The sequence below is a fragment of the Protopterus annectens genome, chromosome 2.part0, assembly GCF_019279795.1.
Source record: "Protopterus annectens isolate FY-2018-M chromosome 2.part0, PAN1.0, whole genome shotgun sequence".
NCBI classification, from domain to species: Eukaryota; Metazoa; Chordata; order Ceratodontiformes; family Protopteridae; genus Protopterus; species Protopterus annectens.
Genome location: NC_056728.1, coordinates 1,722,445,911 through 1,722,517,999, shown reverse-complemented (window position 1 = coordinate 1,722,517,999; position 72,089 = coordinate 1,722,445,911).

Genomic DNA, 72,089 nt, shown 5'->3' with positions numbered 1-72,089 from the left:
TTATTCATACTGCACCAGGGAAGAAGACGAACTCCTATGACTTTCATACATTTTTAAGTATGCTGAATTTATATGATGTTTTGCAGGACACAGCTGAAGGAAAGGTGATTCAAAAAGATTTTTTTGAGGCTGTGCAGAAGTTTTATTGAAATAAAGTGATACAAATATTTACTTATTTTTAGTCCTATAATTTTACTACATACAGATCTCAAACTGTAGAACTGTGGCATAAGATTCTGCAGCTATGGCTGAAGAAATAATTACTGAGTATGGTTTGGGAAGGCCTATGTGTGATTTTTTTTTCTCAGACCAAACAGGAGGAAGAAGGCAAGACATTCTGTAGGAGATAAAGGACATTCTTGAGGGTGATATTTGAAAATGGGAATGCTTGAAGGCTTGAACTATTTCTGCTCAGATAAGGTGCAGCAGGTGAATGGAATGTGAAACAGGATTGCACTGCAGAGGTATCCAAGAGGTTTTCTGGCCAACCTCAAAAGGAATTTTTAGCACAGGTTTTTGCTTTACTGGTATGTGAGAAAAAAGTGGGTAGAAGATACCCCAGTTAGTGACACATTTTATGATGTAGCATTTATTTTTGTAGTGTTTCCTGAGTGGAAGAGAATCAGTCATAGGTTCATATGTTTATACTAGGTTAATAACCACCAGGCTGTTTACAAACCTACCCATGCAACCCAGCCTAGTTTTGTCCCTGAACTCCTTGGACATCTATATGGTGGAGTATGGTAGTAAAGAGATATATAAGGGCTATGTGAGGAATATGTTACTTGGGGATTAATTTACTTATGTTAACTTTTGTCCATGAGAGACATGGGGGTCAGACTCGGGGGGAGGGGATTTGTGATTTCCTATCCAGGGATCAAGGTTTCGTTTGAATAGGGTCATGGATGAACCCTGATCCATGTAGATGGGGAGCTTATTCCATAGTGCAGGGATCCTTTGAGACACATATTGGTCTCTCCAGCATGTTCAATTTATGTTACAGGCAAAGTTCAGGTCCTAGCATCAAGCATTTCTGGTGCTGTTTGTTTTGTGGATATTCAGAGATCCATCATAGATGGATAATAAGATGCCTTATATGTCAGACAAAGATCACCTTTCTGTAACTTGTACAAGACTGAGTACAGAGACAGGGCCTTAAGACGATCTGTGTAGGACAGGGTATTCATACCCTGGATTCTCCTGGTAAGGAACGTTTGAGGGTGTTTCAACTGTTGCAAGTGTCTGGTTAGGTGCATGCCAAAGGGGGAATTGTAGACAATGATGGGTTTGATAAGGGCTGAGTAGAGTAGTACTATTACTTCCTTGGACCTGGTGTCATACCCTTGTTAGTGAGTTGGGAGACTTAGAATGATTTTCTCGCTATCTTGGCTATCTGCTAGTCGAAGGCTAGATTACTGTCTACATATGTTACCAGATCCCTAATTATTGGGTCAACTGTAATGATTGTTTTATCAATGGAGTAATTCACTTGGGTGGATGATTTCCCAAATGGCACTATAATGCATTTTTTCATATTGAGTTTTAATCCATGGCATTGGTACCAGTCATTTGTTTGTGTTGGACCCTGTTGTAGGATATTGCTATCATGGGAGGAAACTATGACAGCTCCCAATTTACAGTCATCTGTGAACTTGGTAAGCTAGAGACCTTTGGCATTAGCCTTTACATCCAAGAAGTAAATGCCAGACAGTAGTGGGCCCAACACAGAGCCCTAGGGTACTCCACTGGTGACTGGTTTCCTGTTGTAGGTGGTCTCACCAATCCTGACTTCTTGGGTCCTATCTATGAAACAGCCAGAAATCCAGTGAGGTATGTAGTGATTTATGTCTACTTTTGAGAGTTTGTCAGCAATACCTGAGTGGGGTATTGCACTGAATGCCTTGGCCAGGTTAAGGCATTATGCGCCATTTTCCCCTCATCCATAGCCTTGGTGGCTCTCTTGTAGAAATCAATCAAGTTGTGCAGGTAAGTCCTTCCCTTAATACAGCCACACTGGGATTGGTTCAGTGTCTGTAGGTCACCAATGTCATTGTTGATCATTCCCAGGATAATTCAATCCATGGCTTTGCACATCAGACTTGCCAGAGTGATGAGTCTGTAGTTCCTGGGGTTGGATGATGGCCCACCCTTATGAATAGAGATGACCATTATGGCCCTCCATTCACCTGGCAAGTAACCTGTTTTGAGGCTGTAGTTGAACAGTGTCTCAAGTGGGCCTGCTAGGTCTTGTTTTAGGATATTTAGAAGGCAACCAGGGATATTGTTGGGGCCCATTGAAGCAGTGTTTCTGGCCTTAGCAAGCACTTCCAGGACCTGCTCCCTGTTGATAGCTGAGGGGAATATGCTAGAAGGGATTTTACAGGGGGGACTGAGTGGGTAAAGTTAGAGCCAAATTTATCAGCCAGTAGTTTTATTATGTCACCCTGGTCAGTGAAGGATGTGCCATTTACCACCAGTTCAACACTTTGTTAAGTGTTACTTTTAGGTTCTTGACATAGCTGAAGAAGGCCTTGTAACTGTCCACTGCTTGGGAGGTTATTCCGACATCATAATTAGCCTTGCTGAACTTTATTACACCTCTTAGTTTATTATTCAGTTGGACTGATGAGCACTTGTTTCTGTGAAATTTGCTGTTTCTGATTTTGGCCATGACATTTATTTTTTTGTTATATACCCTGTTAAGAATTTTACCAGTCAAGTTTATTTTTGGTGTTAGATCTGGGCTTACTTCTGGTATGTATGGCAGCCTCATTACATACATTTACATTCCTGTACATGGTTTCTGTAAATAATTCTGCATAAGTAGCTGTGTTCTTGGGGTTTGGGATATCCATGAATTTTGACAAACTATCACTTAATAGGATGTAGTTTGCTCTAGAATAGTTCCTAACTGTTAAAGATTTAGTTGTTTTTTCTGGGATGATTTTTATTTCAAGGGAGACAACTTTGTGGTCCAACTTCACCAATGAGGATGTGACATGGTAGGATGTAACACTCTCCCATGTTGGTGAGTGCCAGGTCCAATATGTTTGATCCTCTGGTTGGAGTGCAGTCTATCTGATCCAGGCTGTTTGTGTTGTAAACATTGTGCCTGTGAGTTAGAGGCAGGGCATGTTTCCTGGCCTAAAAAAGGGTAGATAAAATCTCCAATTAACAGGGTATTTGGTTGGATAGTGAGCACCTCTAGTAGATCTAGGTAGGAGGTATGAGCTTCATGAGTCATAGAGGGCAACCTGCAGCTGGCCAGGAAATGATAACCAACCTTGTCTATGGAAACTTGGATGTGGATAAACTCCAGGACATCATCCTGTTTAACCAACCTGGAGTTGTACTTGTTGCTAATGTAGATAGAGACACAACCACCTTTAGCCACTGTCTGTGCTGCTGTTGTTGTAAATGTGTGGCAGGCACTGTAGTGTTGCACCATGGGAGCATTTTCTGTGGCTTTAAACCAACACAGATCACAGCTGAATCCAGCACTAGGTTACCAAGGCTGTCTCTTAGGACCCACTAGCTTGGGGCCCACTCGCCTGAGGGGTACTGGCCAGGGGTCTGCCACAAAAACATAGATTTTTTTTCTTTAAGAATGCACTATGCATGCATAACATTTCTTCTTTAAGAGACACACACAGAGTGCATCATTAGTACACATTTAAAATGAAATGGTGCAAGCAATTTTTGGATTTATGCTGTTGTTGTTCCACATGTGGTTCTGGGTGTTTGTGTAAAATGTCCCAGTTAGGGATGCCTGGTCGGTTAGCTCATTCAAGTTCAAACCCTGTACCTTCAATACAAGACCCTAGAACCTGAATCCTCTACACCAACTGCCAAACGTTTCAAGGACTGCTGAGTTTCAGTGCATTTTCAAGGACGTTTGAGTTTCTGTGCATTTCTGGAAGTCTGAGCTTCTGTACATTTTCAAGGAATGTTGAGTTTCAAGGAAAGAGAAGTTAACTGTTGCTCACACTGTCATTTTTCAATGTGTAACTGTTTTATTTACCAAATAGCCATCATAAATGCTTGGCTATAAATTTTAAAACCAGTGTTAGTAGCACAACATGTAGCATATTTGCCTTTGGTGCAAAAGGCTGTGGGTTCTACTTCCACATTATGTACATAGAATGCTGATATTACAGTGCCTCTTTTAAGGGTGATGGGGGTGCTGCATTCCTTAGTGTGTTCTCCTTTTGATGTGATGCCTACTAACAATGAACCTGTTGCCAGTTTCACAGCCATTTCCTATTGTAATATTACCAACTTACCCATTTTAATATAACACAGGCAGTTTATTTTTCAAGGGCAGCAGGCACTACATTTGTACGTAAAACACTGAAATGTAAAGATATTTGCCAGCAGCAACCTCTTCGTTAGTTATAGATCTCTTTAATGTGGAATTATTCAGATTACTTTTACTTTTGCAGAGGTTGTGTATATTGACTGATATTGGTGGAGTGTAATGACAGAAGTTTGAGTGGCCTTGATTTGTTTGAAATGTTCTGTAATGGACAGTTTTGTCCTTATTGGTTCATACATTTTGTTTCATTGGTTACTGATAAAATGTTCAAAACTACAACCCCAGGATTTAATAAACTCCATGTATGTTTCGCTCAGATCCTACATGGAGTGCTTTCACATACATGATGTTGCTTATCATGTGGCATCACACCACGCATATTAATGAGTTGCAGCATGCAACAGCAAGGTTTTTTGGCTCGCACCAGTGTTGTTGGCTGCAAAACCACTAACATGAATGCGGAATGTGGACAGCATTTCCATGTAAGGTTGCTGGCCACTAAAGCAGATTGTATGACAACATGGCAATTGATTTTCCCTTTATTGAATTTTCTTCATTAAAATTTATTTGGGCCACTGCCAGATATTGTTTTTCCTCATTTTAAGTATTTCTCCATTTTTTTTTTGGGGGGGGGGCAATGTTTGCACCATGTGCAACTTAGCACAAACATGTTTGGGTGTGCTATCTGGTTTGCACAAAGTTCAGCAGTGCACAAACTAGATGAATGGACCACCCATGTTGCAAACAGAACCCAGACAGCAACAAACATAAACTGGATGCATTCAATTAATACTACTGGCCATCACGCAAACATGGTACGTGGTGTTGTGCTGTGATTAACAGTGAGAACTTTACAATGAATACTGAGATAGGGAATGTCATGTAAGTATTCCTATCACAGCAGATGTTAATTGTAGGTGTGAAGCGCAGATGGTCCGGGGTCTAGTACAGGATGTGCAGACTTTGTTTTCCTGTTGTGACATTGCAGATTATAGCAATGATGTGTAACATACATAACTGTTTTCTCAACCTTCTTGTGGAAACAGCTGTAAGTGTAGGACTACCATACACATGATCTAGGGTTAGAATACAGCATACTCCATACACTTTTAATGTTGTTCCACTTCACATTATAGTCACTGTCACTAATAACACTTGACATAGTATAGCGTATATTAATATTTATATGTGTGAGGGATAATTAATATTGTGCAGTTACTTACACATTTATTTATGTATTGTCCATTTATTATCAAAATTATGACTGTGGGTATACTACATACTATGTTCATGGAAATATATTTCTGCTATCTGGACTGCCATGGCCTTCCCATTTGACTAACACAGTTACACACGTGCCTGTGCATCAAATAATCTTAAAATTACATTGCTTGCCACAGTTGCACATTGCTTACTATCACACAAACACATTGACCAGCAGTGTGCACCCTTGACTACCATGTTTGCACGATGGTAAGCCATGTGCAACTTTTTCAAATGTTGCAAAACCAAAAAGTGCACACTCACTGTAAGCGCGATAAATACAATTGGCAGGAAAACATCAGGATAGAAAATGCAATTGGCAGGAAATGCTCATTCTTCATTGGGCTTGATCTATGGTAGTCATGTCTGGTATTTTTGGTGAGACAGTGTGCTTCCAAGCACAAAGATGGGGTGTTCAGGAGTCCAAAGTCTTTACTGGACTCCTAGTTAGGAAGTACGGGCCCCGGTTGCTGCAGAGGGATTATTCAGGCTCAGAGTTCAAGTCCGAAGCCTGGAATAGTATCACCAGGGCTTTGACTAGTGCTACAGGTATCCCCCGCACTGGTGAACAATGCCAACATCATTTTTATGACCTCAGATAGAGGAAGTGGGACACCCTCAGGGAATTTCGTATGGGGAACACCCCATAGATGTGGGTCTATATCATTTCAGCAAACTGTCACTTGAACGAATGGCATTTAATTGAAAATGCTGTTCAGCAAATTCCTCTCAGCTCCCCACACCCCAGCTAATTATATATACCAACTCCAAGATCGCACTACAGTGGGGAAAGGGCAAATTTCCTGATCCTCACTGTACCGCGATCTCAGTATGAAAAGTTCAAGGAACAGCTTGCTTGCTAAATTTGCACTAAAAATGCCGTTCAATTAACTGATTTTTCACTGAACTGATAGGGACCCCACAGATGTGTAAGCGTCAATTACAGTGACTAATTATAAGAGTTAAAAGCTGAATATTGTCAAGACTGGTATTCATAATGGTATTCTGTAATGTTTTTTCCATGGAGCAAGCATCAAATGTGAGATCTCATGCCAAGCAGTTGTCAAGGATGTGAGAATTATATGGTATGTATGCATCAGAACAGTACTGTTATTTTAATATTAAAAGTTATGGATGGCTTAGTTGGTATTTAATACAGTTGTATTAAATTGAGCATGCATATCTCAACCATAAAATAAAGTGTGCTTGCCTTTATCTGTAGCACAAAGCAACAGTTCCATATTCTCAAATAACAGTGAGCATGCATCTCTAAACTGTAAAAAGAAAGTATGCATGCAGTAGTCTTGAGGACAAAACAACAGTACAGTATTAGAGACTAGTCAGTGGTTGAGGATTTGAAAACAATACTTCCCAAATATACAAATACTGTTAGGTTTTCATTATTATTGCAATGTACCTTCAGACCTCAGTGGCACAAATGGCCTGCTGCAAATTGTAATCAATATAATTGGAACACAAATGTTCATTATATGCATACATCAAAGATTGCTGGCTGCAATCTGTACTATAATGTGCATCTGTTATGTACTGGGTAGTCTTAAAAGTAATAAAGACATTTGTTAGGAGCTTGCAGTGTTAAAAATAAAGGTAACAAAATAGAGTCAAATAATTGCATCAATGCTTTGTATGTCACATATGAAGTTACTAATGTTCTCCCTTTTTCTCACCCCAACTCTTATCTTCTCTTTGCTTTTTTTTGTTTTGTATTTTTTTATTGGTTGTTGTTTTCCTCCCAGAGCACAATGGGGTAGGCCTTTCCCACAAGATCCTCCTGCCCCCACTCCACTGGCTATAGCACCGCTGCCCAGCATATCTGGTGGACAACCTGGCAGCACCCCCTCTGCTGTCCTTGAACTACCTAGCCCCTCATGTAGTTCTGCCACAGTGGATAGGCCTGTGGCTCCTTCCAGGAGCAGTGGCAGAGGTGGTGACTTTATCATCTGAGAAGAACTACCAGAGATGGTGATTAGGATTGTGTGCTGCACTGTAGGTGCACGTCTACATCAAATGGAGCACCTGCTCTCCACCCTGGTTCAAAATACCTGAAGAAGCTACAGACATCAGGCACTGCAGCCAGTGGCACAGTGAGGTGACAGTGATGACAGTCCACTGGGTGAGGACTCGATTCTCACTGTCACCCAGCTTGACGTGCATAGGACCTCAGTTTCCCCACCCTGTCCCTAACCATGATGCTCACCCACCTCTTCTGTCATTCACCATCCCTGTATCTTGTCTGGTATGTCCTGTCTGCCATTGCTTCCTCACCTACACAATTTAACGGACCCAGACATACCTACTTCACTTCCCCAATTCCTCTCTGTTTCTCTCTCTATTTCTCTCTCTCTCCCTCCCTCCCTCCCTCTCTTTCTCTGCAAAAAAGGGCACCTATCCCAAAAATAAATTTGTCCCATACATAGCTCTCCATTTCGCATAGGTGTCTGCTTGATACCCTTGATTCAGTCCAACTGGCTATACGAAATGATTGTGTTGTGGTCACCCCTTGCTATGGAGGTGATAGTCCAAATTCAGCTAATATTCTGCATACATGATCATGATTTACTATTGAAGAAATGGATAGCTATAGTTCTTTCCTACATCCCTCCTGCATATTCTTGCCCTCCTTTCACATTGTTTTTCCAACCTGTTTGCTCCCCACTTCAGCACTTTCCTATCTTTCCCATTTCTTTTCTTTAAAGTATAATTGTGTGATGGTGCGCATTGCACACATTAACAAGCAGCTACGGCAAAAAGCAGTTATAAAGCAGTTACAAGTGTTCCATGCCTCTGACTTGTAATCTGAGCCACAATAGTCCCTCTGCAATAGCAGCCTGGGCCCATGTTCATTCATTAGGAGTCTAACAAACACTTTGGACTCTTGGACACCCCATCTTTGAGTATGGAATCTCAAAACCTCTCCACGAACTTCTACCATGCCTACCACAGAGTAAGACCAATGTATAATGATGTTTTTTCTACCAATTGCAGGTGTCAGTCTTACTGAGAGTGCACACTTTTTCATTTTGCAACATTTGAATGATTGAAAATGTTGCCCATTGATTACCATCACAAAAAAAAACGTAGTACTTGGTGGGTACTGGTGGGCAACATGTTTGCGTGATGGCCAATAGTATTAATTGAATGCATCTGGTTTATTTTTGTGGCTGTCTGGATCCTCTCTGCTACCTGGGAGGTCCATTCATCCAGTTTGTGCACTGCTGCTCTATATACATACCAGATGAGCATAGCCAAACCTGTTTGTGCTAAGTGGTGAATGGTGTAAACAGTGCCCCCCTCCAAAAAAGAACAACTGAGAAATAGTTGAAATGAGGAAAATAAATCTATGACATACACAGTGCAAAATGTTAGTACATGTGAGATATGTCTACATAGGTATGTATTTCAACTCTCACGTCAATGCACCTTCAGAAAACAAGATGGGTGCCTTATCCAACTTTGCTACTCAAACAGCTTTTCAACAAAGAAATAAAGTAATTCCTCACATAACCAAGTGCAACTGAATGTATACTGATATCAAGGTATAAACTGTTATTTCTACATTTTTTATATTTAATATATTTGGATGTAGTGCACTTAGTGCTCACACAATCTGTTAGGATTATTGCTTGCAAATATACAGCTCTGTCTTACCTTTCTGTGTTTCTTGGTCATTCATCAATTATCTTACCAGTACTTAGAGACATGCAGTGTTTAAGCCAGTCTATATCATTTACCTTAAAATGTGTGAGGATATTTACTATGAATACTATGATATGCAGTTGCCAACAAATGAAGGGCAGGTTGGATGGCACAAACAAGCATAGACTGCTCTTTTTTGGGAAGGAGCAAAGGTGAGTTCCTGCTGTGGCACATCCAAGGGTACTGTTCTTTTGAGGAGAGGGTGAACTGAGCTACTGTTATGGCACAAACAAAAAAAGTATATGTTGTTCTTGCTACTCTCCTTGTTAGCCTGTTTGATCTTGTGAGGGATGTGAAGTCAGAAACTGCAATGTGTCTCATTACTATCTAACTTTTCTCTGTAATGATTTGCCATTACAATCGTATGGTGCTAAACTGAGGGCATGCAGTGATCATCAGCAGTTTGGAGAGGTATAAATATGTAATTCATTGATGCCTGAGGCCTACTACTTCCTAATGGACACATACAAGTCAAATAACTCTCTGCTGTCACATGTTACGTTAATTTCTGTACAAATCTCCCACCTTTTACTTGCTTACTGTATCAAGTGATGAAATGCAAGGACATGCCGTAATATTATTATACAATACAGTGCATGTTCAGGACTTACCTTGCAAATGCAGTAGTTGCCACAGTGTTAGTTCAGGGGTGACTGTGATGCAAGCAGTACACAGCCAAAACATGGGGAGATAAAGGCTTTTTCTCTGAGCTGAGGCCGGCAGAGGTCACAAAGTTCTTGTAATGTGTCCCTGTCCACCCTGTAGCGCTCTACAATGTCCATGTCATGTTGTGAAAAGTTAAATGTGGCCTGAAAACTCTTCTCCATCTCGGCCTAGGGCTATTGACAGCATTAGCAGCATTGCCTGCAGCCTCTAGCACATACAAATGGATTAAAGCAGCAGCAACTCCTAACATTCTGTCAGTGTAGACTTTCTGTGTCTGTACTCCACAACGTTTGAAATCCACAGGAAAAAACAGCAAGGAGACTACATGGATGCGTTATAACTTGTTGAATAGCTTCACCAGATTGGTTGATAAGCATGCAATTCAGCTGCTTATGCTGTAATTAGCATCTCTGAAGCACAGGCTAAGACGGATGCTGCAATCCATTAATAATCTATTCCATTATAAAAAGGCAAATGTGTAGCTAGCCAAACTGATGGTGAGAACACTTGCTGCATGTTTGCAGGAGTTCACAGAAGTGTATTTCTTCACAAGATATCTTTACAGAGGAGTACTGAACTCCAGCAGGTGTGCTTCCATTTTGTTACCTACATAATGCATATACTGGAATATATTTATGAATAATGTGAAGCAAAGGCTTTTATACTTTTATTTGTATGCATTAGTTAGACGTGTACTGATGGCATGGCTCACAGCAGAGTGGTTTGTCAAGCCATTTCAGAGGTACACGACTGACAATACATGAAAATAGCTGTGTGATAAATATGTACAAATATTTCAGGGACAGGTCCTTTGAAAGCACTTTTAGCATTTCAAAGATGTTTTATTAGCAAAATGGTTCATTTGCCCATTCTTTTGTGGGTGGGGGGAACAAAGAAGAGTTACTGTTATGTCACAAACTACAATGGACTGTTTTTGTTTGAGAGAGCACAGCTGAGTTACTGCTATGGCACATACAATAATATGTTGCTGTTGCTATTCTACTTGTTTTGTTACTATTTCACATCTGTACACTGTTTTATGTTTTTCCAGTGGGTAATACTGACTGCCTATCTTTGCTGTTTCTTCTGGAAACAGTTACTTTGTAGTTATATGATAGTTATGTGTATTATCATTTTGTTTTCTTATAAGACACAAACAATGTCAGTGAGGTGGAAACCACTATTCAGCAATGTGTAACACATCATTGTTGGTGCTGTCTGCCAACATGGGGCATGTCTGCTGGGAAGAGGTCAGCCCAACATTTCACACAGGCTACAATTATGGCAGCAGATTGTTGAGAAGATCAATTCTGTGGGTGGCCACAACTGAACCTATGAACAGGTGTGCCACAGGGCCACTGATATGATTACCACTCAAGGAGGCAAACAGCTGCAGTTACCCAAGACTAATGGGTAAAAAGGGGAGGGCCTGCTAAAGAACCACTTCTTATCTCCAGTGAAGAGCTCCTGGTGAATATCTTCCATCATAAGAGCTCACAGCAGAGTGGACCACAGTATGTCTTTAATGTGGGCACCACTCCTTCTGAGTCCCAAGAGGAGATTCCAAGTAGGCTTTTTTACATAACCAGTTGAATACTGTTGTATAGTAAAATAACTGACATAAATCTTACTTCTGTGTCATGTCTTTTTTTGGGGGGGGAGATTGAAGATTGCTACAGTTATAAGCTTAGTGTGGAGTTGTTAGCCATATTTTTGTTGAAAGTAGAGTTAATGCAGATATAGAGGAGTATATGTGTTACCCCCATCTTACTATTAAATGTGATGATGTTGCCCTTACCTCTTGCTTAACTTCTTTCAGGACCATCAGGAATCCAGCAAGATATGCCTCCTACAGATGGTAAGCCAAATAAAATGTATATCAATACTGCAGATCAATTTAAAGAAATATCATAATGTGTAATTTTAGGCCTGTTGTGTGCATTGCTGTACTGTCTGCAATAATGGCAGCACTGTTAGTTGTTTATCATATATACTGCACCATAGTAGTGCAGGTATTAATGTATTCCTGTGTTTCTTCGTTTTTATCACAGATGATCATGACAGTGGGTGTGTGGGCCCTGTACCACCTGATGTCAGTGTCTCAGCAAACACTGATGATGATGGTGGCCAAACTGAGGCACAGTCAGGGGTTGCAGAGGTTGACATCCAGCCACCCTGCTCATTTTCCCCAGACACAGCCAGTAAGCCTATGCCTAGCCAGTCCACTGAGCACATAGATATTAGACAGGTGGAAAACGAGGACATTGATCAGGGAAGTGTGGCTAGTGCCTGTTGACTCTGACTGTAGCCAAAGTTTGAGCAAGGTGCCACTCAAGAGAAGTGATGGGGTGCTCAGAGGGGGCCTGCTGTGCCTCCTCCCCCTGGTGCAGGTGTCTCCTCCTTTGTCACTCAACATATGTTTAGGGCAGTCAAGGAGGCATAGGCACATTCAGAAAGTGCTCCAGACAAATGCTCAGGGTTGTAGATGTGGCACAGTCTGACATGTGTGACTGCCTCCACCGCATTGCTGAAGCAATGGATCAGATGAATGACACTTTGGAATGAGCAGTGTTTATGATGGAACATCTTCTGAGAGTGAAACAGCATCCTTGTGGACATAGTTCAGCCACAACATTTGCTGATAGCCAATGTGGCCATGCCTGATCACTCTCCAGTAATGGCAGTACTTCCACTGTTCCATCAGTGAGTGTGCTGTCCACACCCAGACATGGCAGACCATGGGGTCATGGTCCTGGGCATTCCCATGAAAGGAGCATGCCCAGCAGACATCAGTCACATTCAGGTAGCATCACCGCATCTGACCTTGGGGTGGAGGTGCCAATGCAACTCCTGGCAGAACCAGTTCTCATGGTTGGGGGTGACAACGATGAACTGCCAACTCTACCATGCATGGCTCAAACCTGTCCAACATAGCAAGATGTAGAGCTAGCACTGAGCATGGCTGTGTTCATACAGACTCTCACACACCACTTTTACATGATGGACCCTTACAGACACACACACACACACACACAACAGTTACATGGTTCAGCCTGCCTGGTTCCCTTTCTTCCTCTCACACACTCACCAACCTTTTGTGTCAACCTAGTCCTCCTGTCCCCCCACACATAACACCCTGTGCCAGTGATGATAACTGTGCCATATCCCTGTTTTCTCTCTTTTGGATTAATGGATACAAAAGTTTTGTGTCTGATGCACAGGGTGCATAGCTACATTAGTGCTTAGTATTTCTACATTTGGTTGTTGAACTGATAATTGTACGTGTCACTTATATGTGCCTTGCCAAGTTATACAGTGGAAAGCATCATCATTTTAATACTTTATAGTGTATTCTCTTGTAAGGGTTGTGAAGTCAGAAACTGCAATGTGTCTCATTACTTTCTAACTTTTCTCTTTAGTGATTTTCTAGTGCAAACATATGGTGCACATCATAAGTCACTCCATCACATTCAGATCTCTGGATTGTATGACAGCACTGTAGTTAAATCTCATCAGAAAAGTAATACAGTATCATGCTCTGTTTTACATGTACCTCACCAGACACGTGCAGCCGCTGAACAGACCACAGGGCTTTCTCATCAAGATATCTGAGGGCCTACAAACCATGCCATAATGTATGTGTATATATTAAGACATGCCACTGTAATCTGTCTGGTATCAGATGAGGTGATGTCTGCCTGGCCTCCAGGCCACTGTCTGATCATGCTCTGGTGGAATGACTGCATATGCAATAATCTGATATAGCTGATGACATCAGCATTGTTTATTGAGCATATGGTAATAACAGTGTCCCACATGCTAGTGTAAAATGCTCTCTGTAATGTCAAGTAACAACTAACTCTCACACACACACACACACTCACACACACACACACACACACACACACACACACACACACACAGTTGACTGCAGTGAGAACAGAACCCCTACCTAAGTACACAGACCACAGAATGCAGTACTTTATGCAAGTTCCATGGCACAAGTCTGATTTATACAAGACTGCAGGTGAACTTATAGTAGATGAGATCAGCAGGCCATGTGGGAGATAACAGGCTCGGAGGCCTGCACAGGCACATAGAATCATAAGTTCATAATGTGCCAGTAGCCATCAGCACTAGGTTGTGTAGAAGCCTAGTGGTGTAAAAACACAAGTACTCTTATTGAGCATAGTTGGATGTTTGAGTTTAGTAGAGCAAGGTTGTGAGCACCACCAACTGGCCCTGTCCATTAGGGACCATACAACATTATATATTGCACTTTGTATTGTGTTTGATATATGTGTGAAAAAAAAATACTGAGACTCCAGGGTTGTACTGCTTGGGGGTGTAACACATTGATGTATTGTAAATATATGACACATAGTTAGATTGTGCCTGTAGTTTGCAATGTTTCCACATGTAGTTTTTTGTCATACAAAGGAAATGAACAATAAACACCAATAAGAAAGCATCATATATACAGTTCCATAGCACAGTGAGCAGCAGATTTGTACAGTGGTTAACAAAGTGTAACCATATATGAGTTACACCTGTTTGCATGTAGGTAAGCAGTGCACAAACATGAGCCACACTGCAAATGTCTAACAAGCAGAATGCAACAGTGGAAATCAATTGCATGTATAAGTAGGAGTCTACTTCTAAATTTCAAACTTACAGAACGTTGACATCAACATTTTGAAAGTTTGAAATTTAAATTAAAAAAAATGAATAAAAACAAAAAAAAATTTACATTTTTGCAGGGGAGGCAAGCCCCCCCACCCCTGCACCTCCCACACCCCCTGCTAATTAAATATACCAGCTCCGAGATTGCATTACAGTGAGGAAAACAGTAAATATACTGTTCTGGTCTGTACGGCAATCTCCATTTAAATGGTTCAAACTTTCAAAACGTCAATCTTATGGTCTCAGCCATAAGAAAGTCAATGTTCTGAAAGTTTGAGATCTAGAAGTAAACCCGTAGGCAGTTGTATATATGTTTTTCGGAAAAGTTAAAGCCATTCTGGTCCAGATAGCAGGAATACATTTACAGGACTATAATACACAGTATACATGCAGTCATACATTTGATCATAAATGTGATAATACAGATTACTCCATCAGTAAAAGGAATATGGTATGGAATATGCTGTATTGAAACCCAGAGCTATGTGTATGGCAGTCCTACACTTACACCTGTTGCCAAAATAAAGTTGAGGAAACAGTTGTCTGTGTTGCACTTCATTGCTGTAAACTGCAACATCACAGCAGTAAAACAAAGTTTGTACACTCTGTACTAGAACCCAGTTCTATCTGTACTCCAGGCTGGGTTTTCACAATAGCCAAGGGCATTCATTGAATGTATCCGGTTTCTGTTTTTGGCTGTCTGATTCCTAGGTGGTCTGATGCACTTTGCACAGACCAGAGAAACACAGCCAAACCTGAAATGTATTTGTTGCCTGCTTCCACTGTTTGCGCTATGTGGTGCATTATGCAAAAAGTGCAATTAAAAACAAGAATAATAATTAAAAAAACTTAATGATGTACACATATAAGTAAAATAAGTGTCTGCTCTCATATGATAAGGTACTTTCTGTACAAATCCACCACTATTTACTTGATTACTGCAACAAGTTATGAAATACAAGGATATAATATTATTAAAGAATACATTCTAGGTTCAGGATTTACCTCGCAAATGCAGCAGTTGACACAATTTTACTTCAGAGCTAAAATTTCATTGTCTCTATTCCCATGGTATTGAAGTATTCAGGAAAAAAACATAATGGAGGCTACATGGATGCTTTATAACTTGTTGAATAGCTCCAAAGTACTAAAATCACCTGCTTATGTGTAATTAGCACCTATGAAAAACATCTTTTGCTTAACTAAATATATTAATTCTGTTCGTGCTCATTAGTGTATGATGCGCACCTCTGTCCTGCTGCATGTACCTACACTTAAGTAAGGTAAACACAATTCTTGTGATACCGTGCAAGCATGAAACTCAAAACATGAAGGAAAGGTTCCAGACACTGTACTAGATCCCAGGACCATCTGTACTCTAGCTATACACATACACATACTGCCACAGGGATAGTTATGCGACAAGCACCAAGAAATCTGCCATTCATTTCTCTCTTTCCTGTGGTTACGCAAAGCATTGCATTATGCAAACAATGACAACAATTTTTAAAAAATTACTTAAAGTGGACAGAGATGACACATTTTAACAAACAATAAAGATGATGAAACAGAACTTGTGAACTGTGCACTGTTTACATGCACTTTCGCACTTCACAGACCTACATGTTCACTTCTGTAAGTGTAACCTGACCCTTGATGTCATCATTCACTGTTACCATCCATTGAAAATGAACAGTGTGGAAGTGCCTACATGAAGTGAACATCCCTACGTGGTTACAATGTTTTCAGATTCAGAAGTTCTAATAAGTTTTGACCTTATTTGCATCTTCACCATGCTGAGAGCCCTGAATCTACAGAGTTGGTAACCATGTAGGCAAGGAAACTGAAGGGGAGCCCAATGTTGTACACACTAAACTAGGTATAAATCCCTATGTCACATGATAGGTTGCCAACTGGCTCACTAACAGAAACCACACTGTGAAAGTAGCAGACTCCAAATCCAACTTCAGACCAGTGACATGTGGAGTACCCCAGGGTTCAGTCCTGGGTCCTCTCCTGTTTGGTATCTACTTTCCTGAAGTACAGGCTAACACAGAACGTCTTTGGCTAATGAAGTTCATGGATGACTGCAAACTAGGAGCCATAATTGAAACTCGTAATGATGTGGACGACCTATAAAAGGGCCTCACTGAGACAGATGCCTGGTGTCAAAGCCATGGCCTCAAGCTCAATGCTAAAAAGTGCATTGTCATCCCCTTTGGTAAAAACTCTGTATCCATGAGCTACCACATAGGTGGTAGTCTACTTAACACTGAAAGTGTGATAAGAGACCTTGGGACACAGGTGGACAGTAGTCTCTCCTTTGATAATCACATCACCACAGTAGTCAGAAAATCCTTCTACATGGCACACCTCATCACAAAAGGTTTCTCATCCAGGAAAAAATAGGTCATTGTTCCCCTCTACTCATCACTCATTAGAGCCATTATAGAGTACAGCTCCCCTTTTGGTATGTACCTCACAAGACATCTACAACAACTGTACAGGCCACAGAAATACCTCACAAAGAGGATTACCGGCCTCAAACAGATGCCCTATGCAGACCATTTCAAAAACATCAGCTTTACTCCATCACATATCGCCTACTCAGAGGTGATCTCTGCCTAACATACAAAGCTATGTCAAACACAGAGTTGTTGGACATGCTCCACTTAAAGAAATCCCAGTCCCTCCAAGCTACATGCTCTAAGGACGTAAACGTTGTCATTACAATAAACAGAACATGCTGGCGGGATAGATTCCTATCCCAGAGACTTCCCATACTCTGGAACAAACTGCCTATCTATATCAAACAAAGCTCCTCATTAGCACTCTTCAAGAAAAATCTTGATGATTGGATGGGAAATAGGAAATTCACCCCGGGGATCACCTCTGTGGCTCTGCTCGACAGGGGTACAGGAAAATAATTTTCTTGGGTGGTGAAAGCCAGGGTACCTTTTTGGCTAGGCTTCTTTGGCCAGTAGCCTAGTACCTACCTATGAACCTATGAACCTATTACTTCACTATATATCTGCACAGAGGAATACAGGTTTTGATAAAATTTGATTGTATTCCATCAGATACATACTGCATATCTTACATGACAGTATAAACAGTCTGTTTCATGGGGTTTACACTTTTAGCTGTCTACATTAATTACAGGTATATTCTTCATTTGGGGGTGGGGAGCAAAGCTGCATTTATGTCATAGCACTTAAAAAGAATTGTTGCTATTGTTATTATACTTATGTAGTGCCCAATCTGTCTAATAATGTCATAATTTTTCTGCTCTTACATGTTAAGGTCAGTCCTCTTCAAATATAATCACTTTTGTCGCTCATCCGGTCAGAATAAAACAGACGAATGGTTGTGGGTTTGGTTCAAGCAACTGGAATTAATGCTTTTTGAATAGTTGGGCTTTGATTGTTCTTGATTGTTTTAGAGTTTTTAGCATTAGGCACCAGCAAACTGTAACTGATAGGCAAGGTTGTTCTGGTTTGCCTAGACAGAAGTCTCTGAGCAGGTGAACCAAGTAAATTGTCAGGGGGTATATTTCTGAGATTAAGCAAATGCAAGAAAATATGCGTATTGTCACACTTTGACCTCTCTAGTAATTGCTTTGCACTTTGTAGTGCACGTTCGGCTAGGCCATTTAGCTGTGAGTACTCAGGACTACTGGTAACATGAATAAAGTCCTATTCTTTTGCAAATTTCTGAAATAGCTGACTGGTAAACTGGGCACTGTTGTCAGAAAGAGCTTTGTGTGGACTATCATGGACTGAGAAATGACATTTTAACTTAGTAATGACAGTACTGGATGTTAGGTTGGGTAGCAGATCAACCTTGAACCAATTCAAATAAGAGTCTACCAACACTAATTAATGTTGACTATTCCATTCAAATATGTCAGTGGCTACTGTTGACCAAGGTAGTTCAGGAATCTGGTTTAGCTGAAGTGGCTCCTTTTGCAAATGCAGCTTAGTACTAATGAATACTGAACAAGATGAAAGTACTTTATCGATATCTTTTGACAAAGAAGGCCAAACTACTAGTCCTCTCGCCCTTCTTTTGGTAGATTTAAAACCTGGGTGGCCATGATGTAAAATTTGGATGTACTCATGTTGTAAGGAAGTAGGAACAATAACTTTAGGACCTTTAATAATGATACCATCTTCCATCAACATCTCATCTCTATAAGGAAAATAAGGTTGCACTTCTGTTGGTACACAAGATTGCTTTGGCGGCCATCCAACATTGATGAATTTGTTTAGCTTTTGCAAAATTGGATCAGTCTTTATATGCTGTCTTAGCTCATCAAGTCTTGTGGTAGAAAGATTATGCACTTCCAGGACATCGAAGTCAAAATTCTCTGCATCAAGCTTTTCTGTGGTATTTCTGGGTGATCTGGATAAGGTATCAGCCAGATAAAGAAGTCTGCCTTTTGTATAGACCATTTTGAAGTTATACTTTTGTAATCTGAGCATCATTCTTTGTAGTCTTGCTGGAGCTGTATGCATAGCCTTCTTTAAAACAGTGACTAGAGGCTGATGATCAGTTTCGATTTGGATAGCTCGGCCATAAATATAATCATGAAACTTCGAACATGTGAACACAATTGCCAAAAGTTCCTTCTCAGTCTGAGCATACTGCATCTCAGTTTGGGTAAGAGTTCTAGATGCATAGGCTACTGGTCTATTCTCTTAAAGAATAACTGCACCAAGACTGAACTTTGAATCATCACAGGAAAAAATTACTGGTTTGTGGACATCATAGTATCTTAACGTTGGTGGACTGGCAATTTTCTGTTTCAGGTCATCAAATGCTCTCTAGTGTTGTTCCAACCATGACCAGGTAACATTTTTGTGTGTCAGCTCTCTTAAGGGCGCTGTTAATTCACTGAAGTCTGGTAAAATTTGCTCAAATAGTTAACCATACCAAGAAAGCGCTGTAAGGCTTGGACATTGTCTGGAGTTGACATCCCAAGAATGGCTGCTTGTTTGGAAGGATCTGCTCATAAGCCTGAACTGGTAAATAAATGACTGACATAAGTAACTTCTGGTAGCCTGAATTTACATTTCAGAGAACTGAACTTTAGGTTCACTTCACGTGCTCTTTCCAGAACTTTCCTGAGGTTTTTGTCATGCTCTGCTTCACCATTGCCTCCAACTAGTAAATCATCTACTATTATAGTATACAGTTTACCTTCATAAACTCGAATCACAGTGGTTCGAGTGCTCATATGAGCAACTCGAAACCATGAATCTGAAAACGTCAACAGTCCTTAATGTTCTAAAAACAGCATATCAAAAAGCAGATTCACTGTTTTTCGAACATTAATGTCGAACATTAACTTAACTTTAACATTAATTAACTTTATTATTCTAACTCCGAGATCGCACTACATTGGGGAAAGGAACCATTTCCCAATCCCTACTATAGTGCACACCGCCCTAGAATGTTGAATGTGCAGTGAGCGAATCTCACTGTGCATTCGCTCATTGCACATTCAAACCTTTTTCCGTTCGGCGTTTGCAAACTTTGCAAACTGCCTTTCAGAAAATTGCTGTTCCCCCTTGTGCAATACGCACATGTAAAGGTAAGCCTAGTATACGGATTGCCTGAAAAAAATTGCTCCATTGCATGCTGAAAGACTTCACTGGCAGAATTTATTCCAAAAGGCATTCTGAGAAATCTTTATCTACCAAATGGTGTACTGAATGTAGTCAGTAGTAAAGATTTGTGATCAAACATTACTTGCCAAAATTAACTCTTTGCATCTAAGACAGAAAAAATAGTGGCATTTGGCATGACTGTAGCAACTCCCTTGACTGTACGCATAGGATGGTGGGGTCTCTTTAATGCTTTTTTTAAATCTGTTGGGTCAACACATATTCTGATTTCATCTGAGCTTTTCTTATGAGCAACTATCATGGAAGACACCCATTCAGTTGGTTCTGTAACTGGACAAATCACACCTTGCTGCACCATTTAACTAATTAGACTTTGACTCTGTCCTGCATAGCTATCAGAACTCTTCTTGCTGGTCTAACCACTGGACTGACTTCTGGGTCTAATTTCATGGAGTACACAACTGAAAGTTTGCCTAGCTTGTCTTCAAAAATATCAGCATACTCTGTGAAAATAGCATTGGTGAAATTGGAACTAGGACATGTGCCTACATGATGGACTTCTCTGGTGAAAGAAAGCAGTTTCATTTATAAACTGTCTCTGAGACCTAATAATGACTGTACAGGCCTTTTGACTACATAAAACTGCAAGCTGTAACTGTTCCCAGCTGAATTGCATGAAAGCACTACTGAGTCGTCGGTTTGAATCTCTTCAACCCCATAAGCAACAAGCTTTGCACAATTGGGCAAATTAAGTTGTTCACCATCTCTTACTCTAGCAAATGTTTCTGCTGACATAACATTGCACTTTGAACCAGTGTCCACTTTGAGCTCTGTGGGTTTACCATTAATCAGGACAGTACAAAACACTTTGTTTTTTGCTAACACATCTAAAGCATTAACCTTTTCACCAACCACTGATACACCATCTGCATAGAAAGTAGAGTTGCAGCTTTCTATATGATCAACTTGTTTTTGAGTGATTTTTCTTAATAAATGAATTGATTTATAAAGCTTTTGAAAGTGGTTCCATTTTTACACTTGTGGCATTGCTGACCAAATGCTAAGCACTTTTCTCTTTTGTACTTGTAATTGGCACCACACCACAATTATAACAATTAACAATGAGACTTGACTTGGGTTTTGCTGACTCACCCTTGTGCTGCACTGTGCATGTCCATTTTACTGAGTTAGTCTTAGAACTTGCTGGAAAGGTACAGGCTCTCCCTGGAAATCTTGCAAGGGCTGCAGCTGCCATGTGCTTAGGCCTGTTTCTGTTACCTACATGCTGCATGCTGTCCACGTTTGCTCTAGAGGCTGGTGAAACCATACTCTTATCACTTGCAAGCATATTTGTTTGCCTTTCTGTAAGCTCTTATATTTGACAAATCTCTATGGCTTTGCTCAATGTTAAATCACTGTTTTGAAGCAAAATCTTTCTCAATGTAGCATTAGTAACACCACACACAAGCCTGTCCTTTACCAACTCGTCTTTCAAATCACCAAATCTGCATGTTTTAGCCACGTTTCTCAAGTCAGTAATGTAAGCAGCAAAAGCTTCTCCTGACTTTTGGTCTCTTGTATAAAATAAGTGCCTCTCCAATGTAACATTTGTCTGGGGGTTACACATTTCTCTAAATTTATGTTTCAAGCACTCAGGGTCCTCCCTTGATTCAGCTTGTACAACAATATGGCAGTTTTCCCCTTCCCCTGCATATACTGCTGGTGCACACACAAATGAATGCTCTCTTTCAACAGCTTCTGACCCCGCTAGATTAAGCAGAATAAATGCCCTTGTACGTGCATCTTTATCAGAAAAAGCTGCTTGTATGAAAATATCGTATTCCTGCTCAAATACTCTCCAATTCTCTGCAATATTATGATCAAACACAAGTGAACTGGGTCTGCAGAATGCCTCTGCCATGCCAACACACAGTAATAAAGACTTTTGAGTTATGTACGAACATACACACATATACATCAGAAATTTATGTCAGAAACTTGTAATTATGCTCAAGAGCACAATAGACTCTTCAAAATAACTGCACTTTGCAAAATAATTCTCCATAGCACAAGAACACCTTGAAATCACTGTACTCTGTGAAACCACTCTTATCAGTGTAAGAAACACTTCAAAATGACTGTACTTTGCAAAATAATTCTGTACAATGTAAGAAACACTTTGAATTGACTGCAATTTGCAAACAAATCTAAAATATTAATCTTCCTATCATCAAAATCCTTCACTTTTGACAAAACCTCTTGCCAAGTTCTAAACCAAAACAACTAAACTAATATCTTTCAGCCTTTCCTGGTTATGGGTCGCCACAGTGGAACTCCGGTCCACTAATGATTGGCAGTGGATTTTTTATGGTGCCAAGTTGCCAGCCCAACGCCCAACCTTCAAAGAAGGCACACCCATTCAGACACACACCTACCTGCATGTCTTTAAATGTCACTTGTCTGCGTGGAGGACATGCAGTCTCTACACAGAAGGCGCTCCAGCCGAGAATCGAACGGGAGAACCTCTTGCTGTGAGGCAACAATGCTAACCGCTGTACCACCGCGGCTTACTCTAAGCCAAAACAACTCCCCTGTCGAAATCAACCCCCATGCCAAATTTCTAGGCATAACTATATATGAGCAACTAAAATTTGACAATCATAGTCTTCAAAACATAAAGAAAACTCACCAAAAACTTGGTATGCTATACAGGAATAATTGCATCCTCTCACCCCATACCAGACATACTCTTGCCTCTACTTACCTCATTCCATCCCTAATGTATGGCACTCCCCTACTAATCAATCTATCTGCATCCCTCAATTCCAAATTAGAAAACTGCTATAACAAAATTTCCAAATTCACCACTAACATCAAAAACTCCTCCCATCACTGCCTTGCCCTTCACTCTCTAAATTGGCTAGAGCTCTCAAACTATCTGGACTATCTCCAACTCATCACAGCTCATAGACTACTCTTCAACCCCACCAAATGCCCAGCCCTCTCAATCATCCTTCTCCCCTATGTTCCAAATAGAACTCTTAGATCTGCACAACAAAACTTAATTACTGTTCATAAACCTAACCGTACACCAGGACAACTACTCCCCTCTTTTTTCTTAGCCAAAAAATGGAATTTTCTTCCTCCTACCCTAAGAACAATGCAGAATGTGGAAAACTTTAAAACACAGCTTCATTCCTACCTGTACTCCACCTGGAAATGTAATTGCATTCTTCCAACCTAGCTCTGCCCTTCTAACCCTCAATAACTAAGACTGATTCCATCTACTTTATAGTACCTTTCTCAACAAATATGAACAAATAACTCTCCAATAATCTTCCTAATCTAAATTGCAGCCTTTAAATCTCAAAATTCTACTTGTTCCAATAGGTTTTTATAAATATGGCTTCAAGCATACTAATGTCCACCCATTGATAACTACAATTCTTATCCTAGATCAATATTGTAAATGCTTGTATTTGTACTTTACACCTGTTGTGTTCTTCTGTATTTTTACTTGTATTTTGTACCCTTATTGTATGTTGTACTGTTGGAGCTTTTCTCCCCGGGCCTCCACTGAAAATGGGCTCCCTGGGCCCAGTGGACGTCCCTGGTCATCAACCTGGAAATAAAATAAAATAAATAATAATAAATGAACTGTACTCAGCACAAGAAACTTCTCGAAATGACTGTATTCTGACTGCACTTTGTGAAATAACTGTACTTTACACACAGTAAATTCTTCAAAATAATTGCACTGTAATAAAGTACACACTGCAAACACTTTGCACCCTCTGAGATACTTCAAGCAACTCTAGTTATACTTTGAATAGCTTTAGTCAATGCAAAATAGTAGCTTATATCAAAAAATGTGGTCGTTTACTAAAAAACAATGCAGTCGCTTTGCTTTTCCATGCTCATTTTGCTCTTTTATTGTACTCGTTATGCTCGTTTGACTGCTATCATGCTCATTATACTTTTCTTGTGCTTGTTTTACTTTAACTTGCTCGTTATGCAAATCAGAAGTAATTCTGAATGCTCTCATAAGTATTTTGAATAATTTTATCAAATATCATGGTTTCGAACATTTCGTTTAATCAATAATGCGTTTTGTGCTTTTTGTTTGATTAATAATGTGTTTTGTACTTTGCGAATGCTTCGTATCATTTTCTTTATGAAATAAATCATTTATGTTAGTTTTAATTCCCTGAAATTCATTTCTGACCTCTTTTCAATCATTTGAGCAGGTGGGATGAGTCATTCCTCTATATACCTCCATTTCTAACTGTGAACCTCATAGCTAGACTTCTGGCTTCTTTCTGTCTTCTTATTTCTCAGACATCCCAGTTCCAGCAGCATATCATTCTGACATGCCGCTTCTAACACCATGTTGTTCAGACATGCCACTTCTGACACGATGTTGCTCATCCGGTCAAGATAAAACAGATAAACGGTTGCAGGTTCGGTTTAAGCAGCTTTATTACATGCAAACACATCAAGATTGAGACTTAGTAACTTAAACTTAAATAAACTTATAAAGAGACTGACTACTGCACTCATACATGTTAACACACTGGCTGTTCCCTCAAAATGGCACTGCTGCCTGCACATGCTCTCTATTTATATGCATGGGCCCTCACTTTGAAATGCTTCTTAAAGTCACAACACACACTCTGATCTACAACTTTTACTTGCTCTTGTTTCCATGTAGACTCCTTTTCATGGCTGTATTTGAAAAGTTTTCAAATACATGGGCAATACGAGCACAGAGTCTACACAGCTGCTTTACAGCTTGTTGAATCAGTCCACCGTGTTGGTTTACTTCATTAGCATACAGTTCAGCTACTTATGCTGTAGTTTGCATGCCACTGAAATTGTCATGTTTGTGCATGAGTGTGACAAGCACACACTGATAAAACAACTGGAACTCTGTTTTATTTAATTAATGCACACAGTCCGTTTACACAGTCAGTTAAGCACTTTCATCCTATATAGTACAAGGACTTTTATCAGAACTGACAGAATAAGTTGTTAAAACCTACATATAGTAAACAAGGACTATCACATGACAATTAATAAACACAACCAAGTAATATTTAATTCATGAAACTGCTAATGCTATTATATCAACCACTAAAAAATAAATGTATTTGGCTTTAGGAAGAAAGAGCTTAACTAACTATGTGCAAACGGACTGTGTGCAGTGATTAAATAAAACAGCATTCCAGTTGTTTTACCAGCATGTGTTTGTTACAAGTTTTAAATAGTTCTTATTGGAGTGAAAGTCCGTGGTCGGTGCCTTGGTGTTGTTTGGTTCATATTTACTTTTCACCAAGGATTTCTCTCTTATTTTCTTGGTACTATACAGGGTGCTATTAACTGCCACCGCGTGGAGAACAGTTCTGCGAAAAAGCACCTAATTTATACCAGACAGAAAACATCTGAAAACTAACTCCTCTACCCTCCGGCCAGTAAATGACTGCATGTTGAGCTTCCTGGAATGCTTCCCAATTCAGAGAGACCGGGTAAACACCTTCTGCCACAAGATGGTTGAACTTCTTAAAGTAAAAACACAACAAAAGTACCTCTCAAGTGCAGATTAACACCAAACCACTAAGTCCATACTAAGTCCTCTGGCTGATAAAACATTCTCACGTCAAGCCACCCTGTGTATTTCCCAACTCGGACTGACCATGCTACTTTACTACTGCCACTAGAAGCAGTCCCACTCTTTTTAATGTAAAAACACACTTGGTTTGCCAAAAGTGAAAAGGTACCAACTAGCTACAACAAGTAATTGTCACTTTAAGCCCCCATGCACATTTCCCAACTTTGATATCAAGGTACCTTTCTTCTTCTTCCACTAGAATTGCAGTCCCAGTCTTCTTAATGTAAAAACACACTTTAACTAGTCACAAGTGAAAAGGTACCAGAAACAAATCTAACAACTAGCTACAAGTATTTACAAGGTGAGTGAAAGGCAGACGAGCCAGCAATGAGAAACACACACTAAAACAATTTCCTTAATCACTGATGGACTATTATTCATTTTACTTTCATGACGTTAGAGAAACAAAATTTGCATAAGTTGGGTAAGGGAGGGTGGTAAGTGGTATGACAATTTTGGTGCATACAATTCCCCTACAGAGTATGGATTACAAAGATTTGTAGCTGGGATCCAAGAGAATGAAATAGAAGACGTAATACTGAACACCTTTTTTGATGGGTCACTGGTTGGCCTTTTATCCTTTGTCCCCACAAACCACAGTTTGGCATTCACTTCTAAAATATTCCATGTTTATGGGTGTCCATGAGCCTGCCCCAACGCACACTATAATGTAAATCACTGGCTACACGTATATGCATCCCACAAGTCTACTAGTTATTTATTGCCACTCACTCTGTTCATATAAAACCCTGCACTGACATGCCTAAATATCAGCATGCAAAGTATCCACATAGGTGTCAAATTACCATCCAAGACCCATGCTGACACTGCTATTAGTGTTTCAGTGAGGACAGCAGCACTTATTTCTACAGTAAATGCCAGTTATTTAATTCTGCTACTCCAAGGTGAGAACCTTATGCCCAAAAAGATGATGGCTGTCAAGACTGGCAGGTTGTTCCTCCATACAACTCCAATCTTATGTCAGAGAATCAGTACAAGGACAAACAGAGTGCAAGTGAAAGACTGACGGTCTTAGAGGTGAGTCTGGTACTCAGCTTGTCCTCTAGTGCCTGCTGGTACTGATCTTGGCCCCGCCTACTGAGGGCTTAAGGAGACCAGGAGAAGCAGGCAGCCAGTTCTCAAGCTGAGAGGATACAACCTGGCTTTTTTTTTCACCAGCATCTAGCTGATCAGTTGGAACTTGAGGTCAACCAGTCAGATCCTGGGAAATAGTTTCCTGAATCAGCCTGTCATGAATCAGTGATACTCAGGACAAAGAACTCCTCTCTTTGGGCTGAATTCCAGAGCACAGCTGGGCTGGTAGGTACAAGCTGCACCAGGTCTCTTGTCTCAGGGACTAGACACCAGGCAAAATATTTGATATCTGCTGAGAAATTGAGTCACTGGTACAAGATTTCACCCTTCCAGAGTTTAGTCTGAATCCCACAGTGGGACTGACATAGATCCCTCCTCATCACAAGATCATAGGTGGTTACTAAACTATTGGTCCATGAGTCATTTTAACTCTAGCTAAGCATACCCCAAATTTACCGAAATATCCCAAGGAATTTTACAATGATATAGGGATGGGGAAAAAAAACAATTATGATATAGGCTTGTACACATGCAAAAAGATGGCAGCACCCTATGTGTCAGCATCTGTTTCAGATCCCATCAGAAAGTGCATTACCTGTCTTGTTTTTCACCAGGAACTTCAGAAAAATCAGTTACAGAGCTAGGAAATGCAGGTATACTAAGCTACAATGCAGTAAATCCGCTAAAAAATCGGATCTACAATCTCGCTGTGCTGTCTGTATGATGAGCTACTAGTAGTGAGGCTTGTATTTTGATAGAACATGGCCAGAAATGTAAACATCTGGCTAATAGTACATTTATCGCTCCTAGCAAATACTTAAAAAGGAAAAGATGTGCAAGATTAAGGAAAAGAGGAACCAGAGCTGGAATTACAACCGGATTAAAAGCTAAACCTCATAGGCCTGTACTGTCTTCCATACTACTGGCTAATGTACACTCACTAGAAAGTAAGATGGATTACTTAAGGCTGGAACTCTCTTCACAAAACAAGGTTTACTTGTGTTTACCGAAACATAGCTAAATCCCAGTATCAATAACAGCACAGTAAACCTAGAGGGAATGACTTTATAGAGCCAATAGAATTCAATCATTCTGTGGCAAATCTTGCGGAGGGGGAGTATGTATGTATGTGAACAACAGTTGGTGTAGCAACTGTGAAGTGATTACCTCATTCTGCTCAGAGAATAATGAATTCCTGTCTATAAAATGCAGGCCATTCTACTTGCCTAGAGAGTTTAATGGAGTATGTTTTACAGCAGTCTACATCCACCCACTGCGAACACCACTGAAGCATTTTCTACTCTGTTGGACACATATAAATAAATATTATTTTAATTGGGCCAAGAATTACTGGTGAATAGTAACCTGATAATACAAGCAATGTTCAGGATACCTAAGGTACATAGGAGTGTTGTTAAACCCCCTTTTAGACCAACAGTTTCGGCAAGTGGATCCAAAACTCACCCTTTAGCTATTATGGTGGATAGAACTGTAAAGCATGTTGCTGATAGGACCCAACATTTAGTTAAAGATTCTTGGGAAGTTCTTGGCCCAATTAAGACCAGAATTATGGTCAGATGAGTTGATATTTATAACAACAGATGTTAAAGATTTATTTACATGTATCCCTAAAGCTGAGGGGTTTCAATTTTTTGAAAAAAACTTATTTTCATGGTCAAATTTGAATCACTATGCAGTTATTTTAACATGTGAATTAATGGCCATGATTTTGAAAAACAACTACCTCTATTTTGAAGGTCAATATTTTCAGCAAATAAGAGGGGTAGCAATGGGGGCATTGTGCGCCCCTGTTTATGCTAATATTGTATTATTGGGTTAAGAACGTAAACAAGTGTTCCAGTGTGAACTTTAGAAATACATCCAATTGTATATAAGATTCTTGGATGATATATTTATCTTGTGGAAAGGAATACAAGAAGATACTGGGTTCTTTTTAGAATAGTTAAACAAATCTACTAATTTTCTGGAATTTACACAACAATGGGACCTTTCTAGCATGCATTTTTTGGATATCACTATTTCTCACACACAAGTAGGTCTTAAATCTAATATTTACGGAAAGGACACTTTCTGTAATTCCTATTTATATTTTACTAGTTGTCATCCAATAACCCAGAAGAAAAGTTTGATTAAAGGGCAGGCCATTCGACTGGCCTGCATGACTTCTCAATTCAAAGATCTCTGGGAAGAGCTAGTAAAATTAAGAACAATGTTTTGTGAGAGAGGGTACCCTGGTAAGATGGTTGATGACATCATTTGGGGCTATACGCCAAGTGGGGTGGTAGACAAACCTCTTCTTGGTGGTGATACCTGTGGCAACTTAGATAGTACAAGAAACATTGGGGTAAAAATTATGAGAAAGCATATATAGTACAATGCACCTACATGTCAGGGAAAATTAAAGACACTATAAGAAGGAACTGGAACATTTTTAAGATCGACTCTGAAATCAGTAAAGTAATGGGCAATGAACCAATATTTATTAATAAAACTGATAATATCAAGAGGCTACTTGAGAACATGGTACAAGTGAAGCAAGGTAAGGGAACTAGACCCTGCGGATGCTGTAACCAGTGCACCTATATTACTAGGGATGAAGAAATTACCCTAGGGAACAGGCTGCGCAGCAAGGTGGTATTCCAGAAGGGAACTTGTTCTACAATGAGGATAGTCTATTTAGCAAGGTGTGAAGGATGTGGAGCATTTTATACTGGAAAAACTGAGAGGCATTAAAGAATAGGATATATGAACAAATCTATGAAATAAAAAATAGAAAAGAAACTAATGCGTTGTTTGGACACTATTATTTGTGAGAAGTTTACCAAGTTTACATTTGGAATTGTGGAACAAGTGATTTTAAACCCAAGAAGGGGGGGGACTGAAAAAACCTTTTGAGTAAAAAAGAGCTGCAATGTCAGCTTAGATTAGCTGCCACATTTCCCCCAGGTTTGAATGACTCCATATCTGTAGGACCGGTACTTAAAGAAAAAGCAGAAAGGTTGTAAGGTGTAGGTTAATGCACCTAAGGCTTTATAACATTCAAGTATAGGTACAATTTTTGCCTTCATGGGTGTATGGTATATTAATTGCAAAATAGGGGAATGCTCCCTTGGTGTTCAAATGATCTTTTGACCTCCACTAGAACATTATTAAAGTTTTTAAAAAGATGACTTTAACTAACCAATATGTAAAGTGCTTACTTTTGGACATTTGTATTTTTGTACTTTAAGAAACTGAATGATTGACAGGGTATTTTTATTGGTGGATTAGGGGTTAATTTGCATTTTTAATTATATTTAAAGGCTGGTTAAAATGTGTTTTTTGTATTCTGATAAATTCCCTATGGTGGCTTAGGACAAAATTGCTTAATAATTGGCCGTTTTACTCATTAAACGTGGATTTAACCATCAGGACTCTCTCTTATTTTTTATTTTATATTCTTTGTTTCCTGGTTGAGTGCACAGACTTGTATCACCTTGAATTTGTTTGTAAATTCAAGAAAGTTCAATATACACTGTGCAAAATCTATATGTTGTATCTATTTCTAGTTGTATGTTATGTTTTTGTGATGTCAAATTACTTTACTATAATATTTTTCTTTATGTATGTCCTTGCACCGGGAACGAAGCAACACAATTTCATTCAGCTACACTGTGGTGTAGATTTGAATGACAATAAAGTTTACTTTGACTTTGACTTTGATGTGTTCACAGGCTACGACTCTCCATTAGGGGCAAAGTTGCCAAATCAGGGGTAAATTTGCAATTTTCCATCCATTGGTCCAAATTCCATTTGACTAAGGTTAGGAATGAGCTCTACTTCACAAAGATGGGAAGACTGTTCGAGAAGGGGTAATCTTTGAGACAAATGCCTGTCCTTCCAGCATGTCCTGTTTATGGTGCAAATGAGGCTTAGGTCCATAAAATGGGTATTTCTGATTTTTTTTGGGAGGGGATGTGTAACAAATCCACCAGCATAGGATTAGAAGATGCCTAGTAGGTTAGGCATAGCTCACCTCACAGCATTCTGTAGGACATGGAGTACAGGGACACGGCTTTTAGATGCTCTGTATAGGACTTGTTATTTACTCCATATATCTTTTCTGTGAGAAATCTCTGTAGTCTCTTAAGCTGTTTCAAGTGCCTGGTCAGGTAGGTACCAAAGGATGCAAGTGTACTGAATGAAAAGTCTGATTAGAGTCAGATATAGTGGAACAGTGACCTCTTTAGATTTGGATGCGGTCTAGCACCTGCCATGGACTCTAGGTTGGCAGTAGCTTCAGAACAACCATGCCTCATCAATCTGCTTCTACTGTCAGACCATCATGACTGGCTTTGGAGTGGACTTTGCTTCAAGGCCTGACACCTAATCGGCACTTTTTGATTCCCTCCATTTTTACCATCTGGGGTCTCAAAGGTAATTGACACTATTAGAAATCCTACCAGTCATAAGACCTAACAGTTTTCAATTTGAGAGGAGTAGTACCCTATATTGCCCTGGTCAGTCTGCTTGCAGGCAATCTTTACTTACCTGAGATACCTGTATTTCTTGCACCTCAGTTATTTCACAGTCAAGGTACATGTTTTAGTTATATCTGTGCACCATAACTTTGATAAAGGTAAGACTGTGTCTTAGCACTGGCTAGTCAAATAATTCATTAAGGGACTGTGGCACCTCTGCCTTCTACAGAGGAACCTTTTCCATCTCTGTGGAACGTGAAGTTCATGGTTAACATGTTTGCTTGTCCCCTAACTGAGTCTACTAGCTTTGTGACAGTGAAGTTCATATCTTGGAAAAATTATTTTTCTGATGTTCATATTTAGCTTATATCATTGTGTCATTATGTATATTAAGTCAAGAACACAATCATAGGGAATTCATTAATATGCATGTACATGTCGCTCTAAAGCCTGCATGCAGTGCTCCTCAAATATGCAAAATGTCAAGCAACCCTACACATCAACCAACTGTTCATGGCCAGAACATCTGCTAGTAGCCATTATGAGATGCAGATGGGTTCGAACACACAGTATAGACAACAGGTTGTACATATGTTTAATATCAGTAAGCGAGCACGTGGATGGCACATTACAAGGCAAAAGTAAATTGAAGTACATAAATTAAGAGGCAGAGGGAGCATAAAGTGAAAGGTGTAGTTATATATCAATAGATTACTGTACAAACACCACTAATTATTGATCACTATAGAACTAATCATGGCCACTCAGGGACACATTTACATGATTTAAAAAATGAAATGTTGACAAAAGGAGATGAGAGGGATTTAGCTAGACTGTAATACAGTGAGTGAGTTCATAACTGATGGTTTCCAGCTTTATTTGAGTTCATAACTAACAGTAAAGAGAGGTAAGATAACAGATAACAAGGAAAGCAGATACAGAAGGTGGCACTGTATATACTGCAGGTAGTGCACAGTTACGGAATTTTACTGGCATTGTCATGTATATTGTGAAAGTAAACAAAGGCAATAATCTGCACAGGGATGAACTGATGTCTGAACACACATATCAGTTAAAGAATTATAAGCTTTAGCTTGCCTCACTTGTATGAAGAAGAGAATAATGAAGCTGTATTGGCAGTGTACACACGTGTAAACCTGGTGACATACTGAGAAGAATCATACACACTTGTAAAATCATTCCAATAATAGTAGTAATTCTGGAAAAAAACATTGTGAAATCATTCCAATAACAGTAGTGATTCTGGAAACAAACATTGTGAAATCATTCCAATAACAGTAGTGATTCTGGAAACAAACATTGTGAAATCATTCCAATAACAGTAGTGATTCTGGAAACAAACATTGTGAAATCATTCCAATAACAGTAGTGATTCTGGAAACAAACATTGTGAAATCATTCCAATAACAGTAGTGATTCTGGAAACAACATTGTGAAATCATTCCAATAACAGTAGTAATTCTGGAAACAACATTGTGAAATCATTCCAATAACAGTAGTAATTCTGGAAACAATCAGTTGTGATAGCAACCTGCATGTTATGAATGGTTGAAAGTGTGACTGTTCATACATGCTATATACTTATGTTTTGCAATCCAGAAGGAACTGCCACATATACAGAACTGTCACTTTGGCATATCAACAGCAGAGTGTATTGCATTCTATAGTTATAGATGTCCAACTATAATAGATGGGAGGGCTACATGGTTTCATAATGAGGGACATGGTCATGTGACATGGGAATATATGTCATGTGGTCATGTGACATATATTAACATGCAATTTAATCAAAGCAAAAGTCATGCGTAGTCACTCCGTTGACATCTGCTTTGTGGGCATAGGCATGCAAGTATGTGCATATGATGTAGATATTTGTCAAAGGATGCCACATGTGAATAGTTAACCAATGCAAGACTTATCCAAAATCAATTCACATGCTAGCAGTATTGTATAATGACATCAGGTATATGGAAATAGTATCACCTGCCATTTCAAAATGACTGGAGTACAACACTTTTTTATCGGTGTAATCAGCATATTATGTGTTTTCTTCCTGCTGCAGCTGCCACACAATACACACTGAAACACAAAACTGCCATACTGCTCCCCTGAATGCAGTACAGCATCATCTTGTACATCACATTTTGCTCTGAAATGAGCTTTATTGACACATTAGTAATGCCTCTATGACATCATAACTCACAAACTGGTACAACATTAATGACAAGTAGTAAGTGAACTGTTGAAGGGCGGCTGCGGTGGTGCAGCAGTTAGCATTGCCGCCTCACAGCAGGAGGTTCTCCATTTTGATTCTCGGTTGGTGTACCTTCTGTGCAGAGTCTGCATGTCCTCCCTGCGGTCATGTGGGTTTCCTCTGGGTGCTCTGGCTTCCTCCCACATCCCAAAGACATGCTGCAAGTGGATTGGACACTCTAAACTGGCCCTAGGTGTGAGTGTGTGCCTTCTGTGGAAGGTTGGGCACCGGGCTGGCAATTCAACACCATAAAATCTCTACTGCCAATCATTCTACAGACCATTGTTCCACTGTAGCGACCCCTAACCGGGAAAAGCTGAAAGAAGAAGTGAACTGTTAAAAATTTACATTTAACATGCAATAGCTATACACTGGTCTGTAACACTGTTGTTATCCTCTGCACACACATATATTGGCAAATCTAAGCCACTGGAAGCTAATTCTATTAAGTTTTGACATATAACAAGTGAAAGTAACTATCTCATAACATTGATTACTTAATGTGCTTTATGCTAAACTCTGTGCATCTAATACATCTTTATAGTGGGCATGTTCATAAGAAGGGCAGCAATGAATCAATTAACTTCAGCTACCCACCACAAAACCACAAGAAATTATTATAACATTGCTCTAATCAAACCTTTCTGACTAGTTTACAGCATGATATACAGCAAGAACTGATAATTAATCCATTATTGCTTTTATCCACTATATTGTGAACAAAATAATAAAATGCATATGTAAATCTTTCCATTAAGTCATATAATAAATAGCATTCCTTTTGGGCAAGAAAATCCTACTTGTAAGCATTCTCCGACATACCTAGTAGTTACACCTTGCCAGACGCAAACACTTACTAGAAGTTGTACCCCATAGAGATGTATATCAACCACTGATGCCACAAAAATAATCATGTCTGATGTGTCATAAAGCACTCACTTGAAGGGATCACATCAGTCCAATCCCTATCCCAATATTTTGCTATGAAACCATATCACAATTCAATTCACATTTGCTAGGCACTATAACTGCACTGATGAAAATCTACTCCTCTAACAACCCTGGCATCTCCTAACAGTGGTTGTTGCATGCGGTTGCCACATCTGACCTCAATACTGCAGGACCTCTGCCACAAGGCCCTACTCCTACAAGTTTACTAAGAATTTTTGTCATTGTATAATGTAAGCATATTTATCGTAAAGAACCATGCAGTCTATTAACTTTAGTCAGTCGAATACATGTCTGATCTATGAATGAAAGTTTCTGTGAAAACTCTGCACTGTAAGGACTTCTTGCTTAGTTGACCACTGTCCCCTTTTTCTTGACCAGTAGGCTATACTGCATATGCCAGTTACTTAGCCTCAGGAAATGACAGAAAACCTCTTTTACTTCATATCTTTTTCTTAATTAATTTTCTTCTGGCAGTAAACTGAATGTTCTCAGTTATAATTTGAAAGAGGGTGGGATGGTCACTGTAGTACAATGTATTGCTAAACATCCCTTCAGTGTTGTCTGCTCTTACACTCAGTAACTATCTTTCTTCACAGAGCAGGTATGTGTCAAATGTTATTACATTTCTGTTTGTTGTAAGACTGTGTAGAACAGTGAAAACACTTGGTCTATCAATCTCGTTCAGATCGATTAAGCATTATTTATGCTGAGTGTGTTTCCCTATAACACATATGTATGTAATGTGCATTGCTCCCATCTTTACTAACCTCTAGACTTCACAAAAACTAAAACTTGAACAATGTTATAACAAAGCTGCTAAATTTGCAGTAAATACCTCTTTCAGACACTACCACTGTATAGCACTAAAAAGCCCAAATTTGTTAGAACTGTCTCATCAACTAACATATACGCAGTTTCTTATCACCTACAAAATTATCTAGCAACCATCTGCATGCCCAGCACTAAAAACATTATACACAGCTATGTTCCTAGTTGGTCATTGTAATCCAGTGACAAAAAACTCCTGTCTACAAACCTATCAAATCTGCTGGGCATTGTCTGTACTGGAACAAGGTTGCCAAGGCCTAGAACTCCTTACCTGTATCCATCAGGTGAATACATTCCTTCCCATCTTTCAAAACTACTCTGAAAGACTTCCTAGCTAAAATCTGTCTGTGTTCTTTCTCAAAACCAGGATAAACTATATCCCTAAATGTGAACAAGTACCTTTTCACTCCTTATACCTCCTTACTCTCCAGTCTTTACTTATTTCTAACAAATTCTTTTTCCTGACTCCCTCTCTAGATAGACCCACCAAATGTAGCTAGCAGGTACGACTGGTGCAAGGCAACTGCACATGTTCAAAATGTAAACAAAAATATAGCCAGCACCTGAGGACTCCATAGAAAAAATATATTTATTTCATCTTCCAATTCCACATACAGACCGGTTTCGGCAAAAAGCCTTCTTCAGTGTAACGTTCCAGTTTCAAAACTGCTTTTTATAGTATCAAGAACAGCAATTATGACATCACTTCCCTAATTGTTTCATTACAAAATCCAAATGCAAAATCAAACACAATACAAAAACTATAAATATGGCTGTATATGTAAATCATATACAAGCCAGTTTATAAATATCAGTATAATAAATACCCTAAATATTATACTAGATTGTTTGTAAGTAGATTTACTTCATAACTTGTCATTGAGCCCCAGATGAAATAAAGCTCCCAGTTTAATGATCCATGTCCTTTCCTTACTGGTAAGTATGGAATGCCAGCCTTGTTTAGATAGTCTATTGCCCTTGACCCTATCTATAATAACAAACATAAAACTAGCTGTTTTATGTGACTTACAATGTCTGTATAGTGCATTAGCTAACCTTTTATTTCTAATTTCACTAAGATGTTCAGAAATACGACTTTTCAGTTGTCTGAAAGTTTGCCCCACATAAAAAGCAGAACATTGACACATAACCAAATGCACTACCCAATCAGAACTACAATTGCCAAAAAAATGAATATCAAATAATTGAACAGTATTCTTAATGCTAAAAGCTGTAGTTTTAAACATGCATCTACAAAAACTGCAATGTCCACATGGGTGAGAGCCCACCACCCTATCCCCATAATAGTAAGTTGGTTAGAATAAGAATGTTTTTGAAGGGTCCTTTTATAATGGGCAAAATGAAAATTCAAAGTGTTGCCTCTCCTAAAGGAAAATAAACATCTATCCAACAAAAGGGGACTCAATTCTTCATTAGCTTTAAGGATATTCCAATGTTTATCAACTGTATTTTGCAACAAATCAATATTGTTACCAAATGTAGTAACCAGTCTCATGGTCTGTGACTCACCCTCTCTTTCCTTTTTCTTATACTCTAATAGATCCAATCTATTACAATTGGTAGCCCATTCACTGGCTCGATGTACATCCGGTGCCCTATAACCCCTCATTAGGAATCTCTCTGTAAGATCCTGCTTGGCCTCCAAATAATCACTGCCTGTAGAACATATTCTTCTCATTCTTAAAAATTGGGATTTTGGAATATTGTTGATTGTATGCCTGGGGTGAAGACTAGATGCATGTAATAAGTTGTTATATTGTGGGTACTTTCTGTAAATTAAACTACTCAATGTATCATCTGGTTATCGTAGAATTTTGACATCCAGAAAATTGATGTCCTTGATCTCATAAGTAGCAGTAAATTCAATGCCCCACTGGTTTCCGTTAATAGATTCCAGAAACTCCAAAAGATAATCAACACCCCCACGCCATACAAGCCAACAATCATCCAAAAAATGCCAACATATGTCTATTTCAGTAAGGAAAATGTTATGCATTTCATCATAAATGATTTGATCTTCTATATACCCCATAAAATGTCCGCATATATGGGGGCAAATGAGGCCCCCATAGCTGTTCCCTGTTGTTGCCAATAACAGTCCCCCTTAAAATGAAAGAAATTTTTTGTTAGGATATGTTCTGTCAGACAAATAATAAGGGTATTAAAATCCGGCGGATACAAATTTACTTTATTAAGCCAATAATCCAGAGCTTGTAATCCTGCCCAATGGGGGATACTAGTATAAAGGGATTTGACATCCAGCATGCACATGAGCCAGTGAGGTTCTAATTGAGAATCTGAAATAATTTTAAGAAACTCTGTAGTATCCTTTATCCTTGCCCTAACATATGGTAATAACGGACGTAAATATTGAGCCGGAAATACAGAAATAGGCTCTGTTAAGGACCCTTTCCCTGAAACAATAGGAGGCTGACTCAAATTTTTATGAATTTTGGGCAAAAGGTAAAGGTACTGTAATAACTGGCATCCATAATTACCACCACCCCACCTTTGTCTGCCAGAAGGATGACAATATCAGTGTTAGCATATAAATCCTTAAGAGCCTGTTGTTCCCCCTTTGAAAGATTATGTCGAAACCTTTGAGAGATTATAGTTAAAATGTAAATCCTTCAAAACAGCACTGGAATGAGGGAAATGGACAATTGTCTGACCCTCAGTATTATAGGAAAATGCCAACTGAACCCACACCAGAATTTAAGAAAAGAAATTGATGCATTTTTAGAGCTAGCAGTAGAGGAGGGCATTATCAGTGTACAGGTTAAACAGCAGCTCATGGTCAGTGATCCGGCCCAACAGTACCTCTACCTATTGCCCAAAATTCATAAAAATTTGAGTGAGCCTCCCGGTAGGCCTATTGTTTCAGGGAGAGGGTCCTTAACAGAGCCTATTTCTGTATTTCCGACTCAATATTTACATCCATTATTACCATATGTTAGGGCAAGGATAAAGGATATTACAGAGTTTCTTAAAATTATTTCAGATTCTCAATTAGAACCTCACTGGCTCATGTGCATGCTGGATGTAAAATCCCTTTATACTACTATCCCCCATTGGGCGGGATTACAAGCTCTGGATTATTGGCTTAATAAAGTAAATTTGTATCCGCTGGGTTTTAATAGCCTTATCATTTGTCTGACAGAACATATCCTAACAAAAAATGTCTTTCATTTTAATGGGGAATGTTATTGGCAACAACAGGGAACAGCTATGGGGGCCTCATTTGCCCCCATATATGCAGACCTTTTTATGGGGTATATAGAAGATGAAATCATTTATGATGAAATGCATAACATTTTCCTTACTGAAATAGACATATGGAGGCATTTTTTGGATGATGTTTGGCTTGTATGGTGTGGGGGTGTTGGTTATCTTTTGGAGTTTCTGGAATATATTAATGGAAACCAGTGGAGCATTGAATTTACTGCTACTTATGAGATCAAGGAGATCAATTTTCTGGATGCCAAAATTCTACAACAACCAGATGATACATTGAGCAGTTTTGTTTACAGACATTACCCACAATATAACAACTTATTAGTGGGCGTACCTTCGTTGAACGTTGTGCATCAGGGCTGGCAACTCGGTACATAAGAATCTACTGCCAATCATTAGCGGACCGGAGTTCTGCTGTGGCGACCCCTAACCGGGAAAAGCCGAAAGACACATTATATACATCTAGTCTTCACCACAGGCATGCAATCAATAATATTCCAAAATCCCAATTTTTAAGAATGAGAAGAATATGTTCTACAGACAGTGATTATTTGGAGGCCAAGCAGGATCTTACAGAGAGATTCCTAATGAGGGGTTATAGGGCACCGGATGTACATCGAGCCAGTGAATGGGCTACCAATTGTAATAGATTGGATCTATTAGAGTATAAGAAAAAGGAAAGGGAGGGTGAGTCACAGACCATGAGACTGGTTACCACATTTGGTAACAATATTGATTTGTTGCAAAATACAGTTAATAAACATTGGAATATCCTTAAAGCTAATGAAGAATTGAGTCCCCTTTTGTTGGATAGATGTTTATTTTCCTTTAGGAGAGGCAACACTTTGAATTTTCATTTTGCCCATTATAAAAGGACCCTTCAAAAACATTCTTATTCTAACCAACTTACTATTATGGGGATAGGGTGGTGGGCTCTCACCCCTGTGGACATTGCAGTTTTTGTAGATGCATGTTTAAAACTACAGCTTTTAGCAGTAAGAATACTGTTCAATTATTTGATATTCATTTTTTTGACAATTGTAGTTCTGACTGGGTAGTGTATTTGGTTATGTGTCAATGTTCTGCTTTTTATGTGGGACAAACTTCCAGACAACTCAAAAGTCATATTTCTGAACATCTTAGTGAAATTAGAAATAAAAGGTTAGCTAATGCACTATACAGACATTGTCAGTCACATAAAACAGCTAGTTTTATGTTTGTTATTATAGATAGGGTCAAGGGCAATAGACTATCCAAACAAGGTTGGCATTCCATACTTACCAGTAAGGAAAGGACATGGATCATTAAACTGGGAGCTTTATTTCATCTGGGGCTCAATGACAAGTTATGAAGTAAATCTACTTACAAACAATCTAGTATAATATTTAGGGTATTTATTATACTGATATTTATAAACTGGCTTGTATATGATTTACATATATAGCCATATTTATAGTTTTTCTACTGTGTTTGATTTTGCATTTGGATTTTGTAATGAAACAATTAGGGAAGTGATGTCATAATTGCTGTTCTTGATACTATAAAAAGCAGCTTTGAAATTGGAACGTTACACTGAAGAAGGCTTTTTGCTGAAACCGGTCTGTATGTGGAATTGGAAGATGAAATAAATATATTTTTTCTATGGAGTCCTCAGGTGCTGGCTATATTTTTGTCTCTCTCTAGATATACCATAAGCCTGTTTTTCAGTCACTTCATATTGCAATTCCTGTTTATTAGACTAACTTATCTTAAATTGCTCTACAAACTGTCTAAAATTTCTATAAATATTAAATGATTGTCATATAACTTTTATCAGTTCTTTATAGCATCACTAATTTGTTATAATTATTTAAACTAAAAACGGGCTTCTACCCAGTCAGACTTTCCCATTAGTCAAATGTCAATAAATAAATATATAAATAACAACCAACCAGGCACTCTGCATTCTTTGAATTACAATTTATTAATACCTCCTCCATCAAAAAATACCTCCAAAATCTAAAACACACTGGTTCAGAATCAGAATACTTCTTACCTACTTCTTATCCCATGGTCATGTTAATAGTACTATCCAAGAATCATATTCCACTGGAAAGAATCATACATACTCCCACTACATAAAGGTGGTAACTTCATCTATTTATCCAGTTATAGGTCAATTGCAGCATTGTCCCCATAATCCAAAATATCACAAAAACATTTCCACATGCAACTCCTACAACTCAACACTTCCTGGACCAACAACTGTTCACATCCACGCAACATGGCTTTAATCCTGGGCAAAGCACAATCATTTCCTTATAGCTTTGCTAACACCGTTAGCTGTGCTAGGGACAATAACAATATACATATCTCCTCTGTAATCCTAGACCTGTCAAAAACTTTTAATATTGTTTCTCATCTTAAACTACTAAAACACTGTCTTCTCTTGGACTCTGTCAATCTACATTCCAGTGGTTTAGTAGCTATTTGTCTGAAAGGCTTCAGTCATAAAATGGCAAACTGCTTGTTTTTATTTCCTATCATTCCCTGTTGGAGTACTTCAGTTTCTCTTCTGGCCCTTCTTATCATTAACGTTGCTATTAATTACCTTCATACTGCATTCAAATATGCATCCTTACTCTAGTATGGAGGCAATTAGACTATCATGTGTTCTGTCCAAAATCTAACCCATCTTCAGCAGATAACCCCCAAAACATCATTTAGTTCTATGGAATCCTGGCTAAACAACTCTCAGCTCCTACTGAATCCCTAAAAATAAGTTAATTTTGTTGTTTTCTAAGACTTACGGGATAAAGCTACCTTTGGGATCATTTCCTCAAATAGCACAATGATAGAGGTGGTCTAAATAAACTAAATTACTAGGAGTGATAATTAATAACCTTTAATTCGATTTGCACATACAACAGACAATCAAAAAGACCCAGCAAAAAACTTGGAGCACTTTATATCACAAAGGAACATCCTCACTTATAGCGGTAAAACAAATTTAGCAACTATCTGTCTATTGACTTCACTCCTATATATGGCTCTCCTATATTGACAAATCTACAGGCTACACTTGAGATAAAGTTAGGATAATGTCATCAAACCTTTTGTACCCACCACTGTATTGTCCTAAACCGATTCAAATGATTAGAATGATCTCCTTACCTTACCTGTCCTCAGCTACTCATAACAAACAACTTAGTTCATAAACCCCTAAAATGTCCCGCCTTGATAGATACCCTTTAATTCAACTCACCAACCAGACAACTGTGTTCTCCTCAGTGTTTCCAACAATTGTCAACATAAAAGAATTATTCAAAAATTCAAAAAATTCAAAAAACTCTCCTGGAAATGCCCTATTCTCAGAGTGGGTTGCAAAACTATGGCACTCAATTCTGCTTCCACTGACATCAAACAATAAAGTCTATATCGTCAAAACTGGACTAAAACAATTCGTAGAAGACTGCTGGGTCTGTTCCTGCTCAACTACTGGGTAACATCACATAGGTTATGCTATATAAATGCCTCAGCCAATCAATACCCATATAAATGCATAACTGTACCATATAAAAGTCTAAACTGATCAATACCATGTCACTTATAAATACAGTAAATGGTCTCTTTCCCCCTTTTCCGCTTTCTCTATGATAGCCTGTCATGGGATCACAGTACTGCTACTTTGCAGGCAATAACTGTATATCCTTCTTCCCAGAATGGGTTAGGTGGCAATTGCAAATCTTTCCTACACCTCCACCCTCACAACACCTATCCAGCTCCATCAGTATCTGGCCCACTAATTAAACTTGGGTTGTTTCAGTTACAGCCAGAGCCAAGTGAGAATTTAGGACTGTGACTAATAGAGACAAACACCCCAATCAATGAACGATCAATGAGGGTCATGTTGCACATCTGCTGATGTGGAAGAACATACGTGTTACATTATATTATTTCAATTCATTCCACCACCACAGGAAGTTTATTCTTAGAACAAGTTTTAAGACATCACATAGGCCATATAAGGTTACATCTGGAGAAGAGAATTCAATAATTTCTTTTATGTATTTACAAAGAATACTCCCAGCAAAGGGAATTTAAGAGGTAATATTTGCAAATAAGTAATATGCTTGCCAGTAGTATTTGTATTGCAGGAAGAAACTATGGAAGTCTTTTTTTTTTCATTTTTTGTCAAGTTGTCTGTTTTTCAGAACAGATTATATCTGGAATGGAGTGTGAGACTTCTGGAACAGCTATCCATGTAGCAAAGTGTTTTGGGTTACACAGGAGATACTTCTCACACGCAGCAAATTTAAATGCCTTATTTAATGGAGACCATGGAAGAAGAGGTATGGTTTTGTGTTTTACAAGAATTTGATACAATGAGTCATAAGCTTATAGCAAGAACACATATATCATTTTTTTAAAAAGACCAAGAACCTGATTTTAGTACTTAAATACATATACATACACACATGTTTTCTTATTAGGATGTTAAATTTAATTTTTTGTTTTACTCTGCATTTGTGTGCTCAAGAAAGTATACGACAATATACTGTGATATGTTTCTATACTATGTTCCTGCTGCTTTTGAAGGGGATGTTTAAGGGCATATCTTTGAGTTATGACTAGTGTTAGCACTACAGGAACTGAAAAATCTATTACTTGAGACAGAGGAGGGCACACATACATTGTCTGAAGTATTGGATTCACTAACTGATTTATATGATAGACAGTAAAATGTTACTCTGGACAAAACTGGAGACCACTTACCTGAGGCAGAAAGTGCTGAAAATTTAACTTGAGGTGTAAGATGAAGGGAAGTGGTAGATTCTTTAAGGAAAAGACAGCTCAGAAACTGCAAAATGAAGAGAGAAATAGAATGATAAAATAAAAATGGTGCCAGATGAGAGAATACAATATGAGGCTGGCCTGGCTAAAAGAAAAAAAAAAGAAGCAACATGTAGAAGAATTCTTGCAGAGGCAGCAGCTTGGAGAATTTGGATGCTGATATTGAAAGTTTATAAATAATGTCATGTAGCTTACTTACTGGTGGGCAATAAAGATCCTCCTGGTTATGTATTTTATTTGGAAACAATTCTATAGTGTAGAAAGTAGTTTACCATTGATGAAACAGGGAATTATGCAACGACCCCCCATTAATATTCCAAAACGTGCACGCGGATTGGTCAGCGTGCACATTGTAAATCAGACTTATACTAATGGAAAAAGGTCAGGTCGCCTGGACTTTTTCCATTAGTATGAGTCTTTTTTTTTTTTTGTTACAGGAACAGACAACGCAAGATCTCCGTTGCTTTTTAAAAAGTGTCTTGCTATGTTAAAGGAGTTTAACATAGCAAGATAGCTTAAAAAAAGCAACGGAGATCTTCCTTTCTCCGTTGCTTTTTTTAAAGCTGTCTCGCTATGTTAAATAGGTTTTAATTTAAACCTTTAGGGGCTGACTGTATGATTTAAGTTCTGAGACTGTACTGGGTTTGGATAACTGCATTACTGAATGAGATTTTGACTTATTTCTCTGATTCTTTCAACTATGCTAACACAGAGAAGACTAAGCAAAGCATTCTAAACTGAAATGATTGTTAAAAACTTAAAAAAAACATGTCTAGTAATGAGAACTTAATTATAAAACCCCATGGGGAAAATTCATTTATAATTTAGAATGAGATGAAATGCAAAGGTTAAACTGTTTATGGTATATGTTAGTAACATGCATTTACTTTTATTCCACCAGGGGTGGATAACGGGATAATTTATTATGCAATAGCAGCTAAAGTTACATTTTTAGTTATTTGTTAATGACACACAGTCTGTTGCTATATTTGGGTTACTTAAGCATGTAATGCAGACTCCCAAATTAACGTGTGTAATATGTTGTGTTCAGAAATGCAGATTTTCCAAACAAAAGAAATATAAATAAAAGCAAAGCCTAAGAACAGAATAGCAGAAATAAAAAATCAGCTGTGAATGATAACTGAAGAAGGTAATGCAGAAAACAAACTGCAAGTAATGATCGCTATTTGTGTAACAGTGGTTAAAGAGACTGTAAAGAAAAAACGAGTATAGCACAAGGGAAACTAAACAAGAAATTCTAAATAATAGTCAGTTTTACCTAAAGAAAACTAGGTGAAAAGAGATAAAGAAATGAAGGATGTAGATGTTAATAAAATTAGTAAATGAAGCATGAGACAGAGGTTAAGGCTTCTAACAGGATGTCAACAGCCATTGGTGGAATATAATAGGGGTAAAATGAGTAGTAACCCATGGCTAGCAGTTTCAGGGGGCCCATGTCTCCCCACAAAGATCATGGCAAAAATTAGGAGGTCCAGCACCCAGTAGGATAAAAGCACTCTCATCAAACTAAACAAACAACTCAGAGGACAAATAAAGCCTACCAAAGCCAAATTGAGGTAAATTTGGACTCCCAGGCAAAGGACAACAAGGCATTATTTAGCTATGTCTTTAACTTCAAAGGCAATACACAGCTGTGTGCATAACTCATTGTAAATGGAGTCAACTATACTGAGGCAGAAGATATTTGGAGCATTTCCCCCAGGGCCTCCGCTAAAAATTGGCTTTGTTCCAAGTCAGACTTTCCCGGTAAACACATGTTAAATAAAATAAATAAATGTAGCAAACCTACTGACCAACAAATTCAGCTCCAAATTTACCCCTCTCTCCCTCTCAACCTTCCCTCATGAAATACAATCAAATATAACTCCCTCTGCTATCAATAGGGAACAGATCCCCCTCATGAAATACAATCAAATATAACTCCCTCTGCTATCAAGAGAGAACAGATCCTTAATGCTCTCTCTAAGGCCAAGAACACTGCATCAATGGGCCCAGGCAGTATCCCAGGATGCCTTTTAAATAGCATGAAATATGACCTATCAGGCCCGCTGGAATTGCTATTTAACCATAGCATACAAACTGGCTTTGTTCCTCATGAATGGCGAACAGCAACAGTCATCTCTCTGCACAAAGGTGGACCTTCTACAGACCCTGAAAACTACAGACCCATAAGTCTCAGTAGTCTTATATGCAAAGCTATAGAAAGAATCGTCATGGAAATAATCAATAATGATACAGTAAACCTCTAGACACTGGACCCAACCCAGTTTGGTTTCATCAAGAGGAGGTCATGCCTACTCAACCTGGTGGACTTCTTTGAGAAGGTCATCAAAGCAATGGATGGAGGCAAAATGGTTCACACTGCCTACCTTGATCTGGCCAAGGCATTTGACACAATACCCAACTCAGACATTGTTGACAAACTCAAGAGGTTAGGTACAAACCTGTATGTCACCCAGTGGATAGCCAACCAGCTCATACACAGGACCAAGGAAGTTAAAATTGGGGAGCCCACCTCTACAAAGAGGCCAGTCTCAAGTGGAGTCCCTCACGGATCAGTCCTTGGACCACTCCTTTTTGGCATTTACTTCTCTGAACTCAAGGCCAATGTCAGTGGTTTCTAGCTGACTACATTTGCAAATGATTGCAAATTAGGAGCTGTCACTGAATCCCACACCAACACAAATGTTCTCCAGGAAGAACAGACACAGGCAAATAACTGATGTCAGAGCCATGGAATAAAACTAAATGCCAAGAAATGCATAATAGTATCCTTCAGGAAGTCCTCTGTCCTCCATCCCCGGTAACTATCATACTGACACCACACCCCTTAGAGTTGACCCAATAGTCAGGGACTTGGGGCACACATAGATAGTAATCCACCCTTTAACCATCACATGTCTACATAGTGAGGAAATCATTCTATGTTGCACAACATATACACAAAGGTATGGCATATAGGTCCAAGGAAGTTATTGTTCCACTGTATTCGGCATTCATCAGACCTATTATTGAGTACAATGCCACCTTTTGTATGTTCCTAACCAGGCATATTCAACAAATGGAATATCCACAGAGGTTCTTCACTAAAAGAATACGGGGTATAAAGTAAAATGTCCTATGCAGACCACCTCAGGGCTGTATCCCTGCATTCTTTCTCCTACAGGCTGTTGAGGGAAGATCTATGCCTGGCATACAGGGCATTGTCAGACCCTACTCTGATGGACCTCCTGAGTATAAGCAAAACAAACAGCACCAGAATTATCCATTCTAAAGACTTAAACCTTACCTCTGATATAAATAGGACCTGCTGGAGAGGCAGATATATATCACAGAGACTACCCCGTCTCTGGAACAGGCTCCCCATCCATGTGAAGCAGAGTTTCTCCCTAACCCAATTAAAGTGTAACTTGGACAATTGGATGGGGAGCAGGAAATTCATTCCTGGGTTGGCATCTATGTCTCTATTGGACATAGGAAACATGTAAATAATTCATCTCCCAGGCCCCTGCTTGTAAATGCTTCATCTCCCAAGTTCCTGCTTACACTTATCAAGGATATCAGAACTTGTGAGAGATTTGAGATGCATGGCTAGGCGTAAAAAGGCCCTTGTGGTTGTTAGCCTAGTAAACATCTATGAACCTATGAACAAAAACATTTTGACTTACTCTATCACAATTTTTATCTATAGTACATCAGAGATATATTGCTGGTTGTACTGTAAGATGAATCACATGTTCCACCCCCACCTCTACAGTACAATCTGCTAAGGAATCCATTCATATAGATGGGTACTTTGTGCTTGTGTGTGTGTGTGTGTGTGTGTGTGTGTGTGTGTGTGTGTGTGTGTGTGTGTGTGTGTGTGTGTGTGTGTGTGTGTGTGTGTGTGTGTTTGAGATCAAATCCTGTACCTCAGCTACAGGAGTCAGAGACCTTAATCGTCCACACCAACTGCCAGACCTAAATCTAGTATTATAGAAGGTTTTGTGTTGTTGCAAAATCTGCTAACTTTTTAAGTGATTCTGAGTAGTCTCCTCATATCTGCCTCCAATTCTGCAAAGCATCTCTGATTTTGTCTCATATTTATGCCCTGTCCTTGATCAAGTCCCTTAACCAGACTTTGGGAATATGGAAATTTGAGCTAGGCTCCTCAATGGTTGTCTGAACTGCAAGCGTAATAACTATCTACAAACCAAAGTAGTTATGGGGGAAAGGAATGTAGAAAGGAGCACTGGACAGCATGACGTCTACGACATTAATACTAATATTTCAACTATAAATACGTTTTTAATTTATCTTGCTTTTTGTAGGCACACAGATATAAAATGCACTGTTTACACTACACCATGTTGTCTAGCACTTAGCGCAAATGAGTAAGGCTATGAGCTATTAAAGAGCTGCGTCCTGTACTACAGGGTTTGATTCCCTCAGCCTTACCTTGACTTCTCTAACCAAGTTACTTTGACAGACAGTATTCCTGGGTTGCTCTTGAAAAGGGATAGTGGTCTGGCACAGGCTATTAGCAAATGGGTTACACATTTGTCTTTTGAATTCCTGCACCCTTCACATAGACACTAATTAGTATGTCACTATATGCTATTTGAGAATGAATCCCAGCACATCTCTTGTTGTAGTTTAACTAAATGTGAGTTTCAGCGGAGAATTTTATTATTTCTCATGCAAAGTCTGTATTCAGTGTGAGAGTGTTTTGTACTGTTTAGAAAATGGCTGCCACTGCTTTTCTGTAAAATTTGAAATAAAAGTTTTAAATAAAATCCAAATCTCTGTGATAGTTGTAAAATTAAAGAAAAAAGTAGTATGCACATAGACAGGTTTGAACAGTGTTTATGGTAACTGGAGAGACAGAGAAATAATAAGATATTGCTATCACTGGTGGGGGAGTGTTTCATTACCCTGTATAGGACCCCATTTGTCCATGATCTGGCTCTGTTGATTATGAAGTTGTATTGCTGCAACAATACGGCATTATCAGCCATTCAAGTGGGTCAAATCTGTACTGAGTGAGGTAATAGCTCTTCTTGATAACAGAGAGGACCTAGGGAGGTCATAAATGAGATGGAGGAATCCTGCAGTATATGAGCCCCTCCCACGCACAAAAACAGTATTTTGTATGCATTAATATTTGTAATTTCTATGTGATTTTTGGGTTGTTGAGTGAAAGATGCTGCAGCATTTATATTGTCTTTAACTGTTTAATTAATTGCAAAATGGAATAGATACATTTATTGACAGATGTGGATTGTGTAATATACATGTTGGATTTTAGTAGTCTAAACATGTTGCATTTTAGTAATGCATTTTTACAGTGCCTTCTATACAGCCTCCAGCAACTTAAAAAAGGGTTAACATTTGGTGGGTCATATAGCCTGTATTGTTCAGAGTCTTCTTCTTCTTTCATCGTTTCCCAGTTAGGGGTCACCACAATGGATCACCTGTCCGCTCATGATTGGCAGTAGAGTTTTACAGTGTCAAGTTGCTAGCCCAGCACCCAACCTTCCACGAAGGCACACACACACGATCACGCCTAGGGCCAGTTTAGAGTGTTCAATCCACCTACAGCATGTCTTTGGGATGAAACTGGAGCACCTGGAGGAAACCCACGCAACCACAGGGAGGACATGCAGACTCCACACAGAAGGTACCCGCAGCCGAAGATCAAACCGGAGAACCTCTTGCTGTGAGGTGACAATGCTAACCGCTGCACCATCATGGCCACCCAACGTGTATTGTTCAGTGATGATCTAAAATGTTTGATCTTCAGCCTACATTATGTACTTACTGTTGCATATTACTGTGATACATTTTCTCTGAAAGATTGGATTGTAAAGGATTTCTGCATTTAGTCAAAAAAAAACTATTACTCTGGCAAAACAAAGTGCAAAAGTTCTGACTTGTTGATGTGCTGCTTCCTGTGGCAACAGTACAGGGTTTGAATCTTTCCACCTTCAAATTACCTACACAGAGCAAGTCACTTGACCAGGCAGTGCTCTGTAGCAATTGGGAATTTGGGCTAGGCTATTCAATGGTCTCCTGGTGTCAGAGCCAAATCATGGACAGCTGGGCCCTAGACCGGGTAATGGATCATGGACCCCCCCCCCATAGCCATTCTAGTGACCCATTACTTGGTTCTCTCAATCCAATAACCATAAACACTTTTCAAAACTGTCAGCTTGCATACCATTTTCTTCTGTAACTTTTGCAATGATTACAGAGCTGTGGATTTAAATTTAAAACATAGTTCAAATTTTTTAGCACAAGCACTGAAGGCCATTTGCTAAACAAAACAAAACAGATGCACATGGAAAACAGACTTAGCATGAGCAACAGTAAACTTTGCTTCCCTTGAAACTCACACTTAGTTAAATGCATCTGTCAACCCATTAAACTGCAACAGATGTGCTGGCATTCATACTCAAATAGCACATAGTGAAGTACTCATTAACATCAATGTGAAGGGTGCAGATGTTCAAAAGACAAATGTATAACACATTTGTTAACAGCATGGGGCAGACCACTGGACATGTTCCTTTTCACGAGCAGCCCAGAAGTACTGCCTGGTGAAGTAACTTAGCAGAGTCACAGAAGACAAATGAAGGCTGAGGGAATCAAACCATGTAACACAGGAAAGAGCTCTTTAACAGCTCATAACCTTACTCATCTGCAATTTGTTAGACAAACTCTTGTAGCCCACACAGTGCATTCCACACCTGTGTGCCTGCAAAAAAAAGCTAATTTAAAAATATATTCATAGCTAAAATATTAACATTAAACTCATGCTGTCCAATTTATTTATATCTAAACAATACACACTATGTCAACATTAAGGAAACCAAGGATCACATCCAAAGAACATGGTCCATGTAATGATGCTTATATTTACTACACTTCCATTACACCATGGACTCTGGTTTATAGGTAATTACTAAGCTAACAACCCCGAAGGAACTTTTTCAGTCCAGCTATGCTTCCCAAAGGTGAGAATCAAACCCTGTACCTTGTGTCTGTAAGGTAAACACCTTACCCATTATGCGTAATCACAGGTATTAATTACTAAGTTTGCAGTCCAGTGGACCATTGAGGAGCTTAGCCCAAATTTCCAGTTGTCCCAAACCACTGTCTGGTTAAATGACTGATTAAAGGGCAGGGAATAAATATGTCACAAAATCAGAAATGTTCTGCAAAAGTGGAAACAGATAAAAGAAGACAACTATATATCACTTAAAAAGTTATCAGAACAGGTATTGCATCACTATGTATGCTGTGAAACATGAAAACTGAAACTCTAATGACTGACATTGACAGTAATCCTCAGGGATTTATCAAAGCTAGTAGCAGTTGGTGTAGGGCATTAAAACTGTTGCTTCCTGCAGTCAAGGTACACATTTCAGCCTCAGCAAGTCACTTAACTAAATTGTCCTGCCCTCTTTAACTAAGACATTTTATGAGCACATACACATGCATGCACATACTCATACACACACAAACATGCAAGCATGCATATGTGCATGCTTGTGTGCTTTCTGCTCATACCTGCATGGCCCATTCCACTGCTGTATCCACTCAGCTCTGTTCTGCTGCTGTAGTACCTGAATTATCAATTCTGCTGCTCTATCCACTTTGTTCTACTGCCCTACCATGAAGAAAACAGCTACCCTTCTCATAATGAATGCTTGTGTGATGACCCACCACTGGACCAGTAATCAAGAAGGCTCAATCCTCACCACTGGCACCAGTGGGGGATGTACATTGGGAGAATGACAGGTACACACACAGTGTTTCCACATGCAGCTTTCTGCATCAAGTGCAATTTCCCTTAAGAGCACACAGAGACCACAGTCAGCCCGGGGCTGGTTCTTCCCTCTTTCTCCAGATCCCCAATAAGACTCCCCACTGGCAAAGCTATAAAGGTGAGATCTCAGCTGAGTGGCCAAGCAAAGACCTCCAGCACCTACTCTGTCCAACCAGTGCTTAGTGTCCCTGGCCAAGTAGCTGACACACACATTCTTTGAGGTTTGATTTACACACACACACACACACACACACATACACACACAAACACATGCACACGCGCACACACATGCACACGCACACACACATGCACACACATGCACACACACACACACACACACACACACACACACACACACACCTGGGAAAGGCTGGCACAGGTTTACGGGCTATACCCCCTTTTGCTCAGACTATAAGGCATTTATCACTGCTACCAGCCAACTCTTATCAGCTACTTTAAGGCCCTTAACGAAGTGTGTCCAATCTGCCTGTGTAATATTAACTTTAACACAAATGGTAGTTTGACCAAGAGCAAGGTTATTAGGCATGGCCCACACAGTGTCACCAAATAAATATCCAAGTACTCTCAAAACTTAAATATCTCCAGACAGATCAGTCACAATGAAAGGTTTACATATATTTAATAATACATAATAAAAGAACAAGAAAATACTTAGTATACATTCACAGTGACAGCAGAATACAAAATCACAGGAAATATTTAAAACAACATTGTAGGACAGTTTCAAATAAATAAAGCAAAATATCTAAACTAAGCTTCACTATATTCCTGACTGTATCTAAGAAAATTACTATACCCTAGTTAACTTACTTAAGAGCATGGCAGATGTGGTAAATGGTTCTTATTGTTGTCAGGTCCAAGACAGAATACAGACTGCTCTGTCTCTGTCAAAGAGTTCTCAAATTAATATGTCAAATATTACTGCTGGGATAGTTTGCAGAATGACATAATTTCTTGTCATCTGACTCCTAGTTCCCATGTCAGAAAATATCGCTCTCTCCCCATACAACAGCACTCCGCTAATAACCTCTGCAGATGGAAATAATATAATACTGAATCCACGGCCAAAAAACTCACAAATAAAAACGTTTATTGACACAGAAACGTTTAGCGCTTTCACTCACAGAATGTGAGCTTCATCAGAACGTTGAAGCAGCTGACACAAAGTGTTTAAATTTTGCCATTGGCGCCAAAAATCAAATCAGCTTTTTAAAGCTAATGTACATACATATAAACTCGTATTATCACCATATACCTAAAATGCATTACAAACTACACTTGACTAAAATTATTAAATATATGACATATACAATTATAAAAATGTACATATATAAATGTAAATACATGTAAACAAAATAAAAATAAAAATTATATAGAAATATATAAAATGTGCATGTATCAATACATTAACTGTCATTGTCTAATTTCTAATAAAGGTTTGATGGATATATATTCATTCAAACCTGGTGGTGTTGTGGCATCAGTGAATAGCTGCCACCAGACCTCCTTATAAGATAGTAAATTTTTACTGTTACTCCCCCAAGGATTTGTTACCACATTCTCCAAAATAGCAAATTTAAAATTATGATTTGCTTCCAACTTATCTATATGTTTAAACAGGGCATTTTTTGGGTCTTTTGTCTTAATACTGTACAAATGGGATTAAATACGCTTCTTAAGATTCCTCTCAGTTTTTCCAATGTAATACCGAGAACAGGCCTCACACTTAGCCAAATAAATTACCATTTTTGAATTACAGTTGCCCTGTTTAAAACGTAATTTAGTCATATTAATGTTGTCCAAAATCAGTCCTACATCTTCATAAATGGCAAAGCACTGATTACATGCCCCACACCTTGACGTATGTGTAGAAGTCCTGTCGGATCTGGTGTCTTTTAAACCCCTTTCTAAAAGTGATTTCAAATTACTCCCCATTTTATGGACAAATATAGGTCTGGGATCCAATATATCTATCTTTTCCTGGTCTGTCAACAACACATTCCAGTTCCTAGTTAATATAGCTTTAATTTGGTTGATATGTGGGTCATATTCCAGAATACATGCCCTATTATAAACCCTAGTACCTTTTCCGCTGTTTTTTGAAATTCTATTCCTTTGTTCATCTGTGCTCCTAGCACCTAGTAATGGGGTATATTTCTTTCCCCATTCATTTATTACATATTCTTTAACCTCTCTCATCATTCTGACATCATATCCTCTGTCCTTAAATAATTCAAAAATATAACTTATTTCATCTATCATATCTCCGAAATCAGATGTCATCCTCACTGCTCTAATGCACTGTCCCTTGAAGATATTGTACATTAATTTTCTGGGATGATTACTACTATATTCCACATATGAGTTTGAAAAGGTATTTTTTCTATAAATTCTAGACTTAAAACCCGCCATATCATTCGATATAAATGTATCCAAGTATGCCACTCCTGTTCCACTACTATCGGATGTGAGTTTCAGATATTCACTACTTCCATTAATGAATTCCATAACGGTGTTGAAGGATTCTTGGTCACCTTCCCATAAAATATAGATGTCATCTAAAAATCGTGAGTAGTATTTGATGTTACTATAATATTTACTCTTAAACACCACCTCTTCTTCCCAGTCGAGCATAACCAAGTTTGCAAAAATGGGGGCACAGGCTGCCCACATAGCAACACCCTTCGTTTGTCTGAATAATTCGCCCTCATAGTATATGTAATTATGGTCCAGAACTATGGACATAAGTTCCGAAACCAAACATGCTCTATCCCATTCGAGAAGGCTGTGTTTTCTAATGCTATTGGTAAAGGCCTCCATTCCTTCATCTTTAGGAATGCATGAAAATAGGTCTGTCACATCGATGGATGCAAACAGAAAACCTTGTTTCCAAATATCAACTGGGTAGTTCATTAAAAATTCCCAGGAATCCTTGACCATATGGGTAATGCTACCATATAAGTGCTTAAGTATAGAATCCACTGCCACACCTAAAGGGAAAGTTTTAGATTTACTACCAGAAATTATTGGTCTAAACGGTGGATTATTAATATCTTTATGTACTTTGGGTATTCCCACAAGAGTTGCCATCGTAGGATGTTCAACTCTTAAAAAATTGTACAAATCTTAAGATATCCGTCTGCCCAACAAAAATTCTTCAATGTGTAAATCTATCCTTCTGTAAGCGATGCTAACTTCGTTTAGGGATACTGTTTCATAATTCCCTGAGCCATGCAGAATATTATGCATCTTGGTGCTGTAAACTAAACTATCATATATCACGATGCCCCCTCCTTTATCAGGTTTCATTACCCGTATACTATTATCAGTTCTTAACCTTTTCAAAACAACTTCTTCTTCCAATGATAAATTATGTTTTAAATTTTTTCTTAGTACTCTGGTTTTGAAACTGGTGGATCTGTTGTGTTACCAGCCTATCATACATCTGTACACTAGGGTTCATAACTGGAATAAAGCTACTTTTTCTCTTTAAAGTATCATTGTTGGCTATTTTGTGATTCCCATTATCTTTAAATAACAACCTTAAGTTTAATTTCCTAATAAATATTTTAAATTCACTCAAACAGTCCACCAGTCTGAATCGAGTGGTGGGAATGTATTTCATTCCCTTGGACAAAAGACTGAAGTGTGCTTTATCCAAAAATGTTTGAGTGTAATTAAATATTTTAAAGTGTTTGTAACTGAAAATAACTCCATTAATGATGTCAGGGTCACCTGCTGGGGCCTCAGTATAGTCACTCAAAGTTCCTACTAACTTCTCTCTTCCCATCCATCCTGGTGTCAGAGGTTTTTCTTTTTCCATTTCCCTCCCCTTTTCCAACCTGTTTGACTGCCAAACTTCCTTTCCAGATGAAAATTTTCATAATTGTGCTTCCCTACATATTCATAGTTAGTTTGATGTTTATTCTGGGAACCTTTCATGTTGTTGTTAGGATATTTGTCCGTATATGTTCCAACCAACTGGTGTCCCCCTCCCCAATGATATACCAAACCTTTGTTATATTGTTCAGTATCTCTAATAATTTTCTTACTTTTCCTTTCAAATTTTTTTTAGTTTTAGCTTCTGATAACTCAAATTGTTTCATGTATAACTTTTCCCAATTCTCATACATTAAATCATTAAGGAAAACATCCTTTAACTTTTCTACTTCATTCATAACTCTACATAGTTTCTCATCATTGCATTTCACCAACATTTTCATGTACTGTATTCCAAATGAGTCAAACAACTTATTAAACTCATTTCAGCCTCAGCAAGTCACTTAACTAAATTGTCCTGCCCTCTTTAACTAAGACATTTTATGAGCACATACACATGCATGCACATGCACGCACTCATACACACACAAACGTGCAAGCATGCATGTGTGCATGCCTGTGTGCTTTCTGCTCATCCCTGCATGATCGATTCCACTGCTGTATCCACTCAGCTCTGTTCTGCTGCTGTAGTACCTGAATTATCAATTCTGCTGCTCTATCTGTTACCCCCCCCCCCGAGGATTTGTTACCACATTCTCCAAAATAGCAAATTTAAAATTATGTGGTAACAAATCCTGGGGGGGGGGGGGTAACAGTAAAAATTTACTATCTTATAAGGAGGTCTGGTGGCAGCTATTCACTGATGCCACGACACCACCAGGTTTGAATGAATATATATCCATCAAACCTTTATTAGAAATTAGGCAATGACAGTTAATGTATTGATACATGCACATTTTATATATTTCTATATATTTTTTATTTTTATTTTGTTTACATGTATTTACATTTATATATGTACATTTTTATAATTGTATATGTCATATATTTAATAATTTTAGTCAAGTGTAGTTTGTAATGCATTTTAGGTATATGGTGATAATACAAGTTTATATGTATGTACATTAGCTTTAAAAAGCTGATTTGATTTTTGACGCCAGTGGCAACCTTTAAACACTTTGTGTCAGCTGCTTCAACGTTCTGATGAAGCTCACATTCTGGAGTGAAAGCGCTAAACGTTTCTCTGTCAATAAACTTTTTATTTGTGAGTTTTTTGGCCATGGATTCAGTACTATATTATTGCCATCTGCAGAGGTTATTAGCAGAGTGCTGTTGTGTGGGGAGAGAGAGCGATATTTTCTGGCGTTCTGCATTGCTGTAGTAGTTTTCATTTTGTGGACTGAACGTCACTTTGTGGATTAACTAGTTCCCATGTCCAAAACAACCATTGATGGTAGCTGGGCTGCTAGCATTTAGCATCTACCTGTAAAAATACATAGACACAGGGTTTTCCTTAGATATTTGGCAGATGCTGAAAGTCATAAAACAATAAAACACTTCCAAGACATACAGAAAGTCCCCTAGTACATACATTTGTTCTCTAGCTGCCACAAAGCAATTTAATGTCAGTCATTTTCTAAAGTTTTGCTGGACTGAAGTTAATCTCCTTTTTTCCAGTTTCCACTATTAAAATATATACATTTAAGCAGTTACAATAGTGTATGTACATTTCTGTTCTCTTCCAGTAGGGCACACTGTGAATACATTTCAAGCACCTTGCAAAAACCTTTTCAACACACGTCTGTACAAACAAGTTTGATATACATATAAAATACAGTTCTAATACAGTTGTAACACAAGCATGTTATATGAATCATGTCGCCTCAGAGCAAGAGGTTCTCTGGTTCGATTATTGGCTGGAGTGCCTTCTGTGTTGAGTCTGCATGTCCTCCCTGCATTCGTGTGGGTTTCCTCCAGGTGCTCCTGTTTCCTCCCACAATTCAAAGACATGCATCTGGAGCATTTCTCCTTGGGCCGCCGCTGAAAATTGGCTTTGTTCCAAGTCGGAATTCACAAATGACATATAATTACTTGCAAAATTCCAGATAGCGTTGCTGGCAGTATCTCCCTTTGTCACAGTTTGTACCTGCATGGTGTTTACACACACTGCATGTCTAAAGCAATTAACTTGTACCTGCAGTGTAAACAAGTGAAGACATTGTATTTTGCTGAACTTACTGATGTATATGCCTGTCCATTCTGCTTAATTCTCATGTCATCTCTACATGCATGCTTGCTCTTGTCTCATTGGCTGAAGGCAGTAAACAGCAGGATGTGGACTTAAGCAACAGTATGCACAGGCTGAACAAATTAGGAAAACTTTTTTTTTTCAATTTAATGTTGTAGAGGGGCCTCCCCAGTCAGCACACGGCCATAGGCAGGTGCCTGGATTACCTAGTACTGGATCTTGCCCTGCCTGGACAGCATGCCTAGTTACTAAAAACCTGTTGCTGATGTTTGTAAGCCATTCCATATTGCATAGCTGATCTGGTTCACGGAATGTTAAGGCAATATCACCAGCACATTAACTGTTTAATGCAGCATACATAACTTATTCTTCAAGGCCAACAGGCACTGCATCTGTAGATGTAGCTTTGAAATGCAAAGTTGTTTGCTAACAACAACCTCTGCATTAATGCTCTTTAATGTGGAATTATTCAGATGATTTTTACTTATGCAGAGATTGTGCATATGTTACACAGTGTTTAATATTTCATATGCTCTCATAAATGCACTTTTATTTAAACTGTACCACACATGGTTGTGTCTTATGGTATAATGCTAGTGATCTTTATACAATGTCATATAGTTCCTCCAGAGCTAACAATTTATTTCTTCATAAAAATAAGGTGTGCACACAGTCAACAAAGTGGCTACAACTGCAGGTGTGGGGTTGAGGATTCTCTGTGGATGAAAATACGTTATGCTCTTATCATCTGGTTATTTTTAAACAGTCTTTAATCTGGCTCTACAGGGCTATTTTGTGTGTGTGTGTGTGTGTGTGTGTGTGTGTGTGTGTGTGTGTGTGTGTGTGTGTGTGTGTGTGTGTGTGTGTGTGTGTGTGTGAATTATGTTGGAATACTTTGGCTAATGTGTGGTTTGTATGAAACAAATTTGAAATGTGTTTACTTTGATCATATTAATGTTGTTATTATTATTTAACAAAGACACTTGAGAAAGATACAGATGTAACTATAATTGTTGGGTTTGGGAGATGTCTTTGGAAAGAAATGACTGACCCTACTGAGTTGAATAAGTTAAAAAGTCATTACTATTTCTTTGCAGAACTAGTGTGCATTTGTGTAAAGCAAATTAAAATACTTTACCGGGGCCATTTTTATCACAATCAGACATGTGATGTGTACGTAGTTGATAATATTGGTCATAATTACTGAGTACTGATATTGATAGGATATAATGATTGCAGTCTGAGAGGCCTTTTTGGTTGAAATGCTCCAAAATGGGTACTTTTATTAGTTGTTAATACATTCTGTTTCACTGTTTACTGGAAAACATGTCCAAAACAAAACAAGAAATTTAAAAAAGACACTGGGCAGGATTCATGAAGCCTCCGTGTAAGAGTTACAAGGCTTACACGGAGGCTGCAGTTAAACGGTGTGACGTCAGCATGCCATGCATATGCATGAGGGCATGCTGAATCACACCTAAGGTTAACACAGTCCGTGTAAGACAGTAGGGGGCGTGTCCGCAGGGCAAGCCCTGCAAACGGACATGCCCCCAGAAGAGTAAAAGTCCCGAAAGTAAACCCCCACGACAGAGTCCGTGTAAATGTGAATAAACACAACACAACACATGCCCCCACAGACTATGAACATAAAATGTAAAAATGAACATCTTATAGTTTTTTTTATAAGTTTTAAAGATGTTTGCCCGTGAGTGCGCTCGTTTGCGCGGGCGTGCCCGTCGCTTAGCCATAGTTAGCAGTAAGTGGAAAAGCATATAAGAACTAAATATGGAAAGCAAGCCAAGAAGCAATAGCGCAGCGGTAGAGACGTCGGCTGAAGAGGAGGCAGTCATGGTTCGAGCCCCCACAACATCAATTTTTATTTTTAGTGAAATAAGTACGAAACAATTCCCTGACATATATGTACATGTATAAAATTATTTTTATGTAAAATGTAATGAAATGGGCCATGTATTATGAAGAAATGTGTGAAAAAAAAAAAACAAATGTCAGAAGTGCCCTTAGCTGAGCTACACTCTAATAAGCTGAGTATATCTGCCCGTAGGTGAGCAGTGGTTTAACAGATGTTAAATGAGTGCCTGGGGTTGAGCAGAGTTCTAACACGCTGAAACTGTGTGCCCGTAGCTGAGCTGAGTGTAATATGCATGCTGACAGCCAAACGACTCATAAACCAGTGTGACCCGTTTGCGCGGAGCTGCGCACCGCGCCAACAAGCTAACCGACGGGCAACGTTGAGCAAGCTGTATCAAAACTGCCTTTACACAGACACACCTCCTAGCCTGTGTAGACAGTCATAAAATATAAAAAGCAATGGCCAGGCTCAAACTCAGGATACCATGCACCATAGTCAAAGTACTGAACCACTAAGCCCTGACAGTTGCTCTTAGAAATACAGTAATAGCATATATATAGGAATGAATGGAAAGAGGAGCATAACAAAGCAGGTTTTGTGAAGCTGATACAATTCCAAAATGGCCAATCACAGATAAGTGCGGGAAAAACGGCAAATATAAGCCCCATAGGCGGGAATACACAGCATAACCAATTGTGGGACCGACTTGTAGTCAGGATGGCAGGTGTAGGAGAGGGTAGTTGCTTCCAAGCACAGAGGTGGGGCATTGAGGAGTCCAAATATATGGTTTGGCTCCTCATCCATGATCATGAGGCCCAACTCATGCAGGGCCAGGTCCTGTGGGGAGCATATAGGGCTGAGGCATGGGACCGGTTGGCACATGATCTCACCAGTGCCACAGGAATATCAAGAACTGGTGAACAGGTCCGTCACCACCATGTGGACCTGAAGAGACGGAAGCAGGACCAACTGAACCGTTGGATCCAGGAGGCCCAGCAAATGCCCAAAGCCCCACTACTGAGTAAGTTACATGTAATTATTTATGTAAGAAATTAACCTAGCTGATATTATGGAGATGTGTATTCCAATATTACTTCATTTATATTGCAGCTGCAGGTGTCCGTTCTGCGAACCGTCGAGCCTATGCCGATAGGCTGGTGCGGTTGCGCCACCAGGCAGGTCAGTAATTCTCTCCATGTAACTATAAAAAAATATAAGTATGACAGCTTGCAAAAGAGTGCAGTGTAGTCACTTATTAATAAAATGTGCAAGTAACAGTGTAAGAGAGTTTGCAAGTATTGTTTGATTACAAAAGTGTGATGCAGCCTGTAATCCAAAAATAAAAATGAAACAAGTCTGAAATAAAGATAAATAAAGCGGACCCATCTCTCCCACCTCATCTGGCGAGTGCACCTGTAATATAATAGTACATAACCTGCAGCAGGCTGAAAAGTACAGCTACAGAAGCTGAGTAAAACACATGTGTGAAATATATCCCTGTTTAAATTCTGAAACATGACACAAGTGAGACTGTTCGAAAGGATTGTTATAACTAAAAGTAAAACATGTCAATAAAGCCTAGAATTAAGTACCATCCTGAATTGTAAAAATAAAACAAGTGAGAGAGTGTGAGAAAGAGGTATGAATCCACCAATAAAGTAGTAATAACTCCTGAATAAAGTATACTGCAGTCAGTACAGAATGAAATGAATGTGACAGGCAGAACCAAAGAGCAACATGTGTTGAAAAAAGTACTGAAGCTGGAATGTGTGTCCCAAAATCTGGATATGTTGCTCTCAGTTTGCAATATGCAGATAGTATGGTTGTATGAAATACCAAACATCCACAGTTGTCTACAGCCATATAAAGCAAATGTAGCAGGATGATGTAGCTGAACAGAGCCAGATATGAATGTGTATGAATAAATATGAAATGTATATTGATGTAGCAGTAACATTCCTATCACCAACCTGAATAAGTTGTCACATAGGAAACTGTAGTCAGACCTGTAGTGTATATATATCTGCAGCTAGTAGAAATGTACAGCATATGTATAGGTATTTGAAGTTGTTAATGAAATATTTCTTCACCCTACCCTATAACCACAAATAATCCATTCCACGTGAAATGGGTATGTGTATTCACAATTAACACCCCTGGACAATTGTCCTGTTGGTTCATACATATTTGCATGTACATTGATGCATGTGCCCTGCTCATACATCCAAACCTGATGGCCTGTTGCCATCACTCAACCCTGCATGTTGTTGGAATTTGTACTGTTGTTCAAATTATGCATGTGTTATGCTTGCTGTTCAACGGCTTGAATTTATGGGTGTTTGGTTAATGGGAATACTAATGCATGCTGTTACAACTAATTGTGAATGGTATTGCACGTTACTAACCCAAACTGTCACTAAATAATGCAAAACATAGGACGACAGGGAAGGCGGGTTCCAGCGGACCCATCTCTCCCACCTCATCTGGCGAGTGCACCTGGCAGTAGTGCCCAGGCCGGACCCTCCTCCGGTGGCCCTGTGCCACCTGCGGGTGGAAGTGCTGCAGGGGATGGGGCTCGTCGCCCCTCTGCAAGTGTGGCCGGAGGAGAACATCCACTCACCCTCAGTAGTGTCCGGACTGTAGTGTGTAGGGAGATCCGGCACGCTGTGCTTGGGCCCCTACGCCAGCTTGAGGCACGGATGGCACAATTCATGGGCGTGCCTGCTGCCCATACTACACAGCCCCCAACACAGCCCCGTCCTGGGCAGTGAAGGCACAGTGGCAACTGCCCATGGGTGGGGATCTCAGTTCCACTGTTGCCATCTGTGGACTCATGGGCTCGAGATATCCAAACATCCGTCCCCGTCAATTGTGTAACCCCCCCACATGTGTCATACACCGCCCCTGTATGCATCTTGTTTGTCTTGTCTGTTAACCTACCCAACCTACCTCCCCAGCTATACCGACTTCCTATACCTGACATACCACTCTCACCTGAAAAAAAAAAAAAAAAAAAAAAAGGGCACTCTGTACCCACAAAAAAATTACGCCCCATACATAGCTGCCCATTTTGCACACATGTCTGCTGGACATGTAAACTGGCAATTACAATTGGCTGTACAACAAATATTATTGTTGTCCTCACACCTCTCTCAGGGGTGGAAGGTTTCAAATTTCACACCAAACTACAAACATATGCACAGCTGTTGCTGACGAAGAAATGGGCAGCTATGGGCCTTTCCTACATCCCTCCTGCAAAACCCGAACTTGTTTTCCTGCTGTCCTACCCTCTTTGTGGCCCCTTTTTCACCACTTTCCTATCTCCCCACTTTCTTTTCTTTAAAAGAAAATAGCGCGGGTGTACACAAGAGTAAGCACTTGTAAGCAGTAGTAAGTGGGAGTGCTTCTGCGCTTAGCTAGCGTGTGCTGGTTAAGCTAGCGGCAGTGCATCGTGAGCTCTGTGCAAACCAGCTAACCCGCTTACAACTGCTTAAAAGTGCCTTAGTCACTCTGAATGACAAGGCCTGTAGTTTTCTCAGCAGCAAAATAAAATACCCCCCTCAGTCTCGAACCCAGGAAACAGTAGTCTGCATGACTTACCACAAAGCCATGACTGCTATACAAGAACATTGTGCTGGAAAGAAATATATCATAAAATAGTAGGAATTAATGTAAAGGGAATATAGCAAGTGTAGTACACAAAGCTTGTCATGTATATTTACTGTCAAATCTAGTGGATTTGTAAAATAGTACTGTGTGCTGAGAAACAGTCATGCTAGTTGGTAGCTACTAGGTAATAATGTCACAGTAGCATTTGGTAAGCCACACACATACTCAGAGCAGGATAAACACTGCCATAGTTGAATAGTTAAGAGATCAGACATAGCAACTGTGACTGAGTTACAGGATGTCCCTGATGTGAAAACAAATGTCAACTGTGCCCCACTGACACCCTGTCAAATGTACTAACAGTAGGCAGAAAGGTGTAGCTACACATGCAATGGTAACTATGACTGACTGAAGGTATGCACCACCTGCACGTCACAAATGGTGTACTAATACATATGCTTGAAATAACCCACAGTCACAACTGCAGAATATCAGAATATGTCATTGGAGTAACCCACTGCTATGTACCATTCCATGAGGCTGATAAAAGATGCACCGGAGAGTATCTGAGGCCTGCTCAGCAGCATGATCAAATACCCTTGTAAGTGTCAAGGCCCACACCATGGCCAGACCACACTGTATGCAGTAACACCCTATCACAACAAACACATAGGGAATTGCTGCCCAAACAGATTTAGCAAGCATTACAAGCTGTGAATGTAAATGGAAAATAGGAAAGCCATAGCAACACATTTCAGGAAAGACACCTAGCAGGCATACAACGAGTGAATGTAAAGGCCAAATATTGAAACCATAGCAACAGATTGCAAGAGCCACTGCTATATACCAGTTACACCACAATCCCCACAGGAAAGCACACACACCCATATACACAGTATTACTAGTCGTAGGTGTCAGTTTACATACACATGGAGAAGAGGACACTGGAGGAAGGAATACTCAGCTTACAGAACAACATGCATTGCAGTGTCTACAACACAGCCTGAAATATGAGAGACATACCAAACCTTACACTCACAGAACAGTGTCCACAGCAAACCAGCATGGTCCCCACCCTGATAATCTGAAAGGGCTACGCCTACCTAAAAGACCTTTTTATAGCACAGTCCTGTAATCACAGTGAGAAATGCAATCACTACACAACAGGCTGCATGCAATTAGTAAATGCTGGCTAACAATTGGTGCAGAGGCCATCACATGGACATGTGCAGATACCTACAAAAGCATCCTGTACTCCCAGTCCACACATGCAATACTTTCTTTGCACCCGCTGGAGGTAGAGAGAGAGAGAGAGAGAAAGAAAAAGAAAGAAAGAAAGAAAGAAAGAAAGAAAGAAAGAAAGAAAGAAAGAAAGAAAGAAAGAAAGAAAGAAAGAGAAAAAATAAAAACCTGTAAAGACAAAACAAAGAGGCTGACAGCAGGCCAAGTAACTGCAAGCCTATGCAAATAGCTGCAACAAACACAGGTAATGTAAAGTACTACTATAATACTCTACATACTGTGAACCCTCCAGATGTGTTATTGGTCTGTATCTATGTATATGAAGATTTGCTCGTCTCCCCTCTGCAAGTGTGGCCGGAGGAGAACATCCACTCACCCTCAGTAGTGTCCGGACTGTGGTGTGCAGGGAGATCCGGCATGCTGTGTTTGGGCCCCTACACCAGCTTGAGGCACGGATGGCACAATTCATGGGCGTGCCTGCTGCCCAGCCTACACAGCCCCCAGCACAGCCCCGTCCTGGGCAGTGAAGGCACAGTGGCAACTGCCCATGGGTGGGGATCTCAGTTCCACTGTTGCCATCTGTGGACTCATGGGCTCGAGATATCCAAACATCCATCCCCGTCAATTGTGTAACCCCTCCCACATGTGTCATACACCGCCCCTGTATGCGTCTTGTTTGTCTTGTCTGTTAACCTACCCAACCTACCTCCCCAGCTATACCGACTTCCTGTACCTGACATACCACTCTCACCTGAAAAAAAAAAAAAAAAAAAAAAAAAAAAAGGGCACTCTGTACCCACAAAAAAATTACGCCCCATACATAGCTGCCCATTTTGCACACATATTCTGCTGGACATGTAAACTGGCAATTACAATTGGCTGTACAACAGATATTATTGTTGTTCTCACACCTCTCTCAGAGGTGGAAGGTTTCAAATTTCACACCAAATTACAAACATATGCACAGCTGTTGCTGACAAAGAAATGGGCAGCTATGGGCCTTTCCTACATCCCTCCTGCAAAACCCGAACTTGTTTTCCTACTGTCCTACCCTCTTTGTGGCCCCTTTTTCACCACTTTCCTATCTCCCCATTTTCTTTTCTTTAAAAGAAAATAGTGCGGGTGTGCGCGAGAGTAAGCACTTGTAAGCAGTAGTAAGCGGGAGTGTGCTTCTGTGCGCTTAGCTAAGCGTGTGGGCGCGAAGCTGGCAGTCGCATGTTGAGCTCCGTGCAAACCAGCACTAACCCGCTTACAACTGCTTAAAAGTGCCTTAGTCACTCTGAATGACAAGGCCTGTAGTTTTCTCAGCAGCAAAATAAAATACCCCTCTCAGTCTCGAACCCAGGACTTTGGAAACAGTAGTCTGCATGACTTACCACTAAGCCATGACTGCTATACAAGAGCATTGTGCTGAAAGAAATATATCATAAAATAGTAGGAATTAATGTAAAGGGAATATAGCAAGTGTAGTACACAAAGCTTGTCATGTATATTTACTGTCAAATCTAGTGGATTTGTAAAATAGTACTGTGTGCTGAGAAACAGTCATGCTAGTTGGTAGCTACTAGGTAATAATGTCACAGTAGCATTTGCCAAGCCACACACATACTCAGAGCAGGATAAACACTGCCATAGTTGAATAGTTAAGAGATCAGACATAGCAACTGTGACTGAGTTACAGGATGTCCCTGATGTGAAAACAAATGTCAACTGTGCCCCACTGACACCCTGTCAAATGTACTAACAGTAGGCAGAAAGGTGTAACTACACATGCAATGGTAACTATGACTGACTGAAGGTATGCACCACCTGCACGTCACAAATGGTGTACTAATGCATATGCTTGAAATAACCCACAGTCACAACTGCAGAATATCAGAATATGTCATTGGAGTAACCCACTGCTATGTACCATTCCATGAGGCTGATAAAAGATGCACCGGAGAGTATCTGAGGCCTGCTCAGCAGCATGATCAAATACCTTTGTAAGTGTCAAGGCCCACACCATGGCCAGACCACATTGCATGCAGTAACACCCTACCACAACAAACACATAGGGAATTGCTGCCCAAACAGATTTAGCAAGCATTACAAGCTGTGAATGTAAATGGAAAATAGGAAAGCCATAGCAACACATTACAGGAAAGACACCTAGCAGGCATAAAACGAGTGAATGTAAAGGCCAAATATTGAAACCATAGCAACAGATTGCAAGAGCCACTGCTATATATATACCAGTTACACCACAATCCCCACAGGAAAGCACACACACCCATATACACAGTATTACTAGTCGTAGGTGTCAGTTTACATACACACGGAGAAGAGGACACTGGAGGAAGGAATACTCAGCTTACAGAACAACATGCATTGCAGTGTCTACAACACAGCCTGAAATATGAGAGACATACCAACCCTTACACTCACAGAACAGTGTCCACAGCAAACCAGCATGGTCCCCACCCTGATAATATGAAAGGGCTACCCCTACCTAACAGACCTTTTTATAGCACAGTCCTGTAATCACAGTGAGAACTGCAATCACTACACAACAGGCTGCATGCAATTAGTAAATGCTGGCTAACAATTGGTGCAGAGGCCATCACATGGACATGTGCAGATACCTACAAAAGCATCCTGTACTCCCAGTCCACACATGCAATACTTTCATTGCACCCGCTGGAGGTAGAGAGAGAGAGAAAGAAAAAGAAAGAAAGAAAGAAAGAAAGAAAGAAAGAAAGAAAGAAAGAAAGAAAGAAAGAAAGAAAGAAAGAAAAACCTGTAAAGACAAAACAAAGAGGCTGACAGCAGGCCAAGTAACTGCAAGCCTATGCAAACAGCTGCAACAAACACAGGTAATGTAAAGTACTACTATAATACTCTACATACTGTGAACCCTCCAGATGTGTTATTGGTCTGTATCTATGTATATGAAGATGTGCATAGGGCCGGGGACATACTGCAACTGTCACTGAAGGCTCTACATACATATGCATGTGACGGTAGCTATGTGCACATAGCAATGTAGGTTGCAGTGCAATGTACAAGTAGGTTGTACAATAATGGATGTTCAGCAGTACATTAATGTGTGTATACATATGTGGAACTAAAAAGGAGTATGTATATATATATATATATATATATATATATATATATATATATATAACGTGTATATGTATGTATATCGAGATATGTATGTATGTATATATATATATATATATATATATATATATATATATATATATATATATAATATGTGTATGCATAGATAGAGAGGGATGTAGAAATACATAGACATATATAGTTTCACAGTGTCATAGTTTAGTACTAGGCTATCTGCAGACAGTGTATAGAATAGATTTATAAACTTGCGCCTCTGTATAGTAGTGACACAGTGAAGACCCCCTACATAATAGCATTAGTTTACTGTGCCTCTGTCTAGTAGTGACACAGAGATGACCCCTGCTGTAAACCTATGATCTCCCATCCACTCGTCTTGTCCCTACAGTATGTCCTATTCATATGTGTGCTGAGGTTTAAATCCATAGCTGTTGTGGTTCTGATGGATTTGTATTGTATGAGGTGGAACATGTCCATCAATATCTGATTGGACATGGCCTACTACATCAGGCACAGATCACCCCTACATAGGCAGTATGCTATGGAATAGAGCATGAGTTACGTTAGTCTGGCAGCATATGAAAGTTGTTGGAGACCCTTGAACCTCCTGGTGATGTACTTATGGGGTACCCCTAGCTGTTGCAAGTGCCAGGTGAGGTACATACCAAATGGGGCATAGTACACAGTCATGGGCCTAATAAGGGAGGAGTATAGGGGTACAATGACCCCTTTTGATCTGGATGTGAATCCCTTCATGATAAGGTGGGCAAGGTAGGAAGTCTATCCAACCACTTTGGCAACATGCGTGTCAAATGAGAGGTCAGCATTGATCAGTGTCACCAGGTCTCTGATTACTTTGTCTGTACTCAGTGGGTTACTGTCTATGTGATAATATGTGGGTAGTTTGTCCGTCCAAAAGGGTATGAGTATACATTACGTGACATGCAGTTTAAGGCCATGACTCCGGCACCAGTTGTCGGTGTCTGTGAGGCCTGTCAGTAGGATGTATGTGTCAGCTGGTGTATCGACTATGGTGCCTAGTATGCAGTCATCTTTGAACATTGTCAGCCACTACCCTCCCATGTCTGCTTCCACATCTGAGAATTATATGTCAACATGAGCGGTCCCAGGACAGAGCCCTGTGGGACACCACTTGTGACTGGCTCTGAGTCTGACATGGCACCAGTGAGTTTGACTGTAGGGTTTCTATCCATTAGCCAGTTTGCAACCCATCTTGTGACATATGGATTTACATTTCAGCTGTTGATCATGTCTATGATGCCACAGTGCGGTATTGTGTCAAAAGCCGTAGGCAAGTCCAGGTAGGCTGTATGGACTGCTGTGCCCTCGTCAATGGCTCTAGTGACTGATTTGAAAAGGTCAACCAGGTTCATAAGGCAGGATCTGCCCTCTACAAAGCCAAACCGGGTGGGATCAAGTGCCTAAGTCCCAGTGTCTCTGTGTATGAGTTCCATAATGATCCTTTCCATAGCGTTGCAGACCAGGCTGGTTAAGCTTATGGGGCGGTAGTTACCAGGGTCTGTAGAGGTGCCTCCTGTGTGGAGTGGGACTACTGTTGCTGTATGCCAGTGTCCAGGTATGTATGCTGTAGTAAGGCTATGGTTGAATAGCATTTAATGTGCATGTGTAGCTCCTCTTGGAGTTCTATAACCACAAATAATCCATTCCACGTGAAATGGGTATGTGTATTCACAATTAACACCCCTGGACAATTGTCCTGTTGGTTCATACGTATTTGCATGTACATTGATGCATGTGTCCTGTACATACATCCAAACCTGATGGCCTGTTGCCATCCTCAACCCTGCATGTTGTTGGAATGTGTACTGTTGTTCAAATTATGCATGTGTTATGCTTGCTGTTCAATGGCTTGAATTTATGGGTGTTTGGTTAATGGGAATACTAATGCATGCTGCTACAACTAATTGTGAATGGTATTGCACGTTACTAACCCAAACTGTCACTAAATAATGCAAAACATAGGACTAGAAGGCGGTTCCAGCGGACCCATCTCTCCCACCTCATCTGGCGAGTGCACCTGGCAGTAGTGCCCAGGCCGGACCTCCTCCGGTGGCCCTGTGCCACCTGGGCGGGTGGAAGTGTTGCAGGGGATGGGGCTCTGCCCCTCTGCAAGTGTGGCCGGAGGAGAACATCCACTCACCCTCAGTAGTGTCCGGACTGTAGTGTGTAGGGAGATCCGCACGCTGTGCTTGGGCCCCTACGCCAGCTTGAGGCACGGATGGCACAATTCATGGGCGTGCCTGCTGCCCATACTACACAGCCCCCAACACAGCCCCGTCCTGGGCAGTGAAGGCACAGTGGCAACTGCCCATGGTGGGGATCTCAGTTCCACTGTTGCCATCTGTGGACTCATGGGCTCGAGATATCCAAACATCCGTCCCGCCAATTGTGTAACCCCCACATGTGTCATACAATCCCCTGTATGCATCTTGTTTGTCTTGTCTGTTGACCTCCCCTACCTACCTCCCCAGCTACACCTACTTCCTGTACCCGACATACCACTCTCACCTAAAAAAAAAAAAAAAAAAAAGGGCACTCCGTACCCACAAAAAATTACGCCCCATACATAGCTGCCCATTTTGCACACACATCTGCTGGACATGTAAACTGGCAATTACAATTGGCTGTACAACAAATATTATTGTTGTCCTCACACCTCTCAGGGGTTGAAGGTTTCAAATTTCACACCAAATTACAAACATATGCACAGCTGTTGCTGACGAAGAAATGGGCAGCTATGGGCCTTTCCTACATCCCTCCTGCAAAACCCGAACTTGTTTTCCTGCTGTCCTACCCTCTTTGTGGCCCTTTTTCACCACTTTCCTATCTCCCCACTTTCTTTTCTTTAAAAGAAAATAGCGCGGGTGTACACAAGAGTAAGCACTTGTAAGCAGTAGTAAGTGGGAGTGCGCTTCTGTGCGCTTAGCTAGCGATGTGTGGCTAGCGGCAGTGCATCGTGAAGCTCTGTGCAAACCAGCTAACCGCTTACAACTGCTTAAAAGTGCCTTAGTCACTCTGAATGACAAGGCCTGTAGTTTTCTCAGCAGCAAAATAAAATACCCCCCTCAGTCTCGAACCCAGGAAACAGTAGTCTGCATGACTTACCACAAAGCCATGACTGCTATACAAGAACATTGTGCTGAAAGAAATATATCATAAAATAGTAGGAATTAATGTAAAGGGAATATAGCAAGTGTAGTACACAAAGCTTGTCATGTATATTTACTGTCAAATCTAGTGGATTTGTAAAATAGTACTGTGTGCTGAGAAACAGTCATGCTAGTTGGTAGCTACTAGGTAATAATGTCACAGTAGCATTTGGTAAGCCACACACATACTCAGAGCAGGATAAACACTGCCATAGTTGAATAGTTAAGAGATCAGACATAGCAACTGTGACTGAGTTACAGGATGTCCCTGATGTGAAAACAAATGTCAACTGTGCCCCACTGACACCCTGTCAAATGTACTAACAGTAGGCAGAAAGGTGTAGCTACACATGCAATGGTAACTATGACTGACTGAAGGTATGCACCACCTGCACGTCACAAATGGTGTACTAATACATATGCTTGAAATAACCCACAGTCACAACTGCAGAATATCAGAATATGTCATTGGAGTAACCCACTGCTATGTACCATTCCATGAGGCTGATAAAAGATGCACCGGAGAGTATCTGAGGCCTGCTCAGCAGCATGATCAAATACCCTTGTAAGTGTCAAGGCCCACACCATGGCCAGACCACACTGCATGCAGTAACACCCTACCACAACAAACACATAGGGAATTGCTGCCCAAACAGATTTAGCAAGCATTACAAGCTGTGAATGTAAATGGAAAATAGGAAAGCCATAGCAACACATTTCAGGAAAGACACCTAGCAGGCATACAACGAGTGAATGTAAAGGCCAAATATTGAAACCATAGCAACAGATTGCAAGAGCCACTGCTATATACCAGTTACACCACAATCCCCACAGGAAAGCACACACACCCATATACACAGTATTACTATTAGGTGTCAGTTTACATACACACGGAGAAGAGGACACAGGAGGAAGGAATACTCAGCTTACAGAACAACATGCATTGCAGTGTCTACAACACAGCCTGAAATATGAGAGACATACCAAACCTTACACTCACAGAACAGTGTCCACAGCATACCAGCATGGTCCCCACTCTGATAATCTGAAAGGGCCAAGGGCTACCTACCTAAAAAGACCTTTTTGTAGCACAGTCCTGTAATCACAGTGAGAAAAGCAATCACTGCACAACAGGCTGCATGCAATTAGTAAATGCTGGCTAACAATTGGTGCAGAGGCCATCACATGGACATGTGCAGATACATACAAAAGCATCCTGTACTCCCAGTCCACACATGCAATACTTTCATTGCACCAGCTGAGGTAGAGAGAGAGAGAGAGAAAGAAAGAAAGAAAGAAAGAAAGAAAGAAAGAAAGAAAGAAAGAAAGAAAGAAAGAAAGAAAGAAAGAAAGAAAGAAAGAAAGAGAAAAAAATAAAACCTGTAAAGACAAAACAAAGAGGCTGACAGCAGGCCAAGTAACTGCAAGCCTATGCAAATAGCTGCAACAAACACAGGTAATGTAAAGTACTACTATAATACTCTACATACTGTGAACCCTCCAGATGTGTTATTGGT